The 71180-nt window shown below is 37.6% G+C and overlaps 5 protein-coding genes across 11 annotated transcripts; 2 read left to right on the top strand and 3 right to left on the bottom strand.

Moving 5' to 3' along the window:
• Positions 1-4427: 4427 nt before the first annotated feature.
• LOC131785786 (neuropeptide Y receptor type 1-like) lies at positions 4428-5681 on the bottom strand. The gene has a single exon (XM_059102729.2). The coding sequence runs from the start codon at positions 5566-5568 to the stop codon at positions 4519-4521; it is 1050 nt and encodes a 349-aa protein (XP_058958712.1). The 5' UTR covers positions 5569-5681; the 3' UTR covers positions 4428-4518.
• Positions 5682-12337: 6656 nt separating this feature from the next.
• Positions 12338-14489, bottom strand: LOC131785798 (growth hormone secretagogue receptor type 1-like). Its single transcript, XM_059102742.2, has one exon. It carries the CDS (start codon positions 14394-14396, stop codon positions 13317-13319), a length of 1080 nt encoding a protein of 359 aa, XP_058958725.2. The 5' UTR covers positions 14397-14489; the 3' UTR covers positions 12338-13316.
• Positions 14490-18308: 3819 nt separating this feature from the next.
• Positions 18309-19385, bottom strand: LOC131785785 (neuropeptide Y receptor type 1-like). Its single transcript, XM_059102727.2, has one exon. It carries the CDS (start codon positions 19383-19385, stop codon positions 18309-18311), a length of 1077 nt encoding a protein of 358 aa, XP_058958710.2.
• An 11605-nt stretch (positions 19386-30990) lies between these two features.
• On the top strand, positions 30991-43821 carry LOC131785795 (RYamide receptor). Of its 6 annotated transcripts, none has more exons than XM_066161284.1 (3): positions 33973-34015; positions 34590-34743; positions 41361-43821. In XM_066161284.1, exon 3 carries the CDS (start codon positions 41423-41425, stop codon positions 42698-42700), a length of 1278 nt encoding a protein of 425 aa, XP_066017381.1. In that variant the 5' UTR covers positions 33973-34015; positions 34590-34743; positions 41361-41422; the 3' UTR covers positions 42701-43821. The 6 variants fall into 6 exon arrangements, with proteins under 6 accessions (XP_058958719.2, XP_066017380.1, XP_066017381.1 ...); XM_066161285.1 differs by lacking the exon at positions 34590-34743 and adding an exon at positions 40001-40072 and having other exon boundaries at positions 33999-34015; XM_059102736.2 differs by lacking the exons at positions 33973-34015; positions 34590-34743 and adding an exon at positions 30991-31027.
• Positions 43822-46985: 3164 nt separating this feature from the next.
• Positions 46986-70860, top strand: LOC131785797 (cGMP-dependent 3',5'-cyclic phosphodiesterase). 2 transcript variants are annotated; one of them, XM_066161428.1, is made up of 34 exons: positions 46986-47168; positions 49235-49324; positions 51898-52001; positions 52764-52870; positions 53158-53207; positions 53573-53629; positions 53810-53894; positions 54545-54597; positions 54849-54923; positions 55669-55713; positions 56173-56241; positions 56405-56441; positions 57030-57132; positions 57394-57505; positions 58981-59020; positions 59558-59621; positions 60036-60129; positions 60518-60575; positions 60989-61070; positions 61300-61334; positions 61424-61462; positions 61947-62020; positions 62796-62873; positions 63045-63167; positions 63253-63323; positions 63585-63707; positions 64268-64355; positions 64451-64498; positions 64931-65005; positions 65553-65652; positions 66252-66364; positions 66894-66932; positions 67412-67518; positions 68922-70860. In XM_066161428.1, exons 1-34 carry the CDS (start codon positions 47148-47150, stop codon positions 69082-69084), a joined length of 2622 nt encoding a protein of 873 aa, XP_066017525.1. In that variant the 5' UTR covers positions 46986-47147; the 3' UTR covers positions 69085-70860. The 2 variants fall into 2 exon arrangements, with proteins under 2 accessions (XP_066017525.1, XP_058958724.1); XM_059102741.2 differs by lacking the exon at positions 46986-47168 and adding an exon at positions 48688-48892.
• The last annotated feature ends 320 nt before the right edge of the window (positions 70861-71180 follow it).

Here is a 71180-nt window from a genome sequence, read left to right as displayed (position 1 = left end):
CTAGAATGGGTCAAAAGTTATCTTTCTGAGAGGACACAATTTGTCGAATTTAATAACGTTAGATCTGCCCCACAGGGGATTCCTTGTGGGGTGCCTCAAGGTTCTATTCTTGGTCCCTTATTTTTTATCCTGTATGTTAATGATTTGAACAATGCTTCCCTGCTTGATGCAATCTTGTTTGCTGATGATACAAACTTATTTATCTCCCATAATGACCCTGTTTACCTAATTAACACATTAAATAGAGAATTAAACAAATTGTCAACCTGGTTTGCAGCAAACCGGCTCTCCTTGAATTTAGCCAAGACTAATTTTATGGTATTCAAGCCTTGGCAAAAGAAGCAATCCTTTGAATTTCAAGTTTTCATAAATGAGCAGCCTATTCTTCGTGTTTCTGAGACCATGTTTTTGGGTGTTTTATTAGATGACAATTTGACCTGGAAATCGCATATATCCTTAACAGCAAATAAATTATCCAAATCTATAGGTATTATTCATAAATCTAGGTTTTTTCTCTCTGCTCACTCCCTTCGTACTTTATACAATTCTATGATCCTTCCATATTTGTATTATTTCAATTTAGCTTGGGCTGGTACCTATAAGTCAAACCTTCAAAGAATTGTAACCTTACAGAAACGTGCGTTAAGAATAGTAAGCAATTCTACATACATTGCCCATACTGGCCCTATTTTAAAGGAACTTAAACTCTTAAAATTTCATGATATCCATTCGTTTCAATTAGGTACTTTTATGTTTTCATTCGAGAACTCTACACTCCCTTCCAAATTCAATAACTTTTTTTTACTGAATAGTCGATTCCACAATTATAATACTAGGAATGCTCAGTCCTTCCGTTTGCCACTGTGCAGAACGAACACCAGGAAGTTTTCAATTTACTTTCAAGGTTCAAACTTTTATAATTCGTTAAATTCTGACATAACTAGTTCTCCCTCCTCCGCTTCTTTTAAAAGAAAGCTTAAGGAATTTCTTCTCTCTAAGTATTAGCTTCTGTAAGGCAGTAATTCTTAACTAACTTACTTAATATGTGTGTGCGTGTGTGTGTGTGTACGTGTGCGCGGTCAAAGTTAATTACCATAAGTCCATATTGTAATTCTAATATAAGATTAGTTATTTTAAGTGAGAAAGCCTGACTTGTTATAAGCCTCGTGGTTTCTTTCAGGTTTTCTCGCCATTTATTTTCTGTCATCAATTTTCTTCATTTTTTTTTCCATGTGTAAATGTCGTATATGGCAAATAAATATTGTATTGTATTGTAATATTGTATTGTATTGTATCGTTCAAATTTAGTTTTGTGGAGGAAAGACCAGATTTACACACGAACTTACTTACAATTACTTTCCTCGCCGTTTACTTAATGAGCAGAGGTAAATCTTCGTACATGAATTAATCGTCGATGAGAGTGAATAATACCTTCCGTTAGATCATTGACTGTTTTTGAAGAAAACATTGTCGTAACAGTCCTTGTCAAACTAGTTTCGTTGTTTTTCAAAAGTGTACATGGGCTCTCTTTTTTTCTTACGTGCTCTCTAACTGACAGGTGTAAGATTGTGACAGATACTTGTAAAAATAATGTTTCAAAGTTTGTTTGGAAGCCTTGTAAATCACCTTTACCATTACGCAAATGAAAATATTTCGGTGAAACACCTTCTTTTAATATTCATCCCCTCTACTCTAACTACTATTTACTAGCTCAAAAATTGTTCAGTTTGTGGAAGATCTTGCCGTATTTACAGCCCTAAATCGTTCGGGTTCTTTCGGAAAGAATTTCGTTAAGTTTAAAAAAAAAAATGTTATTTACCGGCTAAGGGTCGGTCCGTATGGTGAAAAACTGTGACCAAGGTCTTGAAAATGCTGCCCTCAGCCTACGGAGAGACGTATATCAGCATACGGATATATATCAACATACGGACCTCCCAGCCGGCAACAATAACATATATATATATATATATATATGTATCTTTATATTGTGATCAAAATTACCTCGAGAAATGTATTCTTTTAAATGTAAATTGTAATAATAACTTCATCCAGAATACTAACCCTTATGGCTGGCAAAACCCTCTTTGGTTGCCAGATGATTGTTTCTGTTTCTAGTACAAACAATGAATATTCCAACTCTATTCTGAAAATTTTATTCACGAGTTCGGAGTGACAACGGAGTGTCACTTTGATCTTCTTGCAAGCCGTGTGCGGAAGAATTTCCGGAATTAAAAAATGGTTGCATTACTGGGAAAAGAACGGTAATTTTCCTACCTGGTGAAGCCGAAGCGGTCGACTGACAGCACTATGTCGATGCACGTGCAAAAAGCGTAGTTGATCATGGAACTTATTAATTATTTGTCCACTGACACTTGAACGGTCGATATCTCCTAAAAAAACGTCGACTTCTTCAAGAATAAAAGCAGTTTCTTTTTTATTTCGTCGTTTTTCGTCATATCATGCAGCCTAGCTATTTTTTCCTCGTTTCTTTTCTTCCTCAAGAAACTGATAAATTCAGCCGGTATATATGCCTCTGTGGAAACGTCTTTATGAACTACGAGACCAGTTTTCCAGAAAATACGCTGTGCTCTCCGTTTTATGCGCTTAGCTAAACGGAGGTCGTCATCGTATCAGGATGCATGTGGCCGCTTAGTTATCCATCGCGATTACTTGGGTGCGAGATCGTTTTGAATCTTATCCGAGCCTGTATTGTATTGATTGACTAATTTTGTCAAGTCGACGGCAACTGACCATATATGTCTTTCCCAAATGCAGTTTTTGCTACAATGACGTCTAAAACATCAGCAGTCAAAAGCTTACTTGATCTGTACATGACGTATATTTTAGAAACAGGGTGCCGTTGAACGATCTAGTTTGCAGTATATAAGTATATAGATTTGAGAAATGATCAGTTAGTACTTTGACATCATAAACTAAGTTTACGTCGCCTCTTGTATTTATTAGAACGAGGCTATATCCCTTAGAGCGAGTTGATCCTGTGACATGTTGAGTCATATACGCCGATCCAAGAACGCCAACAGACTTAATTATTCAATTATTATCATTAACGTGGAAATTGAAATATTTTCTGTTACGATTAAAAGTAATATTAATAATAAATGTCAATGACTTTTAAAAGTTAATTTTTTTAAATTTTGGAGTCTGATACCAAACTATCTCGTGCAATAGATTCTAGAGCAATTTTTTGCATGATCGTAATCGAACCCTTGAAAGGTTTATAGGAGCTTTCAGTTTTGTTGTTGACACTTTATGTGCTTTAATTATTAATATTACTTAATAAATATATGTGTGTGTGTGTGTGTGTGTGTGTCTATTTCAATTAAAACTACCATTAAAAGGCATTCTCAACAGTAGTACTATAAATGATATATCAAATCAAGAGAAGTTATTTTCTCTCGATAAAATTGAATTTACCCACGGTAAGGGAAATATCAACTTTGTTATTTCGTTATTCAGAGTACTAACCCACAGGTTACCTTAACCCTCTTTTTTTGCCAGAGGCTCAATTCTGTTTCTTGGAATCACAGGATCATTGGCTTCTAACACAATAACTTAGTATTATAATTCTCTTCTGCAAATTTTATCCACGAGCTCACCATAGTAAAACTCTGATTTTTAGCACGTAATCAGGCTGGGTGGAATTCATTAAATGTGTGATCCGTATTACCACCAGCGGCTAATAGCATCAAGTTATTACTTAAGTTGAAAAGCCTCTGCCTAAGATTAAAGCAGAAGCTAGGAATGGTCGGAGGAATTGCCGGTACTACAAAAGTGAGCGACTGTGAAAGAACGTTGTTGCGACTAACGAAGGATAACCGCAAGACTGGACACGTGGGAAGAGAGGGCCGAGATTTTTCAACTGCGGGAGTTGATGAAACTGTTCCCGACAAGAGGACGTTTTGTTACCTGTGGTTTCACTCTATATACAAACTCATAAACAACCGTCATGCTGAGCAAGGCAACAAAATGACTTTCCCATGCGCTTGGGACGAATCGAATTCAGCAACAAATGGTTCTAGAAATGACCTTTAATTACTCTATCAAACACAATGATTTGACAGCTAAAGAAATTTGGCAGTTCAAATGTCGCATATAATTTTCTGTCAGACAAGATGGCCTAAACCTATCCCCCAAACAAATTCCCGGATGTTAACTGTTAGAGAGAAATTAATTCCAAATTTTCATCTGAACATTAGGTTAATTTCTTTATTCCGGCTTCATTTCTAGAGAAATGTTTTATTTCAATTTGATTTACATTGCCTCAGAGACAAACTCTGTGTTTTACTGATTGATTCCATATGAGTAACAGGCTAACCAGACCACAATAATTAACATGACTTCCCCTTTATCACAGCAAAAGGAAACGTATGACACATTATGGCGGGTAAATTCCCTGACGCGTTTAATTTTTTTTTTTGCTTGGCTTTTCTTGTTTTTTTTTCTTTGTTCTTTCATTTTAAAATCTGTTGTTATCTACTTCTCTCAGTCGTCGATAGGTCAACTGAGGATTGGTAAAAGTCTTCTAAGGCCTCTACGATATATCCTCGTAAATATCAAGCAGGTGCATGGATTCAAAGCGCTCCAAGACAACACCATGAATCCAGCTATGAACCTAAGCACCGTTTCAAACGCACAAATGGGTGGGTCATCCCAATCCCAGAGGAATATTCGAGTGAACATATAAACAACCGTCGGTATCATGCATGAAACGAAGCAAATTACTAAGGCCACCGTCATTTGGATGACCTTTCTTCGTTGTTGCTCTAGACGACGTAGTTGATAGGAAAGTTGTGTCCTGTTTCGGTTGTTTCTCTTCTTCAAGATCCAGGCAATGGTCCCATACACAATGATTAGAAGAGAAATTGGTGTGATGACAAAAGCGATGTGAATTGTTGTGCTATATATCTTGTGTGTTTTTTGACGATCGAAGGCTGGTTCCCAGTCAAACACGCAAAGAGTTTCTCCGTCTTCCTCTGAAATCAGTCTGAAAGTATAAAAATAGGGAGAGTGAACTGCAGAGGCGATGATCCACGTACACAGAATTCCAATAACACGTGCTTTCGCTGACTCGAATGTGGTGTTTAGTGGAGACAGTGCAGACACTAGTCTATCCAGTGATATCAAGAGTAGGCTTTCGATTGATACAATAAGGGAAACATCAGGAAGAAAGTGACACAGTTTGCAAAGAATGTTTCCCAGTAGCCAAGGACTGTCAACTTTCCAAGAATCTGGTCCCGCAGAGATGTTAACGATTCTGATGAGCATGATGGTCAGAGGAATAAACAAGTCGGATACTGCCATGTTGAACACGAAGTAATAGACGGATTTTCGCAACTGTTTGTTTTTGTAAGTGATTATCAGGATCAAAATGTTTCCAGAAAGAGAAACAAGAAGGATGAGAGAGTAAGCCAGTGCTTTGAAGAATATTTCAGTCCGGTTGTCTTCTTTCCCAAAACATTCTCGGTCGTCTGAAATCTCAGCATCCTCCGATATGTTTGCCGAAGTGTTTCCACAGCCAAGTTGTTCCAAGGTACAATTTGAAAACATCTTAATACTCTAGATTAATAAGCAAAGAATGTCCTTGCAAAGCTCTTCCCGCCTGCTTATCGAAGTTGCGCTCATGAAGCTTTGGTATCACGTCTGAGTCCGCTTTGGTATGCTGTTCTTACTTATACACTTATTTCTCATTAATCTGTACGTGACATGGCTTTGAGCTTCTTGCAAATCACCTGCTTTTGTCATGTAGGCATATTCATTCCGCGATAAGAAATTGTAGTTTTACTAGAACATATATATTTCTTACATATAGACGGCTGTCTATTTTGTTTTACTGCCTAATGGAATTGTCCTTTTTATCTGCCGGTTTTTTCAAGGACAGATTTTTAGAATGACTTCTTAAGTATATATTCCATTCGATAACTACAGGGCGACCATAAGCGCCGCTCATAAATGTCTTCTTTGCATGACAAAGGGTCAATTGCTTAAAAGGCACTATTGTAAGCGTTGTTGAGGAAGAGTTGTCTCTTTCACCCTAGTTACACAGCAAGATGCCCTTAGATGATGAGCCGATGGCGCCATGAAACTAATCCGTGGCGCAAAGTAATTACGCAGTTTCCTTTGTCATGCCCGATTCTAGCTGACTGGGATGAACTGATTTTTGAGATAAAAGACTGGCAATTTGTTTGAAAAATAGACGGTTAATAAATTGTTTTCTGACTCCTAATGTTTCTTGAGAGCGATATTCGCGAAGTTCCTATGTTTCCAATGTTGGATTCAGGCTAGCGTCCTGTGTGTTTTATTTTTTATCCCTCACGGCCTGAATTTTATGAGGCCATAAAGCTCAACTAACCCCTGATTGGCGTAAGTAATGCATTTATCATTTTCAACGCCATCTCACTGACTCCTCAACTGCGTGAAGTCAGGGTAAGTTTGGAATTTTGTGTGCTTGATCATGAACTTTTTCTCTGTCAAAAGTAAAATGGTGCAGGTGTCAAGCGAAAGAGATGAGAAGTTATGTTAGCACACTAGAAAGAAACTACTCGACGGCAAAGTGGCTATCAACTCTTTGATCAAAATACATAACAGAGCTCAATTGATTAAAGCCTTCCTTAACAACCGGTATTTTTTTGGTTATTGCATTGTTCTGTGTCTACAAGGAAATGCCGCTAACCATTTGTCCTTCGTTGAATTTGATGGGAATGTTTTATCAATGTATCTCTCGCTGAAATTTACTGCACTTTGTTGCATTGTGAATTTTTTTTTATAATCCCAGCAGATTTTGCCCTTTTCTGGCAAAAACGGCGCTCAAAAAACAATATATGCTATTGAATTTTTTTTCAACTAGTCTCTTTTAAAAGTACCCTACCCACAGTTTTTGCCCACCTCTATATACACTGAGAGAAGGGGCCAAAGAGGATTCATCCTACTTAATATTTTAAGACCTAATTGTGGATCTCGAACTCTCCTAGCTCGATGGTTGACAAACTGAGCGAATTGCTCGACTGTCGTATTCTCACCCGAGCGAATGTCTGATCACTTCCTGGCCGGTCTTTCCTTGCCCTAGATAAATACATATTTCGAGTCATGTTCGTAGGGAATATTTGGCTATCATTTTGTAAAAAGATTGATTGAACTACATGCAAATGAGTTCTGGAGAGAATGCTGTGCCCGAGAAACAATGCAATTTTAAATTAGGTAGACAAATGAATAGATTACTTGGGTCTTTTAATTAGTTGTTACTCCACCACTTTATCCGAAAATAAAAGCAAAAACATCTGTAGCCTTCAACTGGCTTAGATTGAGGGAGATTTTTACATCTCCCAACATCTTCTTGTGACTCCTTGCTTTCGAAGTTTTCTTACAACTTCTTGTTACTATCAAATAGAAGTGCATGATTTAAAGAATTAGGATTACATAGTCTGAAACATTAAGCTACAGGCTCCGACTTGAAGCGGATCATCCTTGTCAGTCAGTCCCGCAGAAGGATTAACAACTTCCATGATGCAACAGAGAGCAATAAATCTCAGTAAGCAATGATTTAATCAATGACTGCAAAAAGAAAAGAAATCAGGGGAAGACAAACTATTAGCGGTAATACTATGTAGAATAAAGAGAAAAAAAACTTAAACTGCTATTAGACCTTCCTTTTGCCGATGGCTCGGTGTTTAAGAATGACTATCACATTTATGTTTTGGTAACAAACTGTTGATAAATTAGTCTTGTCTGTTATCAGATTCTAAGGAAAAGTACACAGGCTTCAAAGGAAATCTCTCTTCATTAATACATTTGCATTTCATGTATCGTGGCTCGTGCTTCACAATTTCATGCTTTCAGATTCAATGTTGGCGCCATAAACACTCGGTAATAAATGTTTACCGATGATATCCACTTTCATCTCCATGCCATGAAATTGTTTAATGAGGCTTTGCGTGATATATTCAAAGAGAAAAACCTAATAGCAAGGCTTTGCTTGATTGAAAAAGGTTAGATGATGTGAACCAATTAGGTGATAGAACAGTCGTGACACATGTCTCTGAATTTGCAATTAATGATAATAAAATCAGTACCACCAATTTTTTTTCGTCTTTCCATTGTGCTGATAAGATTGATTGCTGGATATTCCATCAAAATCACTCCTTGATTTAAGGCCTACAGTTTCGATATAGTCAACTTCCCTTTTTTATTCTTGCAGTCATTACAGTGGATTCCCCGTGGAAACGTGTGGGAAGAAAAGCTAAAAATTTCACAGGTTAAAATTCAATATTATGAAGCAACACAGACATTGTGCCAATCATCGCGCGAATCCTAACACCAAAAGACCGCACTCTATTCGTTTGAAGTGATGAAAAGAAAACATTCAATCAAGTTTCCAAATGTCCATAAAGTTCGGTTAGGATAAGCACTAGCTATTTGCAAAGCAAAAGCGAAACGTTTTCGACAGTAGTACATTAGAGTGGTTTAGCAAGAGGACGGGAACTTCATTTCAGAACGGGAAAGCGCGCGGATAATCTGGACACGACTCTATTTCGACTTCCGGTGTTAGCGTTGCCGTTCTCCCCATCAAGTTCAGGACGTCATTTCGCTGGTTTTCCCGTCGTGATCAAAACGCCTAGGATTTGCGTTAAGTGTGCACCTATAAACGAGATAGTGTTGTTTGGAATGATTTCAGAACTCATTTCCAGGATAACCAGGTTCCTTTCTTTGTTTTATTCGGTGAATTTGTGAAAATTTACCGCTACATTTATTCTGGATTACCGAAAGGAAACACGATCGTCAGCAAGCTATCTAAGATTTTAGGGCTCAGTTACCTTTTTTAATTGAGTGTGGCTTTAAGCAACGTGAGGGCTTTTCTTTGATACATTTCTTAAACCATGTATGAAAACTCTAAGAACGGGTGCTGTTAATTTTATCGTGAATTAATTCATCAATAAATTAAACTTGCTTCATGTTGAAGTTTATCAAAATGAAACAACACGAAGGTTACTTGCTATATTATTCGGCGTTATTTGTTGTTATTGTCGTTTTTAACTTTGATTAAAAAGTGTTCGGCGGATTGAAGTCAGAGATAAAAAAATTTGAGAATCGCTCGGGTTTACACTATTTTATGTCTTTAGTTTTGATCAGCGCCGGTGAAAACTTAGACAAGAAAGTCATCTACGAAAGAAAATAACAATCAACTTGATTTCGGCACGGCTTTCTAAATCTATTAATTTGATTCAGTCTTGAACGACTTTATTCGTTAAAAAAGTTAAATTAAACAAAAACAAAATAAAACAGGAACGAAGTCTGATTCCTCAGTCTAACCGTTTCGTCAGTGACTAGTTTGAGTGCATTTCATTCGTTCATGGTTAAACGGGAACTCATTGTAAACAACTCCATCGTTGGGTCGCTTGATCTCTACATTTTTTCGCCATAACTTCTGATAACTCCGTTCAAAATGCATTGCAACTCTAAGAAGGTGGTGCTCAAAAGAGGTTTACTGTCATGATTGAGAAGAATATTCAGTAGACAAGGGAAAAAACGGCGACGATTTCAATTCCAAATTATACTTTACAAAATTATGAAGAAAAACGAGTAGTGCTGAAATCTAGAAGCACGAGACGAAATGACAGCGATACAAATCATAGAAAAAAATTATTTTAGTGGGCTTCAAAATTTGATAGATGAATCTGCAGACTCGAGACTTAGCTGTTTAATCGCCCATGTGGATTCATATTAACAACTCACTTGAAGTAAACTATCCTCGGTTTGTGCTTGTTTCACTCTCAAAGAAGATAATTTCGTTGTCCTTCAAGCGGTCTGTGAAACCGAAAATTCAAAGCTGATAATGATTCTAAAGAGCCAAGGTTAGGATATTCAAGAACAAATATAACGTGGACGATTCGTTGAAACGAATGCTAAGTCACTTTTCAACACAACGCGATGGTGTTCTCGACCCGGTTTTTTCTCGGCATTTTTGCTGCGCGCGCCGTTCTGAAATGACGTTCCCGTCCTCTTGCTAAACTCTATTATCAGGGTAAATAGGCGCCGTCCGCTAAATTGCATATTTAATTTCGTTAGGTAATTCTCGATGGTAAGAGTTTGGTATTAACTCCTATATTACTTTATTAGTATACAACCCACAAAATTAATAATCAGGAGACAGACGAAACTTTTTCTTTTTTGTAAAATGCAAGGAAAGTTTACGATTTGGCGCGCTGCGCAATGCATGGGCGCGAACAAGTGCCACCCGTGTAGCGGTCGGGGAGTTCCTAAAGCAGAAAGTTCGGTGACGCTTTTTGTGGGTAAACATATGTTTTTTTGGAATTCATGCTGTTTATAACCCCTCTTAACTTAAAATATAAAGTAAGGCAGTCTTGCAGATGTATCAGTACAAAGGTTGCGGGAAGGCTGGCAGTCACCAGCACACGTATGGACATATTTCTTCAAGTTGTGTTTAACCTTGAGCTGGTTCCATAGGGTTTTTGCTCAACGTTGGCGCGCGCGCCAGCGTATTGTTTTTCAAGAAAATATTTTGTTTTCGCTTTTCTATGTCATTAAAAGACATCCAAAGGCGATTAGCAAGGTTCGGACTATCGTTCGCTGTATTATACATTAAAAAAAATTATTTTCGTCATTAATGATTAAGCAGAGGCTCCACGAAGGGAGGCGCTCGCTAGTAATAATTTGGCTTTGCTTTTGATTTTCTTCAATTTTCTTCGGCGAAAACTCTCAAAATTTTCACAAGTTTCGAAAATTCTCTTGCCGATTATTTAAAAGAAGAGGGTTACAAAGGTAGTTTTCTCGCTATTTGCAATTTTATGTTTTCTTCCTCTATCTCAAATTTTTCCTATGAATTTTTTTCATTAACAGGTATCAGGAAGGGCACAAATATATTTAACGGTCCAGCAAATCTTCAGGTCTCCAGGAAATTCCACAGAGGGAAGCGCGATAAATTTTACTTGAAAGATCTCTATTTTCTTTGTCGCAAAACATTACGTAATGGAATAGAACTTCGCCAAGATCGGTATCTGAGCATGCATAGACTTTCGAATCGCGGACAACGAGTATTCATTAAGCATTTAATTTCAGACTTGCGAAATTCTTGGACATCCAACATAAGCACTACTGGACATCAGTGGCCCTGTATTCTATTGTTGCTCTGTGAAAGATAATAAGGTACATACCTTTAAGCGATTCATTTCGAGGAATCCTTGCAAGCATCATCGAAATGCTGCACTATGGAAAATATAAAGAAGATCTTAGAGCCCGTTTTGTAAGTTGTTCTTTTTCCTCGCAGCCGTCTTCGTAATTCGGTTTTCGCTGAACAAATTTTGTAGCCTTTTCTTAACAATTCCCCCGTTGTTTTCATTATTTTGAGGTCTTCTCGAAGCAACCGAACGCGCCGCGGGTGTTATGTTGGCCTTTTTCAGGCGTAAAAGGCCTACAAATTCCCAGGGTCCCAGAGTCCATGATGCGGATATATTTTTTACACACCTCTTGTGATAAGAATCGTGCGATCGTATCGAGCCGCCTCATTTGTTTTGCTCGGCGATATTTTTAGAGCTCGCGCCATGTTCGGGTCCAGATCTCGCGCGATCAAAAAAACCCTATGAAGCCCCTTTAAACAACACTCTCAGAAGTATACTCTTAGGTAAAGCTAATCCTCGGCAGCATTCTAATAAGCACACCCTATGGGAAATAATGTAAAAGAAAACAATTTTACCCTTCCCTCTAACTAAATCGGATTCCACCCCTTCATAGATTCACTTCGCCTCATGCTATTTCCTAAGTGTGTTAAGAAGTTTAATCACTTATCTGTCACAACACCAACAAGTCTACGCTTGACAAAAAGTTATCTTTTCCCAACTTTACGCATTTTTACAGCGAGTTTTCCCTCCTCGCGTACCACGCTCACTAATATCCTCCTTCATTCCTCGGCTTTGAACATTATCATATACACGCAAGTCCCTAGAACGGATCAATTAAATTCCAAAGTAATAAAATGGGTAAAAATATTAATCCAAGCCACAAATTAATGTCTATTCAAAGGACAACTTTTACTCTGTCACTTTCTGTTATCGTAGCTATGAATTACACCATATTGTTTTCATAATTTTTTGTGACTTTAAGTTCTCTCTCAAGCTATTTTCATTTTCTGTCCAGATTAGGTTTAAAAAAAAGGTTGAAAATAGGATGAATGGGTATTCGTTTCTGTTTCAAAGTTTTTATTGCCTAGAAACTGTGAATATTACACATATCAGATACCTACAGACTATGATTAAATCTTGTGGATATTATCATAACATCCACAAGATTTAATCATAAACACGGCGTATGGCAACCACCGTTACATCATGACGCTAAGTTAATGTTGCCTCGTAGCAATCACGCAACACTTAATACTCAGGATAATAAAGAAATAAATCAGAGATTTATGCAAAAGGCCTTATTCCTGTAATTACGTTATATGCAAGCTTTTGGGTTACATAGCTTTCCATGTTTGTAAAAACGCAAACTTCAAATTGATAGAATAATGATATTTTAATAGCGTCGGTGTACTGCTACACATGCTCTCTAGCCGTACAAAGTAAACTGTCTCAGCACATATAGCCCTAAAGGTAACAAGTCTACAGTTTTAATAATAATAAACTGGTGATTTTTATTGCAAGTCTCCTTACCTCAAACGGGCCACACTATGATCAAGTGAAACAATAAAACGGGACTATGCTTAAAGGGGCTTAGTTTCTGGGGCTAATTTGTTAGAAAAATAAAAAGCAGAGTTTAAAATAAAGAGAGGATGTTGCGCAGTAGTATTTTCTTGTCTTCGCTAAAAAGCCTTTCGAAGACTACAAGTCCAATTTATAGGAAACAAAAACAAACTCTACAAACGTCAATTAAGAACGTAAAGATTTCCACTTTATCTTCGATAAGATGTCGTGTACACTGTTATTGAAAAGATAGCTCTTTGTATTCTACTCAAATACAACTGGTCGTTGTTGAGTTCTTCGTATGTTAATGATGTTTAACAGCAAATTTAGTCTATTCTTTCGGTTGTTTATATTTTCGTTTACGGATATCTGTTTTTTTTTAAGTGTAAACTTAATTTTGTTAGGATCAACGTTCTGATAACTGCGAAAAATTTTTCTCTATTTCCTTTATCTTACCTTTATTCTATTTTTTCTATCTTTACTCCATGATATTTTTGTTTATTAACATCGGTTTTTAATGTATGATATTAATTTTGTTGGGATTAACGCTTAGAAAATAGAGAAGATGTTTTACTCGATTCAGCGTTCTCAGGAACATAACATTACTTATCGAGTAGCAGTTACATGGACGACATTGGAGCTAAATGGTAAAATTCGCACAAGGCTGCTCCGATAGACGTTAATACAAATTAAACAAATGCATGGATTTACAGCACTCCAAGCATGAACCATAAAGAAAGAAAAGAATGGAATCCACGTGTGAAATGAGCACGCTTGCAGGTCGTCAGTCCAGTTCCAAATAAAAATCATGGTGAACATGTAAACAAAAAGTGGGGTCGTGCAAATAAAAAAAGCAATTATTATAGCTGCTGACATTCGGATAGTTTTACGGAGCTTCTGATCCCGTTGGCGTTGTATGCAAGATAATTCTCTTTGTCTCCTTTTGTTGTTATTACTTAAAGTCCACGCGATGATGCCGTACACAAAGACCAAGAGGCAGAAAGGCACTAAAAAGAAAATGATATATGTTGCTGTGACAAACTTCTTGTGTGTCTCTAGGTGATCTGCGATTGTAGGTTCCCAAAGCTGCTTGCAATATGCTTCGTTTTGGTCGGAGAACAATTGAAAAGTGTAAAAATAAGGTGCATGAAGAGCAGACGCGATAAGCCATGTGCACGAGATAGCAGTCAATCGTACCTTTGGGGAGATGAGACTGGCTTTAAACGGAAAGACCACAGCTAAGAGCCTGTCAAATGAGATCAATAGAAGGGTCTGGATAGAGACTATTAACGAAACATCTGGAAGAAAGTAGCAAAGTTTGCACAAAATATTTCCGAGTAGCCATGGATTGGAAACTTTCCAGGAGTCAGATCCTGAGATTATCTGAACGACTGTGATAGGCATGATGGTGAAAGGGTTAAATAGATCGGAAAAGGCCATGTTAAAGACGAAGAAGTTGATGGGTGACCTTCGCAGCTGTCTGTTTTTGTAGAAGATTAATAAAACCAGGACATTCCCGACGAAGGAAACCACGAGAATCAAGGAGTAAGCTATGGCTTTCCAAGCTTTTTCGGCCTGGCCATTTCTTGGAACGCAATCTTGGTCAGTGGTGCTTTGAGCTGCTGCATGTTCCGCGTCGGATGAAAAGTTTTTGATTAGTTGTCCCCAGCTTGAATTTCCAATCATCGTTAAGCGAGGGGTTTTGTATGATCAAAGATCGATTATCCTTGTGTTCAGTTGAACTCGATATGACGAACTTTAAACCGTGCTTTACCGCCTGCGCTGAAAAAGTGGTCTGAAAAACGAATATTAGGTTTGCTTTTAAAGGCTTTGTGTCTTCCATAATTTGTGCTTGACTCGATGATCTCTTCAACCCATTTATTTCACGCTTTTTGTACTGTAGAGAAGAACCTGGCAGGCTTTAAGTTACAAATCTGTTTTCCTGGTTGAAAGTGGGGAAAATAGCCTTTTAGTTAAGAGCATATTTTTCATATAAGATTTCAAATATCAACTTACTTATTGGTACAAGTCTCATTTTCTCATTGCGGAACTTAGGAAGGCAGATAAATGAGAATAGAAGCAAGCACATCACGCCTTCAAAATGCAAGTTCAAAACCTTAAGGCGAAAGTAAATTCTCCGCTTAAAATGTACTAGAGTCCTAGTTTGCCGCAGTTCTTGCTAAGATGTCCACTTGAATTATTTCAAAAGCTTCCGCTCGTTTCCTTTCCCTAGAGACCCTGAACAAGAGCTCGATGCGACATAGTCACTCAGGCTCATTTAAAGCAAACAATCATATATTTGTGCCTCACTAAGCACCTATCCTGCCAGTTCTTTTATGTTTTCAGTTGAATTGAGCGAAAATGCCTAGTTACGTGACGATTCCCTGCAAATGTCTAACACAGGTCGTTTTCCGTAATAGAGAGCAACTCATCAGGAGCGTGAGCAATTTGACAGCAATATGATGTTATTCAAGCTTTATTGATTTGCTACAAATAGATATTTGTTTTTTCCAAGCAAAGTTTAAAATTTATCCAGCATGGTTGTGGCCTTAAAAACAAATCCTTAAAGTGAAACGTATCCGGTACTCAAATGAAAAGAGTCTCTTACACAAGAGTTTAACGAGAGGTACTTCCATACGATCTATCTGCTTTACTGATGGAAAAACTTTACAACCTGTCTTAGCTGGTTGGTTCACTTTTGCTTTAAAAGTGGTTCAGTTACCAATAAATGTTAGAAAGAGGAAGTATACTTTATGGAGGACTTAAAGTAACGCAAACATGGAAGAGCACAAAATATGTTTTTTAAAAATATAAATTGTCCACTAAGGTTAATGACGTTCAATTTCATTAACTGAAATTTTTATTCAACAGAAGAACTAAAGCGTAAATAACGTTGAACTATACATCTTGCCTGTCACTTTTTTCGTAGGTCAGATCTTTTTCTCAATTAGGCATGTTGAAGCGTCCAAAAAATTATTCAGTAGTGAGTCACCTGTTAACTTAACTTTTCCATTAGGGAGACAGATGTTTCCTTATGAAACGTACAAGAAGACTCTTGCACTTGAGCCAAAATGTTTGAGTTCGCCTAATGACAACATTTGAGTGGGAATCCTGAGATACGGATAAAAATATTGAGTTGAAGGGCTTGTTGAAAACTGCTTACAACTCATGCCTTCGTAAAAGGCTTACTTTGGTGAAACCTCATTACTTTTTACCATAATTTTTTTTCTTTTCTAAATATAGGAAGTCGAGCTCAAACAGATACTATGTCTTGTATGTTTTTTTTATATATCACTTTTCTACATCCTACACACAAATGTTAACTTTGAATTTGCTTTCTTGAAATATCTGATATCAGCCATTGTACCTCCTATGTCTACCGTGTGATGCGTCCGTTTAATACTAACTTCCTGTCTCCTCTTTCCGACAACAACTTTGTTTAAACACATTATCTCGCAAATTAATACCCGTAGGTTAATCAGTCCCACGCGGTATTCGAATTTCTCAAATAAGTTTCCTCATCACCTTTTTGGAAAACGGCAAACGACATATATTTATTCTACTTTTCCATTTAACTCCAAAAACCCTGAAGAAAATCAATCTATAAATGTCTTATTCATAAGTTATTTTTGTTTCAATTTACAAGCGGCTGAGAGCAGATATCCAGGCGCTTCATTTTTGTAGTTGATTGTTTGCTCTAGAGGACGCAATACAACTCCTTATTACTTTGATAATGCTCGGATTTTCTATTGCTGGCAAGGATCCACCATAAAAAAGGAAAAAGTCGGGAGGTGAGCAGAAACGATATATGCGTAATTCCTAGAAAAAAATCGTAATTGCATGATGTTCGCTCTAAGTTACTGGTATCGAGCTTTAGTCAAGCTATGTTCTGTTTGGTGCTCCCTTAAGGAAGCTCCATGGGACTTTGGCTCAATGTTGGCGCGTGCGCCAGTTTTTTTTTATTTTTTATTTTATTTTTATGTTTTCACTTTTCAAGGTCACTAAGAGCCATCGAAAGGCAACGAGCAACCTTCGGACCATCGTTTACTTTGGCAAATATTATCAAAATGATTTACGCTATTAAGCTAAGGCTCCAAGAAGGGAGGCGCTCGCCAAAGATAATTTGGCTTTACGTTTGATTTTCCTCTATTTGCTTCGATGAAATCTCTCATAATTTTCACAGTTTGTGCAGATCAATTAAAAGCAAAAAAATAAATATATAAAGTAAGGCTTACTTTGTGTTTTCTTCCTATATCTCAAATTTGATCACATGGATTTTTTTTTATCAACATGTAGAGGCACTAGGAAGGCCACAAATATGTTTAACGGTCCAGCAAATCTTAGGAAATTCCACCGAAGGAAATGTGATAAATCTTACTCGAAAGATCCCTATTTTCTTTGTCGCAAAATATTAACTTCCCCAAGGTCGGTATGTGAGTATGCGTAGACTTTCGTAGACTGTGCGATATCTTTCCCACGGTGTTTTCTTTTCGGTTGACCTCTTTTTCAGGCTTAGAGGGTCAATGAATATTACGGGTGCATTTGCTGAAAACCCTAGATTCCATCACAAACTGTTTCTAACACATCTTTTCAGATGACAATCGTGCGATCGTATCGAGCGGCCATGTTTGTTTTCTATGTTGACACCTATATGGCCCGTGCTATGTGCCCACCCAGATATCGTGCGGTCAAAAAAACCCTATGGAGCCTCCCTAAACAGGAACAACAAAATTGACTTTTTTTACCGATACAATTTTAAAACACCTCAAATTTCATCAACCAATTTTTCCCCGACACCTCATAGTCTGAAATATGGATGGGAAACGAATGTTACCCTAACAGAAGTGCATCCAGCATCTCCTCTGGGTTTGATAGTTAACACCACCTAAAATTTAGGTGAACTCAGTGTGAAACTAATCATAGTATCCAATTTTCCTTATCAATTCAGTTAATGAAATTAAATTAACCTGCACAAGAGATTATTCTCTTGACTCGTAATACTCCCATGGCCACTGATGCCGAACCACAGTTTCTTCTAAAACTTACACCCTCTGAAAAATGAAAATAGGATTTGTTAATGAAATGGGAATGGACTAAGAAGTTCATTGACACATATCACAACACGAGGTAAATTAGTAGCTTTTCAGCCAAACACTTCATTTATGTGGGTAAAACCGATCCAGGATTTCTTTTTGATATTTCTTCATATAAACCGCAAACGATTGTTTCTTTGGACTCTCGTGAGTATATTGATCACTTCAATGTAGCATTGAATTTAAATATACAGTTTAAAATATAATTAAAATAAAATCAGTATGGTTTACGGATATCGTCTTCAGGCATGCAGATTACTTTTTGCGCAAATTTCCATGAACGTCGCGCAATTTAAAACCAAATTCAAAGAAGAAGGGAACATGGGTACTTACCCATTTATTTCCACAAAAATAATCTCTATTTAAAAATATCAGCCCATCAAAGTTTAATTTTGGGGACTGCTGAAAAATAACTAAACAAACATATCGGTGCATCGTCGTCAACATTGATTTTAACAACTACTTACGCAGCCAAGGGTCACAATCAGCCAGTTTAATTTGGGCATCAGACTTGCGTAGAACGACATTTTTGAATCCTTAGTGCTAACGTAGCGGGATTCATCGATAGATCCAAAGTCTGTGTATGATTTACAGTTGACCACAGAGAGCAGAGCAATTTCTTCAGAGTGTCTCGATAGGTCTTAATGAATATAAAGCAAATGCAAGGATTAACAGCACTCCATGCGTGCAACATGAAAGAGGCAATGAACGGGATCGTTGTGCGAAAAGCGCAATTCGGCGGCACTTCCCAATTCCAAACAAATATGCGTGTAAAGATAAAAACAAGCTGTGGAATCATGCAGAAAGCGAAAGCTGCTACAATAGCTACAGAGCTACAAACAATTTTTTTGCTTTGTTTGCCAAGTTTCTTTTGATGATTACTCGACTCTTGCTCCATTTTCTTTCGCTCTTGGCACAAGTTCCAAGCTATTACACTGTACACGATCACCAGGACACAGATTGGCACTAACACAAAAGTAATAAACGTTGCTGTGACAAATCGTTTGTGTGTTTCCACATGATTAAAGGTTGGTCCCCAATTGGCGACACAGTAAGTTTTGTTTTCGTAAAGCTGTAGCCTGAAAGTGTAAAAATAAGGTGCATGAACTGCGATGGCGATGATCCATGCACAGAGGATACTCATTAGATGAACTTTCGGTGAAAGATATCTTGTCCTAAGCGGAAAGGCAACAGCGATAAGTCTGTCCAGCGATATCAACAGCAGGCTTTCAATTGATACTGCAACAGAAACATCGGGGAGAAAGAAGGAAAGTTTGCAAAGGAAGTTTCCTAACAACCACGGGTCGTCAACTTTCCAAGTATCAGATCCTGAGACAATCTCAACGAATGTTACTGGCAGGATTGTCAACGGATTTAATATATCAGACACAGCCATATTAAAGACAAAGTAGTTTATAGATCTCCTCAGCTGTTTGTTCTTGTAAATAGCCAAAAGGATGCCGCCATTTCCGACCAAAGATACAACGAAAATGCAAACATAGGCCAGAGCTTTGAAAGCAGTGGTCACTGTGCTTGGTTCCCCAAAGCAGTCTTGCACACTGTAATTCTTTGTTCCATTCATACCAGTAATAACTAGGCCCTATATTCAATATTTTGTTAGAGTTTGATAAAAAAATTCTCTTTTGAAGGTTTGCCTCCGTTTGACTGAAGACACAAGCTTATGCAACACAATGAAGCTGGAAGCCAAACATAAGTTAAATTGGCCGACGGTCAGCTTTGGAAAAAATTGTCCATAGACAAATCTGTTGCGCAACGTTGGAACAATAGTTTATGGAATCCAATGTAGGCGGCTTTAACATGTGTAGCCGGACTAAAGACAGGTGAGATTTAAGATAAACTTTAAAGTAAACGTAACACTCCACTTGAACGAGTAGTATACAAGAACAGTAAGGAGTGGAAATGGTTTCTCTCTATAAAATAATTTAAGAGAGACAGATTGTTTGGAATGATTTTCTTATCAAGAGGGATGTTGTTAGATTCCCATGTCCTGTATAATTATTGAAAAATGTTTCCATTAGAGATAGAAATGTTATGCTAATCGCTGACCTTTACAATATTTTCATAGAAACCAGGCGGCGTTGCAAGGAATTCGTGATTCTCCCAGGGCTAACTTTAGCCGAGAGAAGTAGTACATAGAAGACTAAACAGCATTTGAACTAGCGCGTATTCCTTAACAAGTTTCCCTTAAATGACATGTTTTCATTGTAGTGAAGATGGACAAATTTGACATGTTTTTCCTTGAGGAAACATCTTGTCTAAATACTGACATGCCAGTTTGTAATCAGATGGGATTTGTTGCTCAAAAATCTGGCGTTATGAAGCAACTCGTACATTTCTTGGAGAAATTCTTCTTTGAGAGGTTTTTCTTGATTTTTTTAGTCAGCGAGTATTCCTCGCTTTCAAAAAAGCGAAATACTTTTTAAGAAGTGCATTTGCTTAGGAAATGATAAATACCTGTTTGGATAAGACCTTTTCTTGTGTGCTGACAAGCCTATTTGCCGACAGCTTTTCATTGTGGGGACAACAACGCACGGCCGTAAATTGGGAAAGGTACTTGTTTAGAGAGAGCTTACTCTTTACTAGCATTTGAACATTTGTCCCCGGTTATTTTATCTCAATAGGCTAAAATGTTTGAAAATGCCCATTAATCAAACGCTGTGGAACGTAATGAATTTTCTTGCAAGCTTGTATGACAGTAACGCCAGGTCTATTAAACTGTTTGCTTTGTAGAACAAAAGGGAAATTTTTACAATTAAAATTAAAGTTTTGAGCGTTTTTGAATATAAAGAACGACAGCTGATAACACAAATTTATGATTACAATCGCGTGTAAGATAAACAAAAGAAGCTTGTGGTTTACCGACGTGGTTTTTTTTAGAGCGATAAAAATCAATGGATCAGAGTGAACTTAAAAGCTGTTTCTCAGGCCACACATTGAAAGAGACTGATAAAAATTTATGAGTTTCACCACGGGAATGCGATGGGAAAAAACTGCTAGAAGTAGCCACAATAGTAGATTTTTTATTAACCTTTCCCGCGCTTATCCCGTTTCTTATCTTGGCTCTATAAGCACAGATTTAGGCATCATTTTTTTGCACTGTGTTAAGGTCAAAGTATTGGTGGATAGAAACACCGCTACCGTATGCTTTTTACTTTAGTTCAGTTCGCTCTTTGTAGTTTTTGTTTCTTCCTTGAGAGCATACTTCTTCATCAAGTAGTTTTGTGTGAATCTTTTTATGAGGTTCAGGTTTATCTTGTATTTCGTACAAAAGCGGAGTCTCATTTCTCGTTAAAGATTAAAGTATGTTAGAAAAAAGGTTTACCAACAGCTATCAAACCATGGTGAAAGCTGTCGATTGCTAATCATCAGGTGTCACTATGGCAGTGGAATTCTTTTGGTAAGAGGGACCACTAAAGTTCAACAGCTGTAAAAAACGATACAACTGAACTGCAAACGCTATATGCAAGTAATACGAGGGTGCACCTGAGACTGTAACAAGAAAGTGCTTGTGTATCCATGGAATGCAACTATGCTTTGCATGTGTCAGAGCATGGTAAGCGGAGACGACAAAAACGACGGATGTGTGGAAAGGAGAAAGGGCTTTTTCCCATCTCACTATCGCTTTCAGTTAAATAGCAAATAATACATGGGCGCGCGTACATATGGAATTAGTCTTCGAGTGTTTTACTCGATTGCGCTCACTCGTGGGATGTCGAGTTGAACACGAGAAGAGAAACTCCATATCTACAAGCAACCATGTATTATTTTGTTTATCATATAAACAAAATAGCCTTTACTGAGAGGAAAAACCGACTTCATTAATGAATGAAAACAAATGAATCGACAATCCCCGAATAAGAATCGTAGAGTGCGTTGGCGCTAACTCTTAAGATGGAAAAATACGTTGAATCATGATTACAAAAACAACAATGGGCGTAATTTTTAACATACAGAATTCTCATTTATTGACTTTGTCCTTACCGACAGAAGAAGTCTTTCAGGTACACGGCCAAAATCGGCCAGTGGCAAACCTTCCAGTTGGCAATTTTCATTCTCAGCCAAGAGAAATGCTAACACCAAAGTCACTGAATACAAAACGTTTTTAGTTTAGTATATTGGTTTTCTTCCCCTTCTAGGAAAGTTTGAACCTCAATGTTTGTCAGCGATACGGATCCCCCTAATAGGGACAGTAACCTAAAGCGATCTTCGCAGTAATATACACTACTTAAGCAGTGGTGAAAATAAGGCCTGAAAAAAATTTAGACTTGAACGGGATTTGAACTCATGACCTCTGCGATACCGGTGCAGCGCTCTACCGACTGAACTAAGAAGCCAACTAGTAGCTGGTCATTATTTTGGTTCGTAATATACGCTTGAAGTGATGAATAAATGACTGTGAATACTTGAAAATCATATATGTGAATTTCTATCGAAGCATAGGTAGTCTTCGAAAATAATTACGCCTTTAAGATGTCTTTTTACAAAAAAGTGAGCACAGTCGTCAGCACATACGGTTCTCTGACAGTTTGCTAGTCTTCAATTCAAATAAATGATCCGAATTCATTAGACAATTAGTTGATCTCAAGGATTTGAGAGCGCCTTGGCGATGTCATAGAGAATAATGGCGGGAGAACAAAGAGACCTGAGATTTTTTGATAAAAAAAAGGGAGTAATGCTTACTATTTTGAGACCATATTTGCTTCATTATAAGTCCCATTGAGGAGACATTTAGACAGCTTGTTCAGATAGTTATCCAATTTAGACCATCGTAGCAGCTGACTTTTTTTGGAAATAGTTATCACAACCAAAGCTTTTAGATAAATGCAATAAAATTGACAATTTATACTTACTTTTTAAAATTAGCAACTCAAAAAAACTGAAGAATCAATTTGCTATTGAATGACCGTATATTGCATTGGTCATTTTCCACTTCTGGTTCTAGGTTAAGCAGAGCGATGTCAGGTGAGTTTGTCAGGACTTTATGGCACCTATACCTGCAATAGAAAAGCAGTCTCCATACAACATTCTCTGCCCATAGCTTAATCTGAGCAAGCCACAAGTGAACTTCATTTGATTGACGGCGAGTTCCGGTTTGCCTTCCTTTTTAGAGCGGTTTGCTTTTTATTGGCCGTGTGAGATTTATCCAACAGAAATGGTATTTCTGACGAATGAGTCTGCGAATAAGGCAGAAATAGATATTTTGTCGGCACGAGATACGACAAGGCCTGGGCCTTAGGCCCGAGCATCATGGGTAATGATGCAGTGGTATATAAGGGAAAGTATAGCACGTGATGTCCATCTAGGCCTCAGAACCAACCGTTCACCTCTGGCTGATGACAAATTTAGTGGCCTCTTGGAGCAGACCGTTTCTCAGATCAAACGGTCGAACGAAGAATCGGCGGAAAGTCAGATGAAGGAGACCAAGCGACTCAAATTCAACGAGTCTCTTAAGAAAAACAAAGTGACTAGAGGAGCGCTACAACTCAGGTGTAGTTCTTTCCTTTATTAATATCGAAGCTAGTAGTTTGCCTTCGCAATCGGAATTAGGCAGTGCCATTGACTCGGATCCTAGCGTTGCCGCTTGTGCTGATTCTTTCTTGTTAGATTCCTTCGGATTCAGGCTCTCTTGCAGTTGATTTGACCTATTCTTCTGTGCGTGGAGGGCTTAGAAAATTTCTGGATTTTTGACGTACTTTGGAAGTTTCGCAATTTGTCCTAAATGTTATTATGCAGGGTTACAAAATTCCCTTCCTTCAACTTCAAACACCTTTTGTTAAGAGAGACAATACTTCTGCTCGTGAGAATAGTGATTTTTGTTTCGCAAGCTGTCAGCGATTTACTTTGCTTGGACCTAATTGCATAACTTGCTTGTAAGCCCGATATCATTAACCCACTTTCAGTTTCTACCCGTAGTTCGGGAAAGCAAAGGCTCGTTTTGAATCTTTGACATGTCAACCAGTTAATATACGAACAGAAGTTCAAATGTGAAGATCTGGGCGGCGTTAGGCAGTTGTTTTGATCGTAATTATTACTTGTTTAAATTTGACCTTCAGTCTGGTTATCACCACATTGAAATTTTCCCAGACCACAGAAAATTTCTCGTTTTTTCTTGGGATTTTGGGAACGGGGTTTCAAGATATTTTCAGTTCTGAAAATTTTCAGAGCTCATAGAGCCTCTGTGCTTCCTTTCGGGTTTTCTTCAGCCCTGTATGTTTTCACATCGATTTTTAAGCCATTACAGAAATCGTGGAGGAGCCAGGGCATCCCGATAGCTCATTTCCTCGACGATGGTTTAGGAGGGGGAACAGATTTTGTTTCTGCTAAAGTTAACAGTGTAGTCGTCCATTCAGATTTGCTCAAGTCTGGATTTGTTCCTAATGAGGAAAAGTCCCTTTGGGAGCCTCTCCTAGTTATCACCTGGTTGGGTGTGATTCTCGACACTATTGATGGGACTATACAAGCAACCGACGAACGTATTGAAAAGTTAAACGCTGGCCTTGTTGAGCTACTGTCTTGTCAACCTCCCTGAAAGTGCACGTGAAGGGAGTAACCATTGTAACAGGTCAAATAATTTCCCTCTCTCCCTGTGTGGGTTCCTTCGCCCGTATTATGACTAGATTTCTTTTCTTGGTCGTGAATTCGGCGCGCTCTCGGGAAAGCGAAGTTTTTCTCTCAGACGACTCTCTTTCAGAAATCAGTTTCTGGAAGAACAACTTGGGATTCTTCAATAGCAAGGTTTGTTCGTCGGTCCAGTCCCTTCCGGTCAGGGTCACCTTTTCAGATGCCCCCAATTCGGCTTGTGGTGCTTTCGTAAAAGAATCAAATTTAGTATTTTATCAGAACTGGTCACCTGTAGTGCGTGCCTAAAGTTCTACATGGAGAGAACTCAAAGCTGTTTGCCTCGCCTTGGAAGCTTTCGCGAGTCATCTTTCTGGTGTTAAGGTTATTTGGTATTCCGATAACCAGAACGTCGAATCTATTCTTCAAAACAGTAGTAGGGTAGCTGACATGCACCAATTGGCCCTCCTAGTTATCCAAATATGTCTTGAGTTTCACACATCACTTGAGGTTAAGTGGATCCCTTGGGAGCTTAACGCTAAGGCTGATGCAATAAGCAATTTAACCGATTATGATGACTATACCATTAACGAAGCTATCTTTCAAATAATTAACCTATTTTGGGGGTCGCACACCGTTGACAGATTTGCTTGTCCCTATAACGCTAAGGTACCAAGATTTAACTCTGAGATTTTTTCAGACCGGATGTATAGTAGTAGATGCCTTCTCCCAAGATCGGGGGCACGATAATGATTGGATTTGTCCTCCAGTGTGCCTATTAATTAGAGTGGTAAAGCACATGGAATTGTGTAAGGCGAGAGGAGCGGTTATCCTCCCCTTGTGGAAGTCCTCTTGCTTATGGACTTTATTTTGTAGAGACGGTGTGCAACGGAACAGTTTCGTAATTGACTGGGTGTTTTTACCCAAGTTCCCAGGTCTCCTTATCAGAGGGAAAGCCCGAAACTCGCTTTTCGGTTCCAGACCCCTGGACTTTGATGCTATAGCCCTTCGAATTGATTTCGCCGCCCCAGACCTCCCTGTGCTTGCGTAGGCTTCTGTACGAAGTTCAGTATAGACTGTGATCGTTGTAATTAGCCCGGCGGGCTTTTTGTATTCACCGCGGAAGTTTTCTCTTCTGGGTGCAAATGTGATTTTGTTTCAGTCAATCCCAGCGTAATTGCTCTAAGTCCTTTGTACTTAGCTTATGGGTTGTTTGGCATTTACTCAGGCTTGAAGTGACTTAAATCATAGAATTCCTCGTCAATATTGCGTATTGCGTTATGACACGAGTTTGTGTCAAGAATTTATTCAGCATTGTTTGAAATTAAAGGGACCCATTTGTAGGCGTAGGCTTCTGTACGAAGTTCATTAAAGACTGTGATCGTTGTAATTAGCCCGGCAGGCTTTTGTATTTACCGCGGAAGTTTTCTCTTCTGGGTGCAAATGTGATTTTGTTTCAGTCAATCCCAGCGTAATTGCTCTAAGTCCTTTGTACTTAGCTTATGGGTTGTTTGGCACTTACTCAGGCTTGAAGTGACTTAAATCATAGAATTCCTCGTCAATATTGCGTATTGCGTTATGACACGAGTTTGTGTCACGAATTTATTCAGCATTGTTTGAAGTTAAAGGGACCCATTTGTAGGCGTAGGCTTCTGTACGAAGTTCAGTAAAGACTGTGATCGTTGTAATTAGCCCGGCGGGCTTTTGTATTCACCGCGGAAGTTTTCTCTTCTGGGTGCAAATGTGATTTTGTTTCAGTCAATCCCAGCGTAATTGCTCTAAGTCCTTTGTACTTAGCTTATGGGTTGTTTGGCACTTACTCAGGCTTGAAGTGACTTAAATCATAGAATTCCTCGTCAATATTGCGTATTGCGTTATGACACGAGTTTGTGTCACGAATTTATTCAGCATTGTTTGAAATTAAAGGGACCCATTTGTGGTCCACTTTGCAGATTCCATTTATCTATGTATTCTCTGTTGGAGTTTGATTATTCCCGGTTATTCTATTTTTATTTGACTATTTCTTTAGTTATTTCTTGTTGGATTGTACTCCTCACTTTGCCTTATTTTATCTCTCGTTTAGATATTTTTCATTCGGGATTTAGGGCATTCCGGGACGGACCGCTTGACAACTTGCTTGAGGGGCTGAAAGATCGACCGAAGACGACTGTGCTCTCTTCCAAAGCAAATGGGACTGATGGGACTGTTATGGTTTAACGATGTGTCTAGAATAAGAAGTGATATTTCCCTTAAAAAAGGCTTCATGATTATTAAGGTTTTGAAAAGCAAGAATGTCCAGCTCCGGAAAGGCGACGAAGTCGTTATGTTATAATTGTCTAGTTCTGTATGCCCCGTTGAGTTGCTTAAGAGGTGTTTAGTTATGTTTAAGATACACCCTGATTCCAAAGATTTTATTTCAAGCCTATTTCTAAAGGGAAGGGCTCTTGCAAGCTTGTTGCCCCTGATAAGCCCATTAGTTACTCTACAATTAGAGGGGCTTTTCGCTGGGACCTGCAAAGTCTCGGAGTTGAACCGTCCAAGTTGGGTTTGCATTCTCTAAGATCTGGGTGAGCCATTACGATAGCAAGTAATAGAGTAAACGACAGAGTTTTCCAACGACATGGTTTTTGGAAATCGGTACAAGCCAAAGACACATACGTGGACGATAATTTTGAACAATGACTCGAAGTATCGCGTTTTCTTGGGCTCTGAAGGCGTTTTCGTGTTTTTGGTGGTATTATATCACTTAGCCTCGTGCGTCTTGCCCAATTCTTTGTCAGTCTATATATGCCTCGGGTTGGTTCTCGGCAGGCTTCCCTAAATAAACTTATTTGGTGTACACTACTGTGTTATTTGTTGTTTAGTGGAGACAAAATATGGTATTTCTGACGAATGAGTCTGCGAATAAGGCAGAAATAGATATTTTGTCGGCACGAGATACGACAAGGCCTGGGCCTTGGCCCGAGCATCATGGGTAATGATGCAGTGGTATATAAGGGAAAGTATAGCACGTGATGTCCATCTAGGCCTCAGAACCAACCGTTCACCTCTGGCTGATGACAAATTTATTTTAGTTTGAAAACATATTTTCTTTAGCTGTGAAGCCTCGTAGGATGGGCTGCCAACTGCTCTGAGTTTGGGCCATGGTTCCTACCCAGATTTCCTGTCATGTTTTTCCCCAAAGGGGTTTTTTCTGGCAGGTTTTTTCTGGCCTCTGTATAACCGTAGTTATGTCCTTGTAAGCGGTTGCCCATCTCTGTTAATCCAGACTTGGTGAAGTTTGCATGTTAGTAATGTATACCTTTTTTTTTAATGTCTAAGGAATTGACTGTATATCAGGATTGTACATGGTATATCAGTTGCGAAGATATGTATGTATGCATTCCCCGGGCTATATATGCCTCGGGTTGGTTCTCGGCAGGCTTCCCTAAATAAACTTATTTGGTGTACACTACTGTGTTATTTGTTGTTTAGTGGAGACAAAATAGCTAATTCACCTCAGTGCAGAAATCGGCGGAAAGGCCCCCAGAGGTCCAACATTCCACAGTTGTTAATATACTTATTGCTAAATGGATTGAGATTAAATGATCGTGTAAGTTCATTCTTAAATCTCCTAATTTTTTGTTGTTGTTGTGCATTATTACTGATACAGTAAAAATGTCAATTTTCATAGCTTTTATTCTGTTAGAGGTCCCTTCTCAAAAACTTTGCGAGGAATATTGCGTCCGAATCTCAAGAAGGAAAGTTCTTTAATTTTTTTTCCTTCCATAGGCCTTCCACTGTTCTCCTTTCGTAAATCCTCATTAAAACATAACATGTTCTGGCGGTAACTCCTAGAAACATTTTGGTCGCTAAAATAACCGAAACGACCGTTCTACTTATCAAGTTGTGAAAGGATGAAGTAAGGTCAAACGCATTGTGTTTTTTTCGTTTAATTATTGTTGGAGCAGATACTTTGACATTCCGGATCGATGCAAGCGAACCTTCCTCAAATCCGTTTGAAGTTTGTAGGGCTCTTTGTTAGTCAATTTTTTACATGGAAAAAGAAGGAAGGCCTAGGGAAAGCCTCATCCACAATTAGGGAAGGTCATGAAATGTTAATAGGATAGTTTTGTCGTTAGTACAAATTGCTAATATGTTCATCATGTAAAATAGTCGTATGATTGCCTACTTCGAATTCCGAGTAATTATCTGTTTGGTTGATAGCAGAACATCTGACAGCCATAATTCAACAAACCAGTTTACCCGGTGTTTAGACTCATTCTGTTAACTTATTGACTAAATTGGAGGGCCGGACGGAAAAGGAATTGTCTCGAGGTCATGAAATACGAACCGAACGCACCCAGGTCCTTGCGTCACGAGAGCCAAAAATTTTTTCGTCCAGCCAGACTTAACTCAGTTAACAAGCATTTCGTACTATAACCGTTTAGAAAAGACAGATTTCATGAAACATGACGTGAATCTACGCACGAAAGGGACAAACATAATGAAGCGAAGTCATCCAGAGAGCTTTCAAGTTGATATCTAATGGCACCTGTTTCTGCGTGGTTACGCCTGACAAATACCACCGCAAGAGCATGGATCATGTTCCTAGTTGTCAAATCATCCCTTGAGAGTGTTACTTAGTTTCCGAATGTTCCCCGAAATCCCAGGCACCAAATAAAGATATGAAAGCACGAAAATACAGTTGTTATCATGATATTAATGATAAAAATAATGATCATGAAACAATGATCTTGATGTCGGTTTTATTTAACGGCTCTTCCTTGTATTTATTACTAATTAGCTGGGCATCTGCAGAACAAAACAGCTTACTGTTCCGGCGCTAGAAGGTTCTCTCACAGATAGAGAACCTAATTGCTCAAGGAGGATTGAAAATAATCTCCATTTATTTTTAGAAACCTTGTTATGGACCGCTGCTAGTGTACCAGTCACGTAGGTAATTTTTTGTAGTAGAGTTCTTGGGGCATCTCAGGTCACTTTAATTTAATTTAGAAGTCGTAATATTTTTTTCACATTTGAGAGGTATAAGGTGGTACTTTTTGTAAAGATCGTGAAGTAATTGAAATTGTTCTAACGTCTCTTGAACTTTACCCATTTGATTCTTGAGAGAGCAAATTCCGCTTGAATAGGAAAGGCGTGAAAATATAACAAATCGCCTGTTTTCAAAGTTGTGCAAATAGAGTTTTATGACTTCCTCTGCCTTTGGACAAGTGCCTCACACCATTTCCCGCTTAAAGCGATTTTCTTCTTTCATTTGTTAAGTACTTAAGTAAATAAATTCTCCATAATCAAACAAAAATTCAGCCGAAATGGCTATATCGAGTGGAGTTTACTCTAAGCCGCGTCAGTGCGAAGCGAGCATCACAAATTTAGCAAAGAAGCTTTTGCAACTACAGGCAATTTCGTCACTTGCAGTTCACCTGTGTGAACTATTTCCTTATTTGTACATGTTTTGTTCCTAGTCTTTCCGGTGCGAATGCAGGGAATAGTCCTATCCATGACGTTTCAGGATTTTCTTGAATGAGATTTGCCTGGATTAGTCAACCGAAGATATTGCTTCCGAAAACAATCAATCACCGTGATGCATGCAATGAGAGTTGTTATAAAATAATCCGGTTCTGTGGGTCGTGGGAAAGGAAAAAACATGCTTTGGCGGAAATCGCCGAAGGTGTGTTAACCTCAATTGACTACTGCACCCACTCAGTCAATATTAAGGTCATTCTCGTAATGATATGAGTTTCAACGAATTTTTGTTCTCCTGCCAGCTTTAGTATCTCGAAGATTCTTTGTATCAAATGTTAGCTTAGATCGGACTTGCTCTGTTGCGGTTTAATGATTGATATGCTAATTGATCAATAATCCTATTGACGGCTACATCTTTCTTTTCTTTTCTTTTTTTCGGTCTTTTTTTATTTTTTGTTTTGCCCTGTTTTTTTAAGGTTTTTTTTTGGTTGGTTTCCGTTTTTTGTAATCTTATTTATTTCTTGGTTTAGCTATATAATTACATATTTATTTATCTATACTTTTAATCCTCTATCTAAGAATATAAATTTAATTATTTAGTCTTCTACCTCTTGATTTATTTATCTGCTATTTCAACTTATTTGTCGGTGATTTTCTTTCTCACGGCTCTTTCAAGTTCCGAGGACCGAAGAGAAACATAAATTTATTTGATGACAGCCAAATAAAAATTTTAAGAGCGCTGATTGAGAAAAGGATGCAGAAACCATTTCGTGTCTGTCGGCACTGTAAGAGGAAAGCTTCTGTGGAAGGCTAAAGACATTCTTAAAGCCATCGTTTTAAATTGCATCCCTTCATCTTGCAGCTACGACTCAAACAGAATCATGTCCAACTGTGATACAGAAATTTGGTTGGGCTCTTTTTGACAATTACGTTTGAAAAACATGAGCCTATCAAAGAGGAGCTTGGTCGACCGAGCATAACTTCATAGAGTGTACGGTACACTCACGATTTACGTATACGGTGTAATAAAACCCTCCATATTTCCTTACCGGTCAATAAGGTTAATAGTATTACTGACGAACTTGAAAAAATAGTAAATAACCAAGCTCGCAATGACTCCGCAGTTTTTTCTTAACGCTTTTCGTTGGAAAGCCTTTCTGCAGGAACTCCTTTGCCAAGGTAGGTTTTTTCATAAAAAAAAAATTTTCTTAAGCCTTTGGCTTCAATGAATTCAAACTTTGTTCTGAGGTAAATTAGTGATATAAGCCTCTAAATTCTCTTCCAATCCTTGTCCAAACTGTATGGTGGCCATGTTTTGTGAATGAGCACTTAAAACAAAAAATTTTAAGTGGGCATTGTAAAATGGTAGTAAAGTTTCCGCAAGATGAATGATTTTAGCAAATCAAAAATTAAAATAACCAGGTGTTCAACCTTTCCGATTAGCTATGATCTCATTTGTTGGTTCTATCCAAGTTAGACGCGGCCAAACTAATTGTCTGAGAATCATTCAGGAGTAGACATGTTTTCTTTCATGATAAAATATTCTTTCCAATTTAGAGCACGAGGTTGGCCATTTATTACACAAGTCGTAGTGAATTTAATAGATGGTTTCTCCTAAGTGCTTAAATTCATTACCGCACTAAGTCTAAAGTTTCAGAGGACCGTTCGCTTTATGAGATGTAAGCAACTCATTAACGTCTTGGGTAATTACTGAATGCTTTTCTACTGCATTACAAGCCCTCCCTTGCCTAATTCTTTTTAATCAAAACATTACATTGTGACAAAAGATAAAAATCGTAATACTGGTAGGAATTGCGTGAATGGGATTATGAACCGCTTAGAAGTGTTGTTTATTTGAGAAGTTAATTCTTGCAAGGCTTGCGATGATAATGCAACAATTTGATGACAAACAGCGCTGAAAGATATCTTCAGACGGGAAAGTCCTTCAAAGACTCTAGCAAGACTGGGCATTTACAATGACCCCGTGAACCACACAATGGGACTAATTTGATTACCGCACGAGAATCTTTTATGCTTCGATCCTTCACTGGTTTGACGCACATATACCCTCTCACATCTCTTTACCCCTTCAATCAAGCGCATGCGCAGAACTGACATCCATTTAATTTGATTTTTTTTCCAGCCATTCTAAAAAAGTATCTCTATTGAAATGGATTTTTGTAGAAGTGGAATTGCTGTAAAACAATTGAATGCAATGCTGCGAGTATCAGTTAAAATGGCTTTACTTAGCAGCATACACTTTCGGTTATCGGATCTTTGAGGTATACATATTCTTCATTGCAGCCTTTAAATAAAAAATTAAATCGATTAAAACGTATATATATTTAATGAGAAATACCACTTCCTGCATCTTTTCTGTGCTGGTTAGCATAGTCCATGCGAAGAGTAGGGAATGCAAGCTCCAGTTGCTGTGGTTTGGCTTTGTTATTGTTTACACAGGCCTCCATTTAAACCGGCTTTGAAACTGAACAAGGCCCGTCTGTCTTAATATCGCAAATAGATGAACAAAAAATTGTAAGCATATTCGGATGGCTTTGAGAACTTTATTTTCAGCTCAAATCATGTTACTTATTTCCTATACAGTCAGTAGTTTTCAGGTATGGAGAAGGACCTTTTATTCAACACGAACAAGGCCTCAAGGGACTAATTATTTATTCTTTTCCCTTTTTTTGAATGCATTTAGAAAACTTTGGTATCTCTGAAACGAAATGCTGAAGAGGAGGGTCTCAATGGGGTTAACCGTTAGCCGTGAAATGGCGCAAAAATTTAGCTGATAGATGTAAAAAAAAGTTAACCACAAAAACAATATCTCTGGTGATCATAAGGGAAAGATATTAAACGTTAGCCGTAAATTGCCCAAAATTTTACCCGTTTAGAACCTCAAAGAAATATTTTTTCATATTTCTTTAGTTTAAGTTCCCAAAAGTGAAATTGATTCAGTTTTTCATTTCTTCGATGAATCGAAAAAGCCTGAAATGAAATTTAAAACTTTCGTCGAGCAGAAGAACCTCATAACGATGGTTGTTCATATCCTCACTGACAATTAGAAAACTATTTTTGGGGAGCAATACGTGATACTCGGATGTTAAGCTCTACAATCTTTCATTTGATACATGTATGTGTAGGTTTGGGTTCCCCTTGCTCAATTCTTCTAGAAGCTCATGGCCCGAGAAAGGGTCGAAATGAAAGGATAATATTCCACCCATTTGAAATATCTAGAAAACTCTCCCTACAAGTTATTTTCTAACCATCGCCATACGTGAGTAAATTGAATTCTTTTTTGGGGGCGATACTCTTATTCCAACGTCAACGGAAAAATTAAATGATTAAGGGATCACTGTATCTTATCGGCGTCGTCTCGTCACGTCGATTGCTGTTGTTAATTACTTGCTTGAAAGCAAAAAAAACAACAACAGCTGAAAAAATGATAGGTGACGCGGTCATCGTGATGATATGTTATATTTGACAAAAGAAAACTCGATCCCTTTGGAAGGCCAGATAAGAAGAAAAAATCATCAAAAGGGCAGCTTGAAACGACTGAACTAAAGATTTCCATACTTAGCGGCTACACAATAATTAGTTGATTCTTATCAACGAAAACCATCCTCTTAAAGATCTGACCTCTAACGACCTCATCAACGATCGACTTATTTCATCGAGAATAACTTACTCACAATGCACGCAAATTAACTGCAATTATATTCTTCAATTACCGCATGCCAAAGCGGCGTTCTTCTCTCAGTGGCTTCTGAGAGAAGCAGAACTTGACTCGGTTTTTCTAAACCGCAAAGTGGAATGTTATTCCAAGAGCTGTTCATTCGTTGACAAGATAGACACTCTAGGTTAAGTCTTTGTATTTGATTTGGCGATTAATTTTGAAGCTGCGACCCTCCAAGGAGGGTCAGAGAAACGATCCAAAAAGTATGTTTTACATAAATGTTAGCGCATGAAAACAAACAAACATGTTCAGGCTAATTTAGCACCCATCGGCACGCGCGGGACCGGTCACTCAATTGACATTTATTTCCTTTGGGTACAAGCCCTTTCTTCTATAAATAAGCATGAGAAGGAGGTGGACTCAGTCGTTCTACTAGGCGGCAACGAAGAGCGTACCAAAAGATCCGGACATCCTAAGCCCTTAAAACTGTAAGTACCATGTCCTTGTTTTTGCATTTAGGCGAAGTGACTTTCAAAGAACCGGCATCTTCTTTATGAGCTTATCATAAATCTGTTTGCTTGAAACCGTTGAAAACTTAGGAAACTTGTCCAAGTTGCATTTACTTTACTTTAAGTGAAGCTCAGAGCTTCTCCATTTCTTTATTAGAATCGCAATATGGTCAAGAGTCTGGACCTGGTCAGAAAAAAATTCCCGTAAATTTAAATAATGAAAATTGCAGGAGAGTGTCATCTTTGGCCTCTAATTCTCTGGAGTCTCTTTACGTTCTATTTCCTTCAACGTCGTGAAAAACTACTTTGTTAACTTAGAAAAAGACTGAAATGTCAAGGAAAAAAAGGAGAGAGGGAATCGTTACGAATTTAAAGAGAAGAAGGGTAAGCGGCGAACCTGAGTAATTTAGACTAGGCCACGATGATGTGCCTTTTCTAAAAAAGTCGTGATAAACCTTGATAGTCTCGAGAACAAACACATCTGACCTTTAGTATAAACTATGAAGAGCTATTTTAAGAAGAAAAATAAATATTGTTTTTCACTTCCACCCAGCAATGGTGCCAAAGCAGTGTCATTTAAACGGATAAAAATGCACCAACTTATACTACTCAGTTGTTCATGCACAGTGGAACGAGACATTAAAAAAGACAATTCGAGCTTGACACTTTTCTACGATGTGATACAGTTTTTTTCCACGTTTCCCAAGGTACGTTCAAGCCAAATTTTCGTCTTCAGCATCATTCTCCCATTGATCACTTTTTCCTTTGCCTCATCTCACGCCTCTTACCTCGTTGTTGAGCGAACGTATGTTACTGAGCGCAACGGTTTATTGGCTCATGGAAGTTTAAAACGAAGGCGATATTCTCAGAAAAGGGTGAAAATTTGATTACTTTAGTGTGCGAGTAATTTCAAAAGTTTCCCTATTTAAGTTGAGTGTAAACAAGAGAAAAAATGGGATTACGAAGCACGCTTTTGAAGACGTGCTTGGGACTTCAAACGGGGTACAAAAAGGGTGCATAGGTGTTTTCAGGGGTCAATAATTTTATGATGTCTCACTCAATTCCTCCGATTTATTTATATCCAAAAACGTGAAAAATGCCTTTGCTATGCGGACTTATTTTCATAATAACTCTTAATTAAGTCGCGGATGGGTTGGTCATTAATGGTCGCATTGATCAATGTCTATACCAGGATTTATCGAGTCATTGTTTGTGCCTACTCGTAATATTGAAATCAGGAACCCGTACGTGTTCTGGAAAATGTTTCCTTTTGCTAAGCTGGTGCTCTCGGCTAAACATCTCTTTGGTCATTCGCATCATGGATATCAATTTTTTGTTTTCGAGTTTATTTCATTTGGAGTAGATCAGTTCTAGATGTCAGAACAAAGAGATATTGTGTGCAAAAAAAAAAAAAGCAGATGATGTATTTAATGCACTTTGTGCAATGGACGTGTCAGTATTATATTCAGCTCATGGTGGGTCGTGTGAGGTCACTATGCTCGCGAGACTGTATAATCAGAATTTTTTATGGTCAAAGATCATTCATTTACTGAGAAAAAATTTCAAATTTCTGGAGGGGAGAGGACGGGGAAATGGGGTAATCACCTCCTACAGGCATTTTTCTTTCAGATAAAAGATAATCACAGCGTGTTGTCTTATCAGAGAAATTAGCTTGTTTCTTGCTTCAGTGTGTGGAGTGCTTTTAGAGAAATTTACGAAACGATGATTTACATCATAGGAGTATTTAGAAACCTGATTTCGTAATTAATTTTTATTTTTCTATCATTGTTTGCATTCTTTAAGTTGTTATTTCAGTAATTTGGATTACCCGTTGAACGTACCTACGCTTTAGAAGCTTAGCGGTCTCTGTTGTTTTACCCTCCCTTTTACCACACAGAATTCAGCCACAGCTAAGTCGAATAAATTTGTATACAAAAAAAACTTTTCCTTCTAAGGGATATTTATCCCATCAAATACTGCAACCGTAACCCAATTCAAATTAAGGAGGAAAAAAATGGATGAAAATTGTTTTTAAAACGTTTGCATTCGATATCAGTGCGGTGGACATCTACTAGGTAAGGTAGATCTTTTTTCGTTGAACCGTTGAATAATTTCTTTCATAATTACTTACGGATCATGTCATATCAATCTTTTATTTGGCTAATCTTGCACGCAAGTTTTAGCCTGCTAAAGTCGTCGGTTTGAGGAACTAATGTGAGGAAATGACTCAGACAATGAACAGAAAATTATTATTTTGGTCAAGAACATCTTTTGTGATGTTGATTTTAACCTGATAATAGAGATCGAATAAAGGATTTATAATTATCTTTATGTGGCGCCTTTAAAAAAAAAGCTATTAAAATAATTTGTTGTAAATATTGACCGAAGAATGAAGAGCACTACACTGGTTGACTTGCTAGTGCTCGGCTTACTAGCGTTCTGAAGTGAGTTCCTCGGGAGAAAAAAAACTGTCAACTGACAAACACAATGCGAAAAAGGTTGATGGATGGCCAGAACAAATTCTTTCCGCCTCCATAACGAAGTTTACAATTCAAAGTCCTTGAGTACAAAGTAAAGATCATAAATAAACTTATCGAGGTGAATTAGAGCAGATTAAGTCTATGAAAGGTTAATAAAGGTCCGTTAGCTCCACTCGGTATCTAACAAAAGCCGTAAATATTTGCACAAATTTTAACTAAAAATAATTCATTATCATTACCATTACAAATGGAACAGATCCCTTCAATTCGGCTTTAAGGCAAATCAGTCTGAAGCATTTATACTACATCTAAAGCATTACTGAGATACCAAATCTGTTGTTGCAAAATAATGGTTGACCTGAAAGAAATGGCGGACAGGTTATAGAAAAAATATCCTATCACAGAACTCAATAGACCCTGGCTAAGTCTTATTACATTATGGAACGCTTTGTTTATAATCTCAAGAGTCTTAAATTTCTTTTATCCTGTGAGTATAAAGATTGTCAGCAAAACAAAGACTTTTCATACGTACTAATTCTATGAAAGGTTAAGATGTCATTCATAAAACTGGTCAGGTGCAGAGGGCAAAAAAACGTCTTTGACAGCATGAAAAAACAAAAAGTACAAATGGTGTCATCCTGTGAGGGAAAGAGTCTTCGCACGAGTTCCTTGTGAGTACAACGGTGTCTTTCTGGTGATTCTTTTTAATGACGTCCTGGGTAGATTTAAGGAAATTCGTGCCATTTTATTGGCATGCCGAACGCCGTGGGAGGTCGTTTTCGGCGTAAGCAGTATTTTCCTATTTACTCCAGTGCCATACAATAACAACTTCAATAAGTCTCTTTACCCGGAGCGGTAAATCAAACAAAACTGATGTCGCTTTCTTTCAAAAGTAGCTGACATCGGTGGCGTTGCTGTTTTAAAGATCATCCGGTAAGTGAGTGTAGTGAACCGAATGGATACTTGTTTCGTAAAAACTAATTGATGTTTAGTAACAAGTGACCTCAGTAAAGCCGTAGGTTATTTTTGTGAAAAACAGGGCCCTTATATAACACTCTCATCTGCACGCTACTGCAGTGTACTTGTGATCGTTGTGATGCACGATTCCCGAGGACCTTGGACATACCTCTCCATCTTTATCACAAATGTGTTAGGAATCATTTTGTTGTGCGACTTTTCAACAGAGAATGCGCTTTTTAACTTATTCTTGCGTTAAAGACTGGCGCAGTTGTAGCTCAGTGTGATTAAAAGGCTCAAAAACAAAGCTGACTAGGAGGGGTCGTTTAAAATTTTGGTTAGTCTAAATCGAGCACAATTATTTGTTCAGAGAAAGGAGTACAGGCTGGTGACGTGACATGCACGGAAGAAAGGTTTAAAGTAGCCGTGTTCATATTTGATCAGGGCTAACGTCCAAATCATCACATGATATGGTATAAGAGAGCAAAGTGCTGCAAGAGCCTAATAAAATATCTCATTGGTGCAGTGGAAACATAGATATTTCATGATGTAACTACGATTTCCATGCTATTTCATTTCATATATTCGGCCAGAGCTTTCCATTCTGCATGCGCTATGTTCGCGTGTTACACAGCACAAACTAATTCATCAAAAGTTATAAATTATTAAATTTGTTAACAAAAACAGGAAGAAAAACATCCAAGATTTTTTTTTTTGCCTGAAGGGATCATTATTTTGCAATGAATGTCGTTTGTGGTTTTATGTCCGCTAGACATCATTTTTCATTCGATTGTCGACAAGTTTGGACTCTAACCAGGAATTCAGCCCTAATTAATTGCATGTTTTGTGTTAAAATAGCTGTAAGCAATTGCCAAGCGTAATATCTTGTTTTCTAACGTCGATTTTAATGCGCCTTTCAAGTTGTGTCTCATATTTTCGATCTTGTTTTCTGCTATTTATTCTTAAAAAGTGATATCCATATCACTTTGTCACTGACCTGCTTTACCTGAATGGTTACTGAAATTACTTTTATGTCCAGTGAAATGTGTTCTGGCAAAGTTTGTCAAATGTGCCAACCTGATGATTTATGATTTCTGATATTTCCGTCTCGCAGTGGAAAACATACTGATGTTGACGACTAATAAAAGAAAAGTTAGGCTTTTACAGCTCTTTGAGAGGTGAGCACTCAACCTTGAAAGAAAATTAAAATCAAATTAGCTGATTATGCATGCACAAAACTGGATAATCACTCGTCCCTTTTTGCAGAACTACTGGTGCTAAATGTATGTGAGTTACTTTGATTTTATACATAAAGCTACGTTTTAAATGCTTGGATATCTGATATTTCACATTGAAATGACGATATGAGCGGTGTCTGGCTAAATTCCTATATTAGACGTGACATCTTTATTATTTTATGCCCACGAGTTTCTAAAATTATTCCTTTATGGTATGATTCGGAACTACTCCAAAGTATCGAAGAAGTCTGTGTAACAATCGTAAGTATCGCATGGCAATAGCTGCGCTAAATAGATGAATTGTAAAAAGATAGTTGTAAGCTATCAGATCAAATGAAACCAAGATAGATTTAAACAGCACTTTAATCTTTGCGATGAAACAGGCCCGTAGTTTATCGCTCAAGGCATCTCACATTAATTCGTAATTACCGACATCTTAATAAACCGAGCATTTAATTTAATGAGAACAAAATGAGTTCTGCGTTACTGTAGATTCTTTGATTATAACATTTCTTTAAATTTTTTGTCCTCTTTTTCAGCTAAATATTTTGGATTTGTTTTATAACTTGAAGCCAACTCCCAGGTTTCTCAAAGTCAGTTTGTGTACATAAGAAAAATTTACATCCATCTCATGAAGCTTGTTTGAATTCATTGTTCATTTTTTATACAACTCTGTTATCAATAACATTTTATTTTAATACTGCCGTGGTTCCCAGCTTTGATAACCATCCAGCTGAAAATTGACCTCTCACACTCATAATTAAGCTATAGTCTTAACAGCTGAACGCTTTACTTTCAAGTTACTTTTGCACGTTAACCCGATATAAACTGTAAAACTGATAGAAATCAGTATTCCCCACTTACTTTCAGTGTACTTTGCCTAACATTCCTGCTAGGAGAGTAATTAAGACAGCGACAGAAAATTGGGTATAAGCCCTTTGCCAAAATGTACCTTTTGTAAAAGATAAATCAAAATGCCATGCCAGAAATTTAATTTTGGATCGTGAGAACCACCCTGCAAATCAAATTTTAGTTAACAGTGCCAAGGGTTACAGTTGACTGATTATGCGTTTCATTTGAGCCTTGTATTTCATCAAATAATCTTTTATAATATATTAACGAATTGTGACGTCAATAAAATTTGCCGCCTGACCTTGGTGTCCCTCTGTCGAATTGAGATCAATCAATCATTCTATTAAAAACAAGGGATAACGGTGATAAACAATATATTATGGTCGAGTCTCAAAATCTGTACTTATTCGTGTCTGTATGCACGTTGTTCATGGCAGAATATCTGAGTTCGATTTGGTGAAGACTTCGACGGCAATCAGAGGGCCACTTTTGACGACTGATCCAAATAAGTATGCTTAAACCTTGATGTTTCACTGATACCCTTTGGCTATACAAATCAATTAGCTTTCAATAGACCTCCTATGGTTCAGTAGAGATTGTGTATTACAAAAAGGGAACTAACTTACAAATGCGACTGGCCACACGGTGAGTCAAATCTTTAATAATCTCATGTCAAGCTATTATCTCTTTTTTTAAGTTATTTAGCTCTAAAATGAAGAGAAAACTTACTTTATCCGTACTCCCGCCCTGCACGTACCTGCGATGGCGCTCGTCAGTGATCGAAATAATTCAACGAATGAGTACTGGCTCTTGACGTTCACCTTGTTACTGATCACGTCGCAATTCGCCATGTAGGTTGAAATCTGTCAAAAAAAAAAGCTATAAAAGGTCGGCAAAGCCTTTGGGGGTAGTTAGTTCTCTATAATATTAACACTGCGTTCGCTAGTATAAATCATGTTCTTACTAGAGAAGGCAAGACCTGCTAATCTCTGAAAAGTAATCATTAATATTACAGTAAAAATCAGGCAGTTTTATTATGATACGCGCGTTGAATCATGACAGGAACCACGTTACATAGGTCCTGGCTACATACAGTTTTGTTTGTCCTTGAGTATACCTGAATTTCTACCTAGTCAAAATTAGCTTGCCTAAAATCTAGCTTAAACTGCGTTGCAGGTCTTACGACCTTTTAAGGCTTTAGTGAAATCGAGTCCTCAACTCCTTCCCCAAACACTGCTGAATTGCGCGCACTTTGCACAGACTTTATACCCTGGTGACATCATTGCTTTTACCAGCATTGTTAAAGGAGGGGGGCAGGCTCAGTGTATTTGCCTGAATTGGCAAAAAGTGGTCTTTTGTAGTAGGTTTGAATATAGGATATGTTTTGAATAACCTTCCCAAGGAGTTGAAACCTCCATTGTAACATATATGATTGTTTAGTTTGTTCCGTTCTCCCTGTCTAGATTTTTACCGATCATCTTCAAATGGTAATATCAAGCCTCACTAAACTCAACGGTTTCTCTTATATAGATCGTGGTGCGTTAATATCCACTCCTTACTTTCAGCTCTGCTCACAATATATTATTTCTCACTTTATCAATGACATAAATCTATCTTTCTCGGTACGTAACCTTTGGCTACGACTAAGAATTGTTCTGATGAAGATACATTGCGGCTTATCTTCCTTTTTATTATTACCCACGGATTCGCCCGAGTTTTCTTGGTGCATAGAAAAGTAACTTTTTGGCATTGTCTGGCACGTTTTATGGCATACTCACACTTTTCTTTGTTACACAGGTTGCCACTCTTACTTATTTCAAGAGACGATTTTCAAGGACTGAAAAATTTTGAAATCAACGATGAACGTTAGCCAAATAAACTCAACGCTGGAAGTCAATTCAAGTCAGAATAACATTGCTACACCTTTCTACAATTTTTTGCCGGAGCCACAGTCTTCAAGGACAATTAGGTACGTAATATACTGCATAGTTTTTATATTCGCCATTGTCGGGAACGCCACCGTCTGCATCATTCCATTCCGTCACAGACGCATGCGCACGTGTACCTATTTTTTAATCACAAACCTGGCTGTCTCTGATATTGGAACAATGCTGTGTTTACCCTACATACTTGTCATGGAGTGGCAAAAGGAGTGGAGCATGGGATCTGTTATGTGCAAGCTTGTCAACCCCAGCTTGACAATGTTCTACCTGGTCACCACCAACACTTTGGTTGCAATTGCAGTTCATCGCTTTGTGGTTGTAGTTTTTCCGTTCAAGTCTAAACCTGGAAAGAGTAGAGTAGCATTGATCATCTTGCTTATATGGCTGATAGCGTTTCTCTGCGTGTTACCTTCATTTGGTGCCAGACAACTTGTATTCAATGGAGTGAAGGACAACGGTAAAACCAGTTACACATGCGACGAAATATTCCCTGGAAAGACGAGAGAGGATCATGAGTTCTTCAGAAATATGTACACCATATTCCAATATGTCATCAACATCTTCTTGCCCATTGTTATCATAGTTATATTGTATATTGTAATTGCTTACAAACTTCGACAGATGTCATTAGCGCTTGGTTTTCGAAAGGACAGAAGAGACAGTCAAGGGTCTACATCATACCACAGTGTGGCATCCAGAAAGAAAAGCATAGACGACTTTTCTTTACGGAAAAGAAATGAGCTCGAGAGAAAGTTTTTGCGGATGCTCGCCGTTGTTGTCATAGTTTTCGTTCTTTGTTATGTGCCTTACACGACTTTCTACCTTGTTGTGTCATACTATCCGATGGCAATGACCTGGAAGTATTTAGGAATCCTCTACCACTACATATACCTGCTTATGTGGTTTCCAAATGCGTTAAATCCGATTTGCTATGGTGCTTTAGATGACCACTATGCCTCTATAGTAAGGTCTCTCTGTTGTATACGGAATAGAGCTCAACGATTTGCCAGCCGGCTTGCAAGCAATGGGGTCAACTCATCGGGAGGACGGTCCAACAGACCAGGACATTTGTTCAGCCGTTCCAACCAAACTTTGCCCCCCATAAAAGAGAAATCAAGAACACAAACCTCTAATAGAACTATCGAGGAGCATAAAAATGGAAACGGAAAAAATTGGAAAACGTGCTGCAGCTAGTGTGCATGATAAAACATGTATATCAAAAGAAGGCGGTATTCTTGCCTAGGAGAACGAATTGTTATCTAGTTAAGTGGTCACGGCATTCAAACTCTCATTCCTATCTGTAGACCTAGAAACCAGGTTGAACGTTCGTAGCTGTTATCAGTAGAGAGAACCACTTAATCCAAAATAAAAACTGTCTGGAGCGTGGGAAAATTAAACGCGAGCTTCCAAGTCGCGATTGGTTTGGTTTTGATTGGTTGAGAAAGTGGCGGGAGTTTTTTTGGACCAATCAAAACCATTGCAATAGAAGCTTACTTCCGACACTCAATCGAAATCGCTCCAATACCAGTTGGACTGGTGATTACTACCGTTAGTAGAACCAGTAGAACAGTGATCAAAGAAAAAAAAAACATAAGGAATCATTACATCACAGTTCTGGGCTAGAGAGCCGTAAAACGGCCAAAACATTTAGCCGTTAGGCCTAAAAGTTGACAAAATGTAACCTTGGTCTTAAAAAAATGATAATAACCTAAAAACAAAAAACAAACGAAAGAAAGATAGTAACCGTTAGCCTTGACCTAAATTTTAGCCGTTAGCCGTAAAGGCCGTCATCTCATTGAGACCCTCTTTAATCTAAGGTTCTTTGAGACAGATGGAAATAGGCTCAAGGTTAAAGATGAATTTCAATTAAGTGCAATAGGCTCAAATCTTTGGGGAAATTTTAATTAAGTTGGTGTTTAGCAAAGAGAACATCGAAGTGGCTTGGAAGGGCTCATTACATATTGAGAATTTCACTTTACTAACGGCTTATTGGTTAAATGATATGTGCACTGGGCCTGGACTTTTTGTGCCACATGGCACGAATTGCAGAGAGGTTCTGGAGTTCTTTGAACTTTTTAGCCGTTTCTAGAATCATCCTTGATTAATATTTAACATGTTTATGATATGTACGTCTTTATAGTTGGATGCGAAAAAAATATGTTTGTACGCGTCAAAATCGTTGATGTAACATTTTTTAATGAATTTTGCGTACATGTATACGTAGATGCTAGGAGAATATAAACCATTTTACTTCTGATAAATTATATTAAATAAACAAATTGTAAACATGCGGGTTCGTTTACTGCTGTACTGAACTGAGAGAAATGATATTTAAAGTGATTTAATTTAATAGTAAGTTTATTCCTAACCAGAAAAAATTAGTTTATTAAATAGTAAATTTCGTTCTTGTGAAAATCAAACTTTTTTTTGAAATTTCCTTCACTGACGTGCGTTTTCTACTTTGCTCTTCCTGACAATACTGCTCATGAGTCAGGGTGATGTACAAAATCTAAGAATTAGTGATAGTTTGGTTCTTCGATCATTTCTACACTCGTTTTGGTGATGATACTGTACCAAGCATTTAAAGCATTGATTAATTTTGTCATGCAACGAAGGAATCTTTTATAATGGCTTCCTGTCGGATATCAATCGAGTTTCGTACCTGGACCTTCCACAGCCAAGCAGTTCTAAGTTACAATTAAACTGAGATTAATATTTGTCCCTACCGTGGCGTAATATGAACCACGGAGGTTCTCTCAAGGACAACCCCCCCACCCCACCCCTATTGGAAAAAAGACATACTGTTATCATCCCTGGCTTCGTTTGATAAGTGAATTGCAAGCTAAAATCAGATAAATTTTCAGTTTAGATAAAAAACATTTTAAAATGGATTGGCTTCGACATAATGACGCGCCTAATGTCGTCAACACAAATCAGAACCCATGCAACTAGAGTGATAATTGATTGTATATGGTGCAGGAAAGCAGTTTTTTTATAAATTATTTGAGCCATTTCCTGATAACTTTCATTGATGCTTTTCAAATCAACCACAAGTACATTTCTCCATCGAAACATCATCTCGTTTCAGTTGAAAGGAAAAATTAATTAGAATTATTCTTTTTCTAAGCGGAAACGCTTTAAAAAAACCCTTAAAACTTTCAGATCTGAATACCAATTTATCCAGCAGATAAAACTCGTCACCTAGCCAAAACGCCTTCTGGGCTGCACCGTATCTATAAGATGTTCTGTAAAGACGTACATCACGACACTAATATGTGATAACGCATCATAGCCAGGATTCTTGGCTTTTAAAATCGTTTACCATTTCAGCTTCGAAAACATCATAGTAGACTTCAACAGGAGTCATACAATCCTTTCAGAAAAAATTACAGACATAAATGGTGGAACAGTCAGTTCAGTGACCGGGATTTGTTGATTAAAGCTTCACGCGGTAGTTAGAGGTAAGTCTCCCCAGACGTCCGCACTGATGTGACGCGCTTTCACCCAAGAGAATCTCTTGGCTCATTATAAACAGAAGGAGGTTTTTCAATATTTTTTAAGCCTCATTTAAGCCGATTTCCAATGATTTCAAAATTTCTGAGATCTTCGACTTCTAACCTTTGTTTTTATTGTTAGAACTGCGGTAACATACGAAGACTGGACTGATTTGCAAGTTTTTTCTCGGCTTATCAGAACGAATTTTATATTTTTTCTCATGTCTGAGTGGGCTGCAAAGATTATGATTGCAATTTTATTTATAAAAAAAAACGCTTTCCATCATAAACATGACATAATATTTATTAATAATTTCCAGTCTGAATTTGGCGTTAGAATTACGAAAAAATCACTCAAAATGTAATATAGAAAAGACAGAAAACTGTGTCATGATTACCGCTTAGGCTCTCTGTGAACTCCCAAGGTTTCTAAGTGTTTGGCATATTGTAGCCGTTCAGTAAGCGAAACGGAGCGCAATAACAAGCGGGGACTGAGGTGGTAGCAAAGGGATGAAAAAACTAAGTAAGGTGCAGGTAATTTCTTTACGTGACCCGACCCGACCTAGACCTCGCTCGTTTTTCGTTCTACCGCAATATTAACTATCGCGCTGTTTGCTATTTCACACGGATTTCGCACTGTTTTACTTGTTGAACGTCTGGGACAGATTACTAAGTTGGCTGGCTCTCGATCACCCCACTGTCAAGCATGGGCAAACAAAGACTATGTCAAAGATACATGTCTTTGAAAGTTTCAGCTTCCAGATAATATTTAGACGCCACCTAACAACCCCCCCCCCCACCCCCACCCAACACGGACTCGAGGTAGCTCTACCATTCTACCGAACTTTTGAGACAGACAGCTTCATGTATTACACACTCACTCCTAGACAATAGAAAAAGTGCCTCTTTTTCTACTCATTCCTAGGCGCAAATCGATAGCCTGTGAGATGAGTGAAGCATAAATATCCTAGCACCCACGAAAAGTCTGGTAACGAGGTGCACGTGCACCTCAATTCCCGGGGACCGCTGTATCCAGAAACTCTTTCGCCTTGTCCTCGTTCGCGGTTCCCTTATCTGTTTGATATTCTCCAGTAATAGGGAATATAACACTGGCTATGTGGCTCACTACTTGGGTTTTTTAGAATAACTGTTAGTAGTCATATGTAAATCCTTGAGCAGTAACTTAACGTATTCAAATAAAGAAGAAAGGATTTGCCATTCAGGTCCAGTGTTTCTTTTTTTATCTTTTTTCCCTTTTTTTTTCTGAAATATTTCCGTCGATGGCATTGCCTTAATTGTCTCTTCTGCACGATAATGTAAATGAAAATAAATGGTTTCTAAGCCTGGTGAAACATTCATCCATGTCTGTTTGTATGGTTTGTCATCCAACTTTGTTTCATCTGTTCATATTCTTTTCCTGTACACCTGCAGACGGAATCAGCTCACATTTGGCAGTTCTTTATCAATCTTTTGTTCTTTTTCTTTTTTCTCTTTTCTCGTTTTCTTTTCTTATCGCAAATATGTCTTACCTATGTCAAGTGCAGTTTGATGGTTTTTATAATCTTCCTAGACCATAATTTGTATCCCTGTCATTGTCTTTTACAATTGAATTACCTTCGTGGGTGTTACTGTAATCGTTCGGGGGAGGGGTGGTTTGGGGCGTCAGAACAAAATTGCAGTTGGTGTCGGCTAAATAATTAACTTGGATTAGGAAACGCATTTAATTTTTATTCATAATTCGCTTCTTGAAGTGAGTACTTTCAACACGAGCAAGTTGTAATTAATGGCAAAATTTCAAGTAAAATAACGGCCAAACCCCTTTCGATATGTTTCATTATCAGTAAGTGCTCAAAATGCTAACTTATGTACAACCTAAGTACGGGTATTAGCGGTGCATTAGTATAAGGCAGTATAGACAGGAGGACAATGAAAATTGATAGACACAAAGGGAACTACACACGGGCGGCTGATTAGACTCGATGTATTTCGTAATATTTTAAAAGTGGAAAGTGTGGTCAACAGTGTTTTAATTCCAAGTAACCATAACAGGGTTTTCTTATTGCATTTTATTGGCTAAGGCAAAGAGGGATTTATGAAAGACAGAGACATAGAGTTGGCTAATACAATTAAATTTGAGAGTTGCTGCGATGGAGAAAGTCATCGATAAGGTAAGTTGTGTATATTTTTTTGGTAAATTCGTTCCCCAAAACGCTTTGAGCGATTAAAAAATATTACTAAAGAGAGGAAAAAAGGTTTCTTCTCAACCCGCGTCAACTTACAAGAAGGCTTTTAGCGAGCGACTTCAGTCGATCGATCTCAAAAGACTTGTGCAGTCGTGGCATGAAATGTAATGAAATAAATACTGATGAAAAATGAGTTTAAAATACTCGTTTGATTTTTCATCTGATAAGTGTTACATCCCCGAGGTGTTATCGATAATTTTTGTCTCAGCTGGGGTTTAAAAAGAGTTTATGTAAATTATCGTGAAGAAAATGGTAACAACAAAAAGTCCTTTTCGCCGTGATAATACAACTTGTTATGTATCTCCGAAATTATCATATGCCAAAAACTTTACAACAGATGCATTGTCGGGAGGAAGCAACCCTTTTCTTATTAAACTTCGATATTCTAAAGAAATAGATAAACAAAGATATTTCATTTTGGTTTTTGTAAGGACGCTTAAAGCGCGGCGACTGTTGTTTTCATTTCAGTTAGAAGCGCGTTAAAGGCCGTCATTGTGAAGGTACTTAACAACGTTCATACGGGAAAAATACGCGAGCCAGTGAACGTTATGCGATAGAAATCGTGTTTGTTGTCAAATCTTGAGCTTTGATACCACTGATCCGGCTGAACAACTTGATCAGGTGATCAAATAAACAGCATTGCCACAGGAATCAAATAAACGCGAAGTTTTGTGATAATATATGAGATTGTATTGTGAAAGATGGTCTCAGTTTTCAAAAGTGTATTCAAGGCAACGCTTGAAAGAAGTAATTCTCTATCGCCTTGACATTTTCACGGGGAAATTGGGATGTTAATGGCAGAATCAATCATTCAGCGGTAATGGCATAGCCTTATTGCATTTCTTCATTTCAATTATAACGCGGAAAATGCGTTGGCCGGCTAACCTTTTATGTATTTTTTTTTTCTTTTTTTTTTCCTTGTTTTGCGTGCTTGTTTTTTGCGGGAAATTATGTCTCTCTGAGGAATTTCACAAAATGATATCGATAGAAGGGAGAAAATTAAAGCAAAATAGAGCCAAAATTCTGCCAATCACAACTGTGAACGAATTAAATTTCAATAAAGGTATATTTTTAATTTCATACTTCACACCACTTTGTGAATGTGATCTACCATCGACTGACTGTCTAATTTACTCGCCACCAAGTGGTTATTAGCCTTGGAAAGGACGCCTGTCGAGAAAATGAAGCGCAGTTTCCTAGCGGCGTCTCATGTAGGCATCAAAAGTAGAGAATTGAAAAAAACCTCATCTCTACACTAAGCCTCTTGGATCATTTGTGCAAGAGAAGAGGAAAAATTAAACCAAAACACTTCGTTCACCGGCAAGCGACAGAAAAATTTAGCGCGAATTCTTGCAACCAATCACATGCGAGCACTCGCGACCTGTTCACCATATATGGAACAGTCGGGCTGTTGTGTTTTGAGAATTTAATTTGCATAGTCATAAACTTTGATCCAGTTTGTAATGCTCAGAAACGATGAAGCATACTAAATCGGCCCGAAAATTTACCACAGGCCGAGAATGGTCCTGCTCTTCCTTCATATGCTAGTTCCAGCTGTTTTGTCGCTGGCGAACATGTTTAAGAAACTAAGGAAAGGTGACAGAAGCGAAGCGATGCGATGCAGCATGCATTTGACAGCAGCCGCTCAGGTAAAAGTGGAGCTCGTGATTAGCAAATGCAAAGTAGCTTTAGCTGGGAACCTTATTTTAACACTGTAGCTTTTAGGTTGTCATCGCATCAGTATTTTAGAGACACGGAGATTTACATACACGCAAATTGCGTTTTAAACTACGAATTTTAAAACGCATTCGGCACGAACTATCTACCGCAGTGATATCGCCAAAAAAAATAAATGTCAGTTTGCCATTTTTCTGTATGAATACCTTTCATTTCAACGCTGTTATCTCTTTCTATGTGATTTAGGAAACTATTTATTGCCAGGCGAATGATACTCTCAGTGAACCCCTTTGTTTGTCTTATCTTATTTTTAGGATGTTCTTTCTTGCCTGACTTTAGCGATCGACATGAAGTCGTTGAAAGAAAGCGCTGAAAGAGCTCTCCATCTGCTCCTACCGCGAGTGGTAAGCTTAAGTTAATAACGTGCGCTCAGCTTCCCACCCGCAATATATAGTTTGTTTACGTTTTGTGGAAACCAACTATAGTTGCGGATTCATTAATTTTTTTCCTTTATCATAATATACACATTTTTTATTCCGTTCACGTTTTGCAAAATTGTACTAAGATATTTCCTCCGATCTTTCAAATTTTTCCACTTAAATTGCGGCGGCAACTTCTATTAGTTGTCATCGCAGAAATTAATGCCTGACCTGTTGGCAAAATGCACCTCACCGATGAGAGCTTTCTTTTGTTGTAAACATCTTTCTCTCCTAGTCACTAGTCATCCGTGACCCAGCGAAATTTGAAGCAACGAAGAGACGAAATTCAGTCATACTGTGAAATTTGTAAACCGAGACACTTCGCAACAATGCAAGCCGTCAATCTTTACGTCAAACATTTATCGCACATGAACTTCTGCACGCTGAACGTGTAATTTATGTAAACTTATATTGTATCCCAGTTTACGCCCCAAGGACTGCCGCAGAATTGCATTATTTTTAACTTTGGTCAAGCTAACTAAACGGTACTACAATATTTTCTTTGTACAACGATTTCGCGTTTTGCAAATGACAACCGCACTTCTTGGGAGGTAATTTGAGATGACAGTATTTATATTCTTAAGCAAGGACGTACACGCAAAATGTTAATTTACATCTGAAGGCGACAAAACAGCTTTCACTCAAATTTTCAAGTTTTGTTAGCCGTCGTCCGGTTTTTATATTTGCATTTTTGATGGCTTTAAATCGATTAGGCGAATCACTTTTAAAAGCACTTAAAGTAAATGTTTTTGCTCTGTCGAGTACCGCCAACTTTTCTGCATTGCAGAAAGCATGCAGCTTTAAAACCTAAAAAACGAAAGAATCGATAAATCTGCACTATTTTGGCGCTAAATTTTGGTTGCATTTGTTAGGAGTTCTCAAACCTCTCAGTTTCCTTCCACAAAAGAACAGACAGTTCGCCCTGATCGGCGCCAAATATTAAGTTCTTCTCACTGTTTTGATTTTTGCAGTAGCTCTGCTGAGCGAGATAAAAGGTTATTTGGCAATTTAACGAAATGACAACTAAAACTTGTCATGTTGTCTGTTAAGCTTACTGATTTTAATGTCGGCAAACTCTGTGTGTCCCTAAAAATATTTATTCGCCCACAGAAATAGTTTTCCAGTTCAGCACACGCGCCGTTCAACACAAACAGTGGTCGCGGGTCATGTTGGATTAAGCTACTTTATTTATTTTATGTGCCATAGCAATTTGGCAAATCAGGACAATTGAAAGTGCTTGTGAAAAAGGATTAAAGACTTTTAAAATCAAAAGAAGTCTTTGTCATCTTTTTTAATTGCCATTTGCAACAAATATCGCCAATATCTTTGATTTTTCGTCCACGCTTTCTTCCGTTAATTATTGATGCCAATTTAAGTGACAATACATAGTCCCAATGGTACGTTTCAAAGTTATGCAAAAATTGTACAAAAACTATTCAGCGATAGGTTTTTGTCTTGTTCTTGATTCAGATTTCATTATAAGTGACACTGAATAAACTCGATCTTCATGAAGCTTAAAATTCCCCCATCTAATTTTTTATATTGGTTTATTTAGAGAAATAAGAGCTTTAATTGTTGCTTTGAAAAGGTTTTGAAAGGTTTGCATTACAGTTCAAGTTATATGCATATCTTTAACTACTTCTGAATTATTGTTGTTAAACTATATCTTTGAAAAGTTTTAATTCTTGAAGTAACAGAAAATGAAGTCGATCAGCCTTGAATTACTTTCAAGCTGCAAAATGTTAATATACAATTACAATATTTTTTATTTTGAATTATCATGAATGATGTTAATGAGGTAGTTGTCAAAGTGAAAGCAGGCTGTAAATAAACAACAGCTGCACCTCTATTGTACTAAGAATTTCATTTGGATACTTGACTTGGGAATTTGACCTTAGTCTCCTTGTGTTTGATCATTAAGGCTTAGGGTTCCTTAATCCGTTCCCAAATGAAAGTGTTAACAACGAATCAAATTTTAAGGCTCGTGTTTTGAATGACTGTCCAGTGCCGTAGCAGGGTTAAAATTATTGGGGGGGCCTAACCTTCATTTTTACTGTTCTACTCTTGTGTTCAATATATATTTTTTGGAGTTTGCCAAATTATTGGGGGGGCCCGGGCCCCCCCGGCCCCTCCCCACGCTACGGCATTGCTGTCAACAAACATTGTAAGGGCACTCTATACTGAGCGTAGATGGATACATACTTGGCTAATATCAATTTTTATACTGGTTTGTGGGAGAGAGGGTGGAGGCAAAAAGGGTTTGAACTGGGAGGACCTTGACAATGGGAGAATAATAATATAACATTGCTTTAATTACCCTGAAGTTGTCTTAAAAGGTTTAAATACCACGGACATCAACTCCTCAATGAAGTAACTCCTAATTCTTTCTCTCAAAAAAGAAAAAATATTCAAACTAAAATTGTTCAGTGACATGACTTGCTGGTTCTGTTGGTAACTGTTGTTAAAGAGAAACACTAGATACTTGATTATGTTGACAGGCAGATGTGCTGGTGTTTGTCTTGAGTTCTGTCTCCAATGAACTTGAAGCTCTTGGAAGATCTGGTATCAGTGTACCTAAGATACCACAAAGTGGAGTTGCCAGGTTTGTATTCAAAATTATTTGTAAACACTCCGGCAGATTGATTAAGCAAAGAAACAATCCTGGCAAGACTGCAATTTAGCAATTCCAGAGAAGAAACCAAAAAAAATTCAGGCTTCGAAAGGATTCGAGTTCCTGCCTCCTAGATACTATTTTGGGCACTACCACTGCTGAACTTTATCAATTAGCCAAATGTTGGGAGCAAGGCAAATCTGTGAAGGTTGTCTCTTTAATTGATTTTCATCTGCAGGTCAAAATAACTTTATTCCATTACAAGTGGTTACTGGTTGTTAACACATCAAGAATATTTAGTTTCTCATACAAAAGCAAACTAGATATTTTTTCAAACTTTTGTAAAATTATGGACATGAATGGACTCAAGTAATTATCTCTCAGAAGGCACATAGAACAATTCCTTGGTTTGAGTTGACACCTTCAAAGAGGTAGAATCCAAATTAATCAATAAAATTATTCAAAGTTTACAAAATGTCATGAGGGAGGGAACAATATGAAGCTATGAAAAGAATTCTGGAAGTGAAGTTAACTGATTTCTCAGATTTTTGCAGACTAAAAGTAATGATTTTGACTTTTGGTGTGAAGTTCAATAAAATGTCCTAATTCAGTTGTCATAATCTGATGATAAAAAGGAATGTAAACAACCAGTTTGGTTAAACGATGTTTAGAAAAGAAAAAAATTGAACTACAGCATATAAACACATGTATTGTTCACATCAAAACATTATGGTTCTATGATTTCATCTCCAGGAAAGCCATTGATAGTAAGCAAAGAATAGTTTTATCCAGCATCGACAAAGATGATCCTTGTTTAGTATATTTACCATCAGCTGAAACACTTGGAAGTGATCAAAGAGGTTAGTAATTAAAAACCCTTTGGCATTTTTCACAGTCAAATTTGCTTTGTCCTTTTTTTTTTTTCCTTTTTGGCAGATTTTGAAATTAAAGCATATTTCACACACATTTGGAATTCCCAGAGATCCAATGGCCAAAAATCACCCCTAAAGATAGGCTTCCATACAATAAACCTTTAAAGACAAGGACAATGGAAACATGATGGTTTTAATTTTTTTATATTCAGTTTAATGTCCAGAAAAAATACACCCGTGAACACCTCTGAGCCCTGTTTCACTTTCTTTTCCAGTGATTCTGTCACCACTGTACAAAGACAATACACTAGTAGCATTTTTGATGGTAAGTTTCTAGTGAGAAAAATTTTCCCACGATCAAGGTAAATTAGATAAACAACTTTATCTTTTGTACAAATAACATGTACTATTGAAGAAAATCGTTGGGCTGCTCTCACTTAAGAATAATTATTTTGAAATAAAGAGATGTGAACTGTTTTCTCTACATTTACATCTGGCAAATAAAGTTAGTGCACTCACTTTAGTAAAGTATAATTTTTTGAAAAGACACATGAGGACACATGTATGGTAGTATGTGCAATGTATATTCTTCTGAAAACAGTGCCACCCAGGCAGAGAACAATGACTGAGATGAAGAGAGAACTGAAACAACAGTAATTTGCAGTGATGAATATTCTTTTGTCACTGCAGATTGTTTGTGGTGTAGGAGAGGATACTCTGTCCATACTAGATTACACAGAGCAGCAGGTTTGTTTTATTGGAGTAGCCTTGATTTTCATCAGGTGCCTGTTGAAGGTAACTGTGAGTTAACATATTAAAAAGCTTTTGGTCAGCCCTCTGATCACCTTCTGGTATAAAATATATAAAGCTTCATTGTTATTTTAAAGTCAGTGCTTATTGCTCAACAATGCTTTTTTTGACTTTCAGATACTTCAAAGTTATCATCATATAACAGAGAGGAGTAAATATTTTCATGAATTTGAAAGGCAGAAGACATTTTTAGATTTTTTTAGTAAGTACATATCCTAGTCATTAGAAAGTGACCTACATACTTGTAAATGTATGTACTGAATTGAATTCAATGTTTATTTACAACATTAAGTTTTGGTACTTCAAAAGTTACAAGCCACTTTTTAATCATTTTTCTCAATGCTACTTGTTTCATTTTTCTCCACAATTCCCCCTCCCTTTCCTCAAAAACAATATAAACAAAGCTTTATTTACCCTAGCTTGTACAACATGAGCTGCAAGCTTGCTTGTTTCTTGTAGCTGGCAGGCTTCTTGTTGTGTTGCACTTCCAGTGAGAATCCTAACTTGCAAGTGCATTACTATTTTAGTCCAAGAGAGAATATCTAAAATGACAACAGGGGATCTTAATTCCTTACACAGGGCCAAGGTAGACACTCTAGACATGTCATTTGAATAATTTTAATGCAAACATAAAAGGCATGAAAAAAATACATTAAATTTTGTATGCTGTGCAACAACAACAACGACAAAATAAAAAACTCATTTCCATACTTAATTTCTCAAAAGCATAGCTGAAACCAGAAACATTTTCTTTACATACCTATTGCTTGATTGCCAAAGGTTTCATCATTGTAAATGTTGCTGTTAAATTTATAACATTTAGTTGATTCATAATTATTCTCTGTTAAACAGGTAGATCTTATGAAAAAGAAGTAGGACCTTTGTCAAGAAAAATAGGGGACTTTGTAAGTGTTATCGTAACTATCTGGTGTTACGTTTAACATTAAATGTGATACTTTACTTGTACACAAAGTTGAAAGTGTGAACTATTCATATTATAATAGGTGTTAAAGGTAACATGTCGGTATATGATACCAGAAAATTATGTTAACAGATTCTCTGTGTTCTGTCATTGCCATGAGTGGACGTTTGATCATTGTATGAGTCAAAGGTTATTGAAGAAAGTAATGCAATTTTTTTATTCATAACCTTGCAGCTTCAATCACAGACTAATGCAGAGGGTAGTGCCATTCTGGTACTAGATAACACAGCTGGGGAACTTCACAACAAGGTACACTTTATAGAAATACCTGCTTATTTTAAAACTTCAATAAACAGTACCATTAATAAGATTAATTAGATTCCAAGTGGTACTTAACATGTGTACTGACTGCATAACTTGCAGTTCATGTTACAAGATGTGAATTTACCTGTGTATAGTCTATTGATACATAATCTGTGTAACCATACATTTACAAATATGAATAAAGGGTTTCAGAGTTTTAAAGGGCTAAGGCTTGAAATGTCAGCTTTGAAACTGACTTTACAGTTGTCAATTTACATTATGACCTCAGTCGATAAAACCAAATTATTTTGTTATGCATTCATGTACATAGGCCAAGAGACGTATATTTGTATTGTATAGTGTAATTATGCTTGAAATTTGGGGTTGTGGCTTATACACAAGTTTTTGCGGCAATGAGACTAATTAGAGAGCAATGTCTCACAACGCGTTGAAAACTTAATATAGAGCTATAACAAGGTAGGTATTTGATAGAACTACTCCTCAGTCTTTGGTTATTACATGCAAGCGTGAAGTGCATGGATAAGATTATTGTAGATGGATGAAAATTGCTCTTGATCTTGTTGGGCCCATAGCCACATGTGTTTCATGTCTTTGAGCTGAGCCCCAATGAAAACCTCCTTGGTGAGTTGGGTGTCCTCATTAGATATAAATATTTAAGAAGTGAATAGTTTTTCTTCAAGCAGACACTGACAGGAGGGTGTTTTATAATTGTATAATTTATGATCTACAGCAAGAATGCAGTGGATCAAATAGTGTGGACATGAAAAGAATTGAGGTAGGGATAGGTGATTTGTACATGCCTGACAGAAAACATCAACTTTGGTTAGAATTTTTTTTTTTTTCATTGTCCTCAAGTTACTTAACCCTTTACACCCTAACATCATTATCCATATTCTCTCGACTGTTCGCTATACACATCCTAAGCTACTGACAAGGAGAATTTGTTTTAAAATCAAGAGTTTCTTTTTTTGGTGATCATTTTCTCTAATTCTTAATGTGTGATACTGGGGTGATATTGTAAAAGAGAAATAAGTTGCCAGTCACTCTCTGAAATTAAATATTTGTCACCCTGTGGGTCAAAGGTCAACCAATTGTCCAACGTCAAATCAAAGTTTCTATACAGTATGTGTTTGTGGAATTTGCAGACACAATGTAACATGTAGTCACCACCTGAATGCATTTGAAGGTCTTAGAAATTAGTTATTTTCATGCTAATTTCTCCACAAATTTGCAGGTTTCTGGAAGCATTTTTGAGGAAGTCGTTAAATCTGGCCAAAAATTGAATGTTGCGGATATAGAAAAGGTACGTTGCACAGTGGATTTGCCGTCGCATGGACAACTGCATTTAATCAAAATGATCTAGGAACTTAAATTTGTGCAGCCCCAGTCATATTGCTACAAACTGTTGATATCAAGCCAATTTGAACCCTTTTTTTGCTTAAATTATTTTCCTGAAACCTTTTTAGGACACAAAGTACAGATATGACCTGCAGAGAATAACAGGTAAGTTCTCAAAGCGTTGAACAATAGCTCAATTTTAGCTAGAAAAATTGGATCAAGTATATCTCCATGCACAGTATATCAAGTTGGTTGAAGATTTCTGTAATAAAATTTCCACTTCTTAAGTTTACCGCATGGCCTGGCGGCAACAAGGATATTATGAAGAAAGAAGCAAAACGGAAACAAGGAAAGAAGAACTGAACATAGATCGTTGACTCTGTATTCACTGTAGTGTACCGCATGTTGTTCTTGAATTCTGCATAATTCACACCATCACCTAGAATGAAGCCTGGAGAGAAATTTGTAAAACATACCCTATTATCTTCTACCTCTTTCAAGTATGAAAATGTTGTTCGCATGTTAACCTGAATTCTGCATAATTCACGCCATCACCTGTAGTGAAGTCTGGATAGAAACTCCTGAAAGGATACGCTCTTATCTTATACCTCCTTCACGTATGAACAAAGTATCGTGTCTTTAGTTCAAAACTCAATGGCGAAATGCAAAATTCGTGTAAATTCGGCTGACAGGTCGCCAGGGATAATTATCATATTCACCAAATCACCTTTGATGAGTTTCTGTTTTTCTCAGATGGCTACGTTCAATCAATGTTGTGTGTCCCAATTGTCAGTATCAACTCAGGCAATGTTATAGCGGTGGCGTGTGTATTCAACAAAACTCTTCCAGAAAAAAGGTACACAATACATCGAAATGTAGACTTTTACGTAATTACAGTCTCCGTTATTGCATTTTTGTCGTTCTAGACTACGAAAAATTTTTTCCTCACTATTTTGAGAAGGTGTAAAGGGAAATTCGTTTTTAAATAGTTAGGTGACTATTCCGCTTTAAGTAAAGCGTTCACAAAACAGAATGTGTAATTGAAAATAAAGAGTAGACTTATGAATATTCCTATCTTTTTTTATACGAAGGATTTCTGTGTTATGACTATTTTCAGATTTTCCTCCTTTGATGAAGAAAATGCTCAGTTTTGTTGTGAGCATATTGCAGGTCAAGTAGAAAACACATTGGAGTGGGAGAGAGAAATGGTGATAAAAAGGCAACAAAAGGTGTGATATAGTTATAGTTCCTAAATATCTCAGCGTGCGTTTTCGCGGCCAGCATTGCGTCATGAGCTTTTCTTTGCGTGTAACAAGTTTTTGGCCGTGAGCAAAGCGAGGTGTCTAAAAGTCTGCGAGGGTTCGGGCACTAATGACCATTATTAGTGCCAGACCCCTTCTCAGACATTTCGCCAGCTCACCTCAAACTTTCTCACGGGCGTTGAAACGCTCGTGCCGCAAAAGTTTGTTTTAAAATCCCGCCGTCTCTGTACGGACATATGCATCAGTTTCCAATTGGCTGGAATTCTTACAAGCTTTGTGATTTGAAATTTACCTACGTAACAGAAAGTCCAATGCTCCGTTACGCTTTGAATAAATCTTTGCCATTGTACGATACCAATGACTGCGCAATGTAAGTCAAAGGGCTGTGTTTAATTCTTCTGTTCGTAATTTGATTGAGAGACACGTAAAACTGCTCCGCACTATGGAATGAGCATATACATTAATCTTGTTGTGGTTATTCATGCTCGTATATCTTTAAATAAACAGATATATGTTCATTACAGCTCTGAATTTTTGTAATTCTGTAACTCTACTTGAAGCGAATGAAATTTATTCTCAATTTTTGAAGTGTTTCAAAGATGCAAAACACGCGATCATCCGACTTCGCCAAGATCGACGAATGCAGCTGTGAGTTATACAGTTGACCTCAAAAACATCTTCCACTGAATTCTTTCTTTCCCTGTGTAAAAAAACTGTTCAAGACTTCCTTTCAATATTTTTTTCCCCGAGATGATTGATTTAAAGAGTGAAAACTGTAAAGAAATGACGACAGTTGTAACATTTTTTCTGCTAAAATAACTCCTTGAAAATTAATCTTATAGTCATGCTACGTATTCTCACTGAAACCAACGAGACTCGTTGCTAATAGAGAGCTTAGGCACAAACTTGTTTGAGGCTCACACGGTAGCTGGAATTTGATAGTTCTTTTTCCTGCACTGGCCTCAGATTTCCGTTTTTTTGGTACCTTTTTAAAACCATTTCAGTTCCAGGAGTAGCAAATAGGAAATATCACTAAACGACTCCCGTTCATTTCCAAGAAGAAAAGCAATGAAAAGAATCAAAATTATACTGTATTATACACCAAATTCAAAGGTAACGTTTCTTAGACAGCGCTGAGAATTGATGTTTCGATTTTGGAAGTGAAATGGTTCATGCGCTGAAGCAATGACTCTTTAGTTGATCGGTTTGTGTGAAAACGTCCCATAAGTAGTTCAGTTCATCTTCTTGAGCTATACTGGCGCGTCTTAAAACGTCTTCGCTATTATACAATCAGAAATTTCCTCAACGAGAAAAGCCAGTTGAGGGAGCTGGTGAAAGGAGAATGATGGAACGCCTCTAAGAGAGCGAGTAGAGATCTTTATTTGGTACAGTGGTATTAGGGAAGACATTTGTTAACTCGTTTTTTTTTTCTTTCCGACCAGCATTTACTGAAGGTTGCAAAAAACCTGTTTACTCTCGTAGGTGAGCTCAGTTTTTAAATCGTTTGTTGTTTACATTAGTATTTATCTGCTTTGCTGAATCAGATTTGAATCTGAATTGATTTGTTGTGGACGTGTGCCATGCATTTCTTAGTTGGTAGCTTGTGACTGAAAGAGAAAAGCAGAAACAGTTGCGCCCAGCATAAACATCATAGGGTTAAAGGAAGTCAGTTATTCTTTAGCACTTTGTTAACTTTGTTATCATCGAAGTTTTCAGGGTAACTTCCAATTCCAAGGGAATGGTTTCACTGATAGATCCTCTTAACCCCACCATGGTAGTTTACTCTGCTATAGTTATTCATGTTAGCTCGTAAAAATGGTGTCGCTTTGGATACAAGAAATGATTCCATTCGTGCGCAGCGTCCCTGTGAAGTTCATAAAACGACGTTCACACCTCGGGCCTTACACCTGTTACCGCTGTGTGGTTGTTAATTGTACTATCCGTAAGGTAACGCTAATGGACTGATCAGCTCTTCGTTGTATTCTTACTAAAAAGTCTATGAATTATTCTAATTTGCAGACGATGTCAGCGTTTTATTAAGTGAAATCATGACAGAGGCTCGGAATTTGACCAACGCTGAAAGGTAAAATAGATACAGGCTACTTTCTTTTGGCCCTAGTTTTCCTTGCTTTCGAAGTCAAGTGATTTGTTTTATTAACTGCTGTCAGACCGCGCATATTTCTTCACCCTGAAGCCTTTTTAGAGAAGACAACCACAGGACCTTAGAGCGCATTTCAATTTGGTGCCCTGAAACCAAAGTAATCACACCACCCAATCAGAGCAAAGCAAAATTTCACCCCGAACCAATGAGAATTTGAAGAATCGAGTGACCAGGTCGCTTTTGGTGTTAGTTTGCATTTAATTTGTTGGGAGGGTGGCGCGACTTTTCTCGACCAATCACAGCGCAGAGCAACGAGAAACCAAAGCAGCCCTGATTGAAAAGTGTTCTAATGAACGTATTAAAGGTGATCGTCAATCTACTTCTCGATTCTCGAAGGTGCTCTCTGTTTCTTTGGGACAAAGAAAGAGATGAACTTGTGGCCAAGGTTTTTGACGGAGAAATCCCCTCAGATGGTTCAGACAATGGAAAGGTTTGTCCAAGCTATTGAAAATTCAAGACCTAGCTTCGAGTTCTCGCACTATTTCTCATGAAGGAGCTTGAAGACAGCAAACATTATCCTGGCTCTCGGTCATGATTTACCGATCCGTTTGCTCCTATCATTCAACATTTAGCGTTTTGAATGGAATTATAAGAAAATAAGTGAACTATGACGGTACATGAGCTACTTGGAATTAATGAGCTTGGTCGCGCAAAGGCCAAAACCTTCATAAAAGTATGCGTTGTTGTATTTGTCTGTTAAGTCGTCGCCTAGATTAGATTATTTTTATTGTTAGTCTACTTTATGAGTAAAGCTCCAACGAACTTCCACCTCCTTCACCTAAGTTAGGAACTATCTGAATAGTGTTTGAATTATGTAGGAACCAGAAGTGAGGATTCCAGTCACCCAGGGCATCGTGGGTCACGTTGCTACAACAGGTACTGCATGAAAACGAGTTTACTGTAACAAATTGTCCGTATGATTTATGTCTTACGGCAAAATATACGTCTTCCAGTTCCGTATCGCGGTTAGTTTACTGGTTTACAACCAAATCAGCATTGATGCAAGGCACAGAGGCAGAGTTCCTGCAGACTATTGAGCTTCTGTTATCCAAAGATAACAGAAGACACAAGTCGCAAATGGACAACAGTTTTCTCTCCGAGTCATTTTATTGAAAACAGTGTGAAAATCAACTTTAAGCAGCGGATGGTGGTAGCGTAGGTAAAGAATGGGGCAATTATATGCGTAACTTGTGTTAATAACAAAACGACTTTTGAACATGGTTCCATTTCTCAGGAGCCGACCTTCTACTTCCAAAATTTACTTACTGCTCTTTTTGTCGCGTTATCAGGGAAGATGCTGAACATAAAAGACGCGTACAGCCATCCTATGTTCTATAAGGGGCTTGATGAGAAAACAGGCTTTAGAACAAGGTAAAGGTTTGTTCTCTTCTTCGCCATAGTATCGGAATGGACTTTTCAATTCTAGTACTGTTGTGTGTACGACGGCAAGACCCACTCTATTGCAACGCATGTATGTGGCATTTCCTGTCAACAACAATTTGTTTTTATACATCTATTTTTATAGTTTATTTACAGCTCCAACTATTAATGTTTATCGCACGTCGTTCATTTGAGTGTTTGTATGTTTCTTCATGTTTAGAAATATTCTCTGCTTTCCGATTAAAGACGAAGAAGGTAAGTCACCCTTTTTTTTTCATGAGAATTGTACAATGGTCTTCTTTTTGTATTGTTAAAATATAATATCCTTTCTTGTCTCATTACAGACGTGATTGGAGTAGCACAGTTGTGCAATAAGACAAATGGTATGTTAACCAAGATTAGAATCAGTTTAAATTTTTTTTGAAGCAACATGAATTATCAGTATGAGAAGATACTGGTTTGATTATAGTTGGCAGCGTGACCTTCAATTAATTTCGCATATTTATATAAATTGCAGTAATGTTTTAATGCCAAAGACAATTTTGTAAGCAAGTTTGAGACCATCGAATGATGGGACCATCTGCCGTATATCAACTCGCCTCGCGGAAATGTTTTTTCAACTTCTGAGGTAGTAATAAAGCAAGTTTCCCTTGCAATGATTTGTTTATGATTAAAAGCGCTCTTCTTAAAATCGTTGAAAAAAAAAAAAGTTGACATATCAAGTTACCATAAGGAAATTCTTATATGACAGATGTAGATTGTGTTTTCAATGCGCGCGATACAAATTTGATGTTTTAGACCCAACAGAAATTCAGCAATCTCACCGAAATGTATTTGATACAAATCGACTTTTCTTCCAAATTGCAGGTTCTTGTTTTACAAAGTTTGATGAAGATCTGACCAGAGCATTTGCCATTTATTGTGGTGTGAGCATTTTCCATGTAAGTTTCCGACGCAGTGTTTTGCAATTGTCGTGTTTGATGGTTGTTCGGTTTCCTATCGACTTCAAGCGAAAGCCTATGCAAAACAAAAACAGAGAACAGACACGTAAGCAAGCAATGAACAACAAATAAACAAACAACTAGGTTAGTGCAGTTTGCCTCTGAAAATTAAAAAAGGCGCATTCCTGCATACATGTGCGGAAATGAAACTAACAAACAAAAAACAACAAGAAAACAAAAAAGACCAAAAAAGGGAAATAAATCAAACCAAAAACGTTTAGTAAAAAGAGAAGCGATCGAAATGGAATAGATAATTTACAACTGTTTCGAGAAAAGTTGTCGGAAAAAAGGACACAAAAAACGCGACAATCTCAAAAGATAACCGGGGTATCCGGTTATTTATGAGTTTTAATGATTATAATATATAAATGAATTCATCAAACCTGCGATGCTTCGTCCTAACAGTGACGTTTTTTCAGATTTTGCTGAAATCCTAAGTTCAAGGAACCGTGACCTGAAAACTATCCATAATACCTTTCGGGGTTGTCACGTGCACTTAGACGCGTTTTATTCTGACAACCTTTCTCTAAACAGCTGAATGTGATGAAGCCCACTTTAGTTTCAAAAGATAGCTACTTTTTGATTTAAAGGTAGTTAATTCGGTATCAGTTATCTGCATCGTTTGTTTGTTTGTTCTTAACGTTTTACCCCATTAATAAATTATGTTCAGGTAACAGTCTCCCGATCTTAATGTTGCTTTGACATCTTTTTTCAGTCTCTTTTATATAAAAAAGCAAAAGACGCTTCACACAGAAGTCGACTATCGTCTGAAATGATGATTTACCATATGAATGTAAGTTTAGTGACAGAGCAAGGTGTTGAGGTTATTTGTTTTTTGTTGAGAACAAATCATAACCGCGTCTGGTCAGATCGCTTTACTAGCATGTTTTGCTTTTATTTATTACTTGATATGAAGTGACTTATCAAGATTTAATTCTCGTGTTTTCAACCAATTTCGCTTAAGGTGTCTCAAGCCGAAGTGGATCCGCTCGTTAACAGGTCAATTTGCACCACGGATGACGTACATCCACAGTTTAGCCAGTTCCCATGTGCGCCAAGAACTATTTTCCCAGATAATATGATTCCAGTAAGTAGAGCTTGCACTTACCAAACTCATCCTTGGTCATCAACGCTTACAAGGCAAATCTGATGTTTTCTGTCCTGCTCTGTAGGCCTGTCTTTGTATGTTTGAAGATCTTGGAATGATCGAGAGATGGAAAATTCCAAAGGAGGTGCTAGTAAGGTCTGTGTTATAAAGAATTTATTATTTGTGTTTCCTATATAAGGAAGTGGTGTCCCGCATATGACAGTAGGAGACCAAACGTTACATGCTCATAGAGTTTAAGGTTTGCGGGGTAAACTCAAGGATATGTATTTGAAATTAGAATTTCAATATTTAGTGTAAAAGTGACATCAAATCCAACAAAAATAACAAAGAAATGATAGAGACAAGAATTTTGCCCTTTGGAATTGATGTTGGACATATGACGTGTTATGATTACAGGTTTTTGCTTATGGTGAGGAAAGGTTATAGAAACCCTCCATATCACAACTGGATTCACGCTTTCACCGTGGCTCACTTCTGTTATCTTCTTTACAAGAACGCAAAGATTAGCAATCGCTTAAGGTTAGTCAGTTTCACGTACACTTTGGTGTCTGATGTGCTTGTTCTAATTGGTTAGTTATTCTCACTTCAGGAATGCATTTAATCTGAACCCCACTTTCTGTGGAACAGATAATATCAGTGACTAATTCTCGTGTAGAAGGTGTTGTAAACTCTCAATAACTCTTCACAAGGGGCTCAACTTTTGTGTAAACAAAGATGTACTTGAGTGATATGCTTACTTGAAAAAAATGGGATTAGTTGTTAGAGGGAGCTGAAGTTTAATCGCAAGCTTGCCATACATATGTAAACATCTCCATTCTATTTTTTTTTTTTAATTGTTCGAAATAAATCCAAGACCTCCTCAAGCGAGCAGTGTGTTAACAAAGTGATCTGGCTTGTGTCGCTATAGTCAAATTTCTAAAAGAAATCTGAACATCACAATATTTCGAACACGAGCGTTTTGCGCCTGTCGAGTTTCGCCTTTTGAGTTCATTTTTAATGAGAACATGTCAGACTATTTTTTTCTTTTTTTCTTTTTTGTTTTTCCTTATATATGGTAATTTGCTTTCCTTGCATTACAGAGACGTTGAAATGTTGGCATTGTTCGTAGCTTGTCTGTGCCATGATATCGACCACAGGGGGACCACAAATTCCTTCCAGGTTTCTTCAGTAGGTAGACAGTTTTGGTTGTGACAATTCCTGGTCAATGTCTTGGCTTACGATGTTTTCCTTTACTCATACTCAATGGTTATTTTATTTGACAGGGCTCCACGCTCGCAGCCCTGTATAGTTCAAAGGGATCTGTGTTGGAGGTAAGGAACTTCAGTTTAGCCAGTTGAAAAAATTGTCTTCACGCCAGGTTTCCATCTAGTTCAGTGTGCGATAATCACAGCTGTTCACTGTGTTGGATTTATTAATGTTTAAAACAATTCCGTTTGGTTCCCTCACATTTCCGCAAAAAGGTTACGAAAAACAAACATGTTGTAGCGAGCGTGGAAAGTACAGGTTGAAACCAAACAATTTTGTTCCGGTTTGCGATAGTTAGGCAGATGTTTTGCGCCACAATCCAAACATCGAGTTACTTAGGTCCGCCATTCCTTCACTAAAACATGAGGCAATTGGTCCGTTTCAAGTACTTGTCAATCAGTTGTGCCTGCACTTGATTACCAGTTTACTGTAGTGAATCTAACTCTATATTATTAAAATAGAATTGGTTTCATAAAATCTCTGTTTCCCTTTCACAGAGACATCATTTTGCGCAGACTATGTGTGTGCTCAACTCTGAAGGATGTAATATATTCAAGAATTTAACTGGAAAAGTATGATGCTCAGCAGTAACTTAAAGTTAAGCCCCTTTTGTTGGAAAGAAGTATTTCGCCAAAACTTTTATTTCAGTGAATATTGATTTTCGTGAGCTTTTGTTAAGAGGGCTTAAAGGCAACAGTTGGAAAAACATGCGTCAACTTTTGGGCAGTTCGTTTTAAAAAAGAAAATTATTTTCCGTTAGTTTTTCAGAGTTTATAGAGGATATCGTTCCCCTCAACGATTTAACCCAGGAATCAGTGTTAGCCCTTTTAATACACCCTAAGATCAGTATGCATATTCTCCATACTGTTCTCTGTACATTTCCTAAGTTGCTGACAAGGAGAATTTAATTGGTGACCATTTCATTTATTCTCGTGACCTTAATGTTGGATTCACGGGTGATTTGTAGGGAGACATTGGATGCTAGTCACTCCAGGGTCAAAGAGTTGACCAACAGAAGCTTCATTCTCTTGAAGTGCTCATTTGCCCAGTTGTAGCATTTTGCATGTATGGGTAGTTTTTATATGCTTTAATAATTAATTGTAAATCATTTCTATTTAGGACTTCGAAGAAGTTTTTAGTCTTATTCGGGATATTATTCTAGCAACGGACCTTGCCCATCACTTGAAAATCCTTCAAGACATCAAGAACATGGCTAAAGGTAACAACGTAAATTGGCCACCGTAAAGAGTTTCAATTGAAGCTGACGTTTCGAGCGTTAGCCCTTCGTCAGAGGGCGAATGACGAAGAGCTGACGCTCGAAACGTAAGCTTTGCAACTCTTTATGGTGGCCAATTTACGGTATCAACTCAGTCGATGACACTAAATTACCCACCGACACAGCACCACAGTTTCTTTAGCAACTTACCCCCTTTATTCAAAGGTAACACTGTTTATTTCGTGGGTTTTAAGAAATCCCTTACGTCTCCTTGGAGCGGTATTGCCCTTTCAAAATTGCGACTGGTTTTTGGTATGAAAAAACTGCAAACTGTTGCGATTCACCGAATATGTAGAGTGGATCACCATTCACCGTGAGAGGTTCCATATACACTCCAAAGTATTAATCGGAAGGTCGTAGGAACAACTCCTTTTTGGAGCATTTGGAGTTTTCTTTCTTTGAGTATGCTTGTGTTATTCGCTGAAAAACATTATCTTTCACTTTATAATCACCAGTCTTAAAATTTACGATCTTCAATAACATCATCAATTAATACTGTTATATCGTTTACCTTGACTAACTTTTATTAATATATTTTTCAGATGGTTTCAAAAAGGATTCAAAAGATCACCACACTCTTCTTCTTTATCTTATGATGACAGCCAGCGATTTGTCTGATCAAACTAAGAACTGGGAAGGAACGAGAAGAACGGCGGTAAGCGAACTGGTCAAATGGAAAATTGACAGTTACAATATTGGCCACTTCACTTTACCTCGTTTTGTGTAGTGGTTATTGCGCTGGTTTCCGGACCTCTCGGTCCGATCACGAACCTTCTTGAGTCATTGGGGTGTATTTTTGGGAAAGAGTTCAACTGCTTCTCCTGTAGGATTGTTAATAGCCTCCAAGCCAACTGTCGGTGGAAATTTTACACAGCTCCTTCACGTGAGGTTTAAAATGCTTTCCGTAAGATCTATCATAAATTTCTATGGTTATGTTTGAGTGAAATCCTATCTATCTGGCCAGCTTTATTCATTTACCTCGGCATTGACATTTAATGGAAAAGCGGTGTACTCACCTCTTTAAACGATTTTAATGGTAGTTGACGCTAAGAAGGACGTCCTTGCTGTCTTGTCTATGGCAGCGCTTTCCAGTGCTATGGTCATGCGGCAAATGTAACACAGAGACGATCTTTCAAATTTTATTGTGATATCTATTAAATGTTGCTTGTTGGCCTCCATTACAGGATCTGATATACACCGAGTTCTTTTCACAAGGTGACAAGGTAAGGAATGAATGATAAAAGTTCAATCAACAAAGTGAATTTTAAACGGAGTCACATAGTGGGCCCTTTTTTTTTTTCACCTCAACCCTTTAACCCTCAGAAGTAATTAGTATATAAGTTCTCCGTACCATATCCACACACTATCCTGCAAACAGGTAATGAGAATACTCGACCTCATCAGGTAGAAGTTGTTATCTTGATCTAACACCAAATTCTTGTACTTAATTTACAAGGAAATTGACAATCAGGTCTTGGGAGTTACAGGGTTAAAGGCTTCTTGTACTGTTAAGGCTTGTACTGCTACACGTACTAAAGTTTTAAAAGAAACCGTGACCACAGAGCTAAGTTTTCTTGTATTCGTATTTCTTTTTTTCTGGTTTTGCTTCCTCTGCCAGAATTCATTAAAAATATATCACATATTTTTTGTTATGTTTGGTGATTGCGTTTTTTTGTTTGCTTTTGTTTTTGTTTCATTTTAGGAAAAGCACATGGGAATTACTCCAAGCGAAATGATGGACAGAGATAGAGCGTGTATTCCAAAATTGCAAATCGATTTCCTGGATGCAATTGCACTTCCGGTATACAGGTAGTTACATTTCAATGTAGTTATGCAGCTGTTTGAATGGAATCGGCCGTAGGACGTGAGTTTTACTTACCGAACTGCTGTCATGTTTGGCGGATGAGTTCGAATCTGGTAAATAAGCCTATCAGAAAAAACAAAGAAACAAACAGATACCACTACATTGCTCAACGGGTAGCTTGTGATTGGATGAATGAGTTTATTGCCTTCTAAATAATTTATGTTCTCCGCCTGTCTTCTGCTCAGACGTGCTATCTACTCGTTATACAGCAACTTGTTAACACATATATTGAATCTATTATCATTGGTGACACCGTCATTAAACCTTTAGAAAGCGTCCGGAATCTTGGGTCCTAGTTCAATGCGAATGACTGTTCATATAGGCAAGATTTGTGGCACGGCTTTTCGCGGACTATACAACAAAAGACACATCAGAAAATTCCTTACCGTGCAATCGACAAAGACACCGATCCATGCCTTTGTATCTTCGCACCCTGATAAATGTAACGCACTTCTTTTTGGTCTTCCTAAATATCAATTTGATCGTTTACAGAAAGTTCATAATGCTGCAGATAGAGTGATTTTTCAGATTGCTAAATTTGATCATATCACACCCGCACTTATCGGCCTACATCGGCTCCCAGTAACATTCAGCGTTCAGTTCAGATTGCTTCTTTTTGTTTATAAGTCGCTGCACAACCAAATTCCACTCTACATTAAAGATCTTTTGTCCCTGAAACCTGCCGCTAATTATGCTCTTCGCTCGTCTGTACAATCTCTCCTGTTCGTTCCTAAAATCAAATGCTTTACACGTGGGGACTAGGCCATTGCTCATGTTGCACCTGTTTTATGGAACTCGCTGCCATTAACTATAAGAACAAGTGGTAGCCTCACAATTTTTAAAAAGCATCTTAAAACATTTCTCTTTAGGGAAAGCTTATAGTTTATTAGAATAGCTCTGAATGTTTAGTGCTTTGAAAATTTTGATTTTAATTTTGTATTGAATTTTAGACTTTCATGTCTTTTTTTTTTTTAGATTTTAGCTTTACTATAATTACTGTTATTACTAGCTTCTTAGGAATTTTAATCTAACTTGAAGTAAAGCGCTTTTGAGTATTTTAGTGTTAGCGCTATACAAATTCTTTAATAATAATAAAGTTATGTCTCCAAGTTGCAATTGCCGTTATTTTTTAACCTGATTTTAAGCCAACTGCGATTTTGAGACGCCAGTATTGCATGATTACGGGGGCTCGTTGGGAGAAAATATTTTCTGGTGTAAGGTGGAGTCGCGAGACGTAATACGAAAATAAATTTTCGTCCCTTCCCCTGACTTGCTTTTGTTCTTCCTATTTTGTTTATTTATCTATTTTTTCTAATCATTTCTTTTCTTTTTTTTTGTCCATATCCAGGCTGTTGTCCTCTCTACTACCGGAGACTGAAGTAGTTTTAGACACAGTTTTGACTAACAGAGAGAAATGGCAAAAGGCTCAAGAAGATGGCGACTACGTGTACAGACCAGTGGCTACTACTGACAAAGAAATCAATGGGAATGTGCCTCTATCACCATCATAACGGTGCCATAACTCGCTCTTCCGATTGAACAATTCATGGAACAAATTATAGTAGGAAACCGCTCTACGACAAACCTTTGGGACGTCTTTGTTGGCACTTAAACTCGATAACATACATATTTTTGTATGAAGAGCGGGTTGAAACTTTGCCTAAAAGAGTTGGCCATTGCGGTATCGGATGCATCATTGTCCTTGAGTAATTACGGCACCGGTGTATTGCCTTCATTGAGAAATGTTTTCTAATATTGAATTTCTCCTAGAAGCAAGAGAAATAACGGGTTCAAATGCCTAGGTTGGCTGTCAGTGATAACTCAGAGCTGCGCTCTGTGTATTGGAAGGCTATGCTATCAGATACCTGAGATGCCCAAGTAAGGCAATAGATACGAAAAGCAATGGCCTCTGGTACCCGAACAACTGAAACTCAACTGTATTTATCATTTAATATCCAGAGGTCATTTCTTTTAAAGGCATTTAGGCATAAATTCTATTTATTATGTGGCTAAAATTACTACAAACCACATTTTTTTCCACAGAGTGCTCTTAATAGTGACCAGTGTCGCACGTGGGTCACAGTTTCTTTCACGGCCGCTTTATTTTCATCAGACGTTTTTATAATTCAGGGATCCATCTATGAATAACTGACATGAACGTAAAAACAGAATAAAATTAGGACAAATCCTAAGAGCGAATCACAGTAAACTCAAGTACACAGTGTAAGACCCAATTTTTGCCATTTACAATTTGGCAAACTGCTAAGTAGGTTCCTGTGGGTTGTTGTTTGATTTCGATGCCAAATCCGCAGATCTTTAAACATATTTTCCTTCCTGTTGGAGTGATTTCCATACGAAAGCGATGAAAAACGGTGGGAAAAAAAACATGTAGGCCAGCCGTCTATTTTCGGCGATGTTTGTTTACCCGTTTATTTTGCTTTATTTAGCTTTATTTGGTTGGATGTAATAACTGTTAGATGCATTTTTTTGATAAAATTATTTATGTTAGAGCAAGCCTCAATAGATGCAGTCACGTTTTATTTTCATACTGTAGAGCAGCTACTCCAAATACCGAGAAATTTTCTCCTAGTTTGCGAGCTGAAACATTTCTTTCACAACATTCATCAGTCGTTTAGTCGGTTATCTCTTTGACGAATTACTTTAAAACTGTAATACGATGGAAAAGATTTCCTTCTAAGCAGAGATTTTAAGCACATAAAATTTCACAACGATTTAGAAATATAATATATTATAGAGTTTCAATCAACAACTTTAAGATCTCGTTTTTGAGGGACTGTTGATCAGATTGATTCACAAAGTTTAGCAATCGTTGCTTTTGAGAGGCGAAATATTTCAAGGGCAGTTCATCTGAAAGGTAGCGTTCAAAATAATTTGCAATTTTTTTTTAGGTGAGGAATTAACGCTTACGTTGTACAATGGGTATTTTTCTTGTTACGTGCTCTTTTAAACACTTAATGAGCATCCTTTGATTGCAATGTTAAAAATAGCATTCTTTGAATGTTAATTCAGTTCCGACTTTAAGTTAAAGATTACACAAAACGTAAGATAGGTATTTATTTAAAGGAAAGGCGCAAATTGCCAGATATGTAAATTTGTTATGAATACACAATATCATGGTTAGTATAAGTTTACAAAGCTGGACAAACAGTATTATAACATAGCTAGTAAATTTGTCCAATCAAATTCAATTGCGCGAGCGTGCTTCTTATTCCTATTGTGCACGCTCATGACGTAAGCAAACAAATCCCTCAAGAAAAAAATTTTCCATCGGGTTGAAAATGTTAAAACAATTGGTTCATGCGTCAGCTGTGCGTTCGTCGAGATATGAAGCACTTGGGAAGTTTGAAGAGCACTCAAGAAGCTAGAGTTGCTCTCGCTACGCCTCGAGCAACTCTTACGCATCTTTCGTGCTCTCCAAACTTCCCGCGTGCTTCATATCCCGATGAACGCACGCTGACGTATGAACCAATTGTTAATTATAACATAGCTAGTAAATTTTTCTAATCAAATTCAATTGCGCGAGCGTGCTTTATATTCCTATTGTGCACGCTCATGACGTAAACAAAAATCCCTCGAGAAAGAAATT

Source organism: Pocillopora verrucosa, chromosome 14, assembly GCF_036669915.1.
Source record: "Pocillopora verrucosa isolate sample1 chromosome 14, ASM3666991v2, whole genome shotgun sequence".
NCBI classification, from domain to species: Eukaryota; Metazoa; Cnidaria; class Anthozoa; order Scleractinia; family Pocilloporidae; genus Pocillopora; species Pocillopora verrucosa.
This window is presented reverse-complemented; position numbering and strand designations above follow the sequence as displayed.

What these genes read in the sequence shown, in the direction of transcription:
- LOC131785786 (XM_059102729.2), bottom strand. Translation starts at nt 5,568, where the DNA reads ATGTTTTCAAATTGTACCTTGGAACAACTTGGCTGTGGAAACACTTCG.
- LOC131785798 (XM_059102742.2), bottom strand. Translation starts at nt 14,396, where the DNA reads ATGATTGGAAATTCAAGCTGGGGACAACTAATCAAAAACTTTTCATCC.
- LOC131785785 (XM_059102727.2), bottom strand. Translation starts at nt 19,385, where the DNA reads ATGAATGGAACAAAGAATTACAGTGTGCAAGACTGCTTTGGGGAACCA.
- LOC131785795 (XM_059102736.2), top strand. Translation starts at nt 41,423, where the DNA reads ATGAACGTTAGCCAAATAAACTCAACGCTGGAAGTCAATTCAAGTCAG.
- LOC131785797 (XM_059102741.2), top strand. Translation starts at nt 48,764, where the DNA reads ATGGTCCTGCTCTTCCTTCATATGCTAGTTCCAGCTGTTTTGTCGCTG. An exon ending in AAAACAGGCTTTAGAACAAG is followed by an intron (nt 61,071 to 61,299) that starts GTAAAGGTTTGT and finishes CTTCATGTTTAG; the next exon opens with AAATATTCTCTGCTTTCCGA. An exon ending in GTGGTGTGAGCATTTTCCAT is followed by an intron (nt 62,021 to 62,795) that starts GTAAGTTTCCGA and finishes ATCTTTTTTCAG; the next exon opens with TCTCTTTTATATAAAAAAGC.